General features: G+C 38.8%; 3 protein-coding genes across 5 annotated transcripts; all 3 read right to left on the bottom strand.

The window, feature by feature from the left end:
* Positions 1-3,372: 3,372 nt before the first annotated feature.
* Positions 3,373-4,518, bottom strand: LOC311080477 (interleukin-8-like). The gene is made up of 4 exons (XM_084110465.1): positions 4,372-4,518; positions 4,159-4,285; positions 3,724-3,792; positions 3,373-3,570 (listed from the first exon to the last, which is right to left on the bottom strand). Exons 1-4 carry the CDS (start codon positions 4,439-4,441, stop codon positions 3,543-3,545), a joined length of 294 nt encoding a protein of 97 aa, XP_083966591.1. The 5' UTR covers positions 4,442-4,518; the 3' UTR covers positions 3,373-3,542.
* Positions 4,519-12,273: 7,755 nt separating this feature from the next.
* On the bottom strand, positions 12,274-37,194 carry LOC311078678 (protein mono-ADP-ribosyltransferase PARP14-like). Of its 3 annotated transcripts, none has more exons than XM_084107644.1 (15): positions 36,952-37,194; positions 36,658-36,785; positions 32,551-34,053; positions 31,978-32,211; positions 31,340-31,561; positions 31,191-31,248; positions 30,874-31,020; positions 30,715-30,774; positions 19,238-19,414; positions 18,958-19,140; positions 16,131-16,546; positions 15,653-15,890; positions 15,380-15,516; positions 14,831-15,011; positions 12,274-13,472 (listed from the first exon to the last, which is right to left on the bottom strand). In XM_084107644.1, exons 1-15 carry the CDS (start codon positions 37,118-37,120, stop codon positions 13,192-13,194), a joined length of 4,134 nt encoding a protein of 1,377 aa, XP_083963770.1. In that variant the 5' UTR covers positions 37,121-37,194; the 3' UTR covers positions 12,274-13,191. The 3 variants fall into 3 exon arrangements, with proteins under 3 accessions (XP_083963770.1, XP_083963771.1, XP_083963772.1); XM_084107645.1 differs by lacking the exon at positions 12,274-13,472 and adding an exon at positions 13,607-13,890; XM_084107646.1 differs by lacking the exon at positions 12,274-13,472 and adding an exon at positions 14,373-14,516.
* Positions 37,195-37,991: 797 nt separating this feature from the next.
* LOC311078516 (Fc receptor-like protein 4) lies at positions 37,992-59,355 on the bottom strand. The gene is made up of 9 exons (XM_084107348.1): positions 59,326-59,355; positions 44,873-44,908; positions 43,079-43,363; positions 40,774-41,025; positions 40,397-40,669; positions 39,442-39,699; positions 39,067-39,339; positions 38,495-38,611; positions 37,992-38,373 (listed from the first exon to the last, which is right to left on the bottom strand). The coding sequence occupies exons 1-9, from the start codon at positions 59,351-59,353 to the stop codon at positions 38,330-38,332; spliced, it is 1,566 nt and encodes a 521-aa protein (XP_083963474.1). The 5' UTR covers positions 59,354-59,355; the 3' UTR covers positions 37,992-38,329.
* Positions 59,356-72,089: the final 12,734 nt, after the last annotated feature.

Consider the following 72,089-nt stretch of genomic DNA (forward strand, 5'->3'; position numbering starts at 1 on the left):
CACAGCGTGACAATACGGTTCCATTAAGAACATCTATGGAACCTTTCCATTCCACAAAAGGTACTTTATAGTTGAAAAAGGCACTCTGGAGAGAATACCTCAAAGAAAGAGCACAGTACACACTAAAAAAAAAAAAAAGAAAAAAAAGGTTTTGTGGCACTGTTCTTTTTACCCAAATATGTTTTGTAAGTAACACACATATATTTATTTTACCACCAAAACACTATTGTGTTGCGTTTAATTAACTTAACCTGAATAATTTTCCAATACATGAATATCAGTCACGTGACCTCTTACATCATCCACTCTTTTTCCAGTTGACTGCCGCCATCTTGAGTACGGAGTACTGTCTATGGTACTGACAAGCATTAGCTAGCTTGCTACGATTTACAGCTTCGTATGGATACAGTAAATGGCTACGAAAGACAACATTTTGCACCTCGACTGCCATGAAAAGAAACGCTACTTTCAAAAAATATCATTGTTAGGGTGTGATCCCTATACGCGATACCTGATGCGTATACTTCCAGCCTCTGTCCGCTGCTACCGAACTATATATATATATATTAGTCGTTTAATGAGGCCTATTATATGTTGATCCGACTATTTTAAGTGTGTATTTAAATGGTCCAGGGACAGAACTTGCGTGTCAGAGGTTCTGGGTTCTAATCCTCACTCATATAGTTTTTTTTTTTTTTTTTCTCATCAAAACTGATTATGTTTATCAGTTCTACCAGAAAGACTCGGGAGATAAATTGATATAACAAGCGTAAATTTATTAACAGCCCAGCAAGCATAAATTTATAAAGTTCTTTGGCGTAGGCCCCGTCCTTAGCGCGCAATGCGAGAGTAGCGAAAGCTGCATATCCTGCCTGAAGACAAAGGCAGGGGCGCAGCCGACCCCCTGGAGGTAAAGGAAGGGACCATCCTGGTGGTGGTGGGGAGGATGAAGGTAATTGGCAGCGTCAGCATCTGCGAACTCAGACACATGTAAGTACCAATCTTTTATACTGCGAGTGTTGACATATGATTCGTTAGAAGTGAGGTAATACATGACGCGCTGATTGAGTCTTCCTGGCAGAACTTACGCTAAAGCTTTCATTGGTTGTATATCAGGCAGGGACACGTTTGTGTGCATTTTGTTTGGTAATTTCACCGGAACGAATAGAGAGTCTCTCCACAACGGATTGAAGCGCGGGTCCGAGTGAAGACAACGAGTATTTTGATCACTTGATTTCAAAGACAACACATTTCAGCGCTAGATCGCCTCTTATTTAACAAACGAACGAAATGAATGCTCTGCTGCTAGTTAACTGGAGATGTTTTGTTTATTTGTATTGGTACATTTGTGCCGCGAGATGTTTCAAAAGTGGTGGGGACAATATCGACCTTAGCAGTGGGGGACATGTCCCACCCGCAAATTACGCCTATGGATGTGATGATTAAACGATAAACTGACCTTTAACGATAAACTCATGCTGCTAGACAGTATATGAACCAATTCACACTGATTACTTAATAAATTCGTAGGCTATGTTATTATCTTTAGGTTGGCCTGTAAAAGGCTTTAGGTTTTTTTTCGTCCTGAGGTAGCCTGTAAAAGGATATTTTGGGGTCTCCTTTTTGTTGTTGCACCCCACCGCACAACATATTGAAGGTATAGCTAGCTAGTTCCTTTGCGACTGACGTGAATCAGGTACTCAAGATGGCGGCAGGCAAGTTTAAGAAGTGAGTGACGTCAGTGAGGAGATGTTAGTGACATCATCTGATATTCATCTATATACTTAATTATCAATTTTTAAACTAATGTAAAGGGTTTAATTTCGCGATTCAAATAAAAAACGGATGTGACGATTTCCAACGTAGGCTATTGGATGAAGACGGCGTGCGAAGAAGGTGGCAAGGTGCATGTCAAAGCTAGAAGTACCAGCGAGGTAAGAAAATATAAAGTTAATCTAAAGGCCAAGTCTTTCATTTCTGTTAGTATTTCGGAAAGTCTGTTCTGGGATGCTTTTAATATCACCATGTCCAAACTTTTCTCCTTCCTTATCTGTGCATCCCTCTCTCCTTCCTCCTTTCCTTTCCCCTGATTCAAGTCACTTAAAGTTCACTGAGAATGTCTATATATCACATATTATGCATCTCGTGAACCTATTGTTTTTTTCCTTTTTATGTTTGGTATAATTTTAAATGTCTCAGTGCAATTGGTAAAATGGTCTTAATTTCATTGCAGTCATTGGTATTATGAGAAAGATTGAAAACTTAGGAGAATTCTGTTCTCATTTTTGGGGTGTGTCTCTTAAAGATATCTGATAATTCTCTCCTGGGGTATACATGAATAGACCCAAAACTACTCTAAAAAATATTTGTACAAGCCTTTTGTTCTGGTCTGCATACATAAGGGTAAATGGCAGAGCAGTCTTTGGGAACCTGTAACCAGAAAACCCCCATGCAGAGCTGTGTCAGTGTCTTCTTAAGTCTTACACTTTGAACACACTCACACACACACCACTGTGTCTCTGTCAGGTGCATTTCGTACTCTTAGAGTCATCTTTGAGCAATTGATGTCATGTATTTATTATTTCTGAATTGGATTTTAATTGTTTACTTGTGTAATTGGCATGATACACTTTTACCTGACAAATACAATTTTATTTGATTTATTTAGCATTATTCTGAAATTGTTATTTCTAGTATAGATCAATGTGGAGTCTGGTGTTACCTCAAATTGAAGGCACTAATGAATGGAGCATGGAGCACATCATTAAGGAGAACTTTTAAGGAGATTTCTGTCTATCATTGACTTACTGTAGCACGTTGCAGCTCGCGACTATTAAAAATTACACTTTGTTATGAGTAAACGGAGAGCGACCACTTAAAGGTAAAATAGTTCACACTGCATCCTCTGACTATTTCAGAACTTGCTATTTTATGTCCGTGAGCTTGTGATATTCGGCCGACCTACAGTCTCAAAGCGATACTGGGTCCCTTAATGAACGAATAATTGAAAGTATGAGATACCCAGAATAATCAAAGATCTAAATTAAATCACAATCAATATTTTCTAATAAGAAACACAATCTAAATTTGATAATCATTTGAAATTGGAGTCAGATTAAGTAAGATTCAAAAACTAAATTCTACAAATTGAGTGAACTTCACAGAAAACTGAAAAGACATACGCATTATACCTTCGCCCACAACATTGGATTCCGTCATTGGGCCAATGGATGGCCTTTACAAGACTTCTCATTTTGTGTTCTGTAGAAGAACATCATACGGGTTTGGAATGACATGATGGTGAATAGCTCAGGGAATAATACTGAATTAATCTACAGTAACCTGGTAATGTTTTGCAAAATGACAAAATAGCACAATTAAACCATCTTTTATTGCTAGTATAAGTGTCAAAAAACAATGCAAAACTATATCAACATATAAAACTATAATTCAGTGAGACAATAAATATAATAAAAATAAATACATTTACAGTTTATTAAACAAAAGCATGTTTTCACATTCGACACTTCACTTATCACTTATCAAGAGATGACGTTCCTCTTGTTAATCCTGCAGACATGAAGAGACATACAGTACATTACAATCTGAAGGATGAAAAGTGCTGCAATGTCCAAGTTTAAAAGTATGAATTAAAATTATTAATTTGATTTCACTTATAAAAAGCAGATAATAAAAGCAAAACATCATCATAGACAAACTTACTCTTTCTTGAGAGAAATCACCCAGTCTTCACTAGGATTGAGACACAACTGTACTTTCTTCAATGTAGCACTGTAAGAAACAAATGTATGATTATTAAAAATCTATTATTATTTTGAAAGACCACTGCAAGGAAAAATACGTGACATTCTGGTAAATCATGATTTTATCGTTAAATTATGTTCACCCCCCCAAAAATAGACATTCTCTCATTATTTTCTCGCCCTAATGCTTTTCTAAATTTGTATGACTTTTTTTTTCTTATTTTATAGCAGAATATCCAAGCTGCTCTTTTCTATATAAAGCAAGACCTTTTATTTTATTTTATAGAAGAACAGCTCAGGCATTCTGCTAAACATCTGGAACCTTGACAGATGGAAGCAAGAAGCAATAATGTGTCTGTATTTGAAGTGTTGTTTTAGTAAGTTTCACACTCACATGATCTCCTCATTTTTGCAGTGTGGTCCAGCAGGATTCACCTTCAACGAGAGTATTCTTTCAGTAGGAATTGGTGGGTTTGAATGTGTTTGAATGCACTGGCAGCGCCTGTTCATGCGAGGCATTCCTGCAGTGACAGAGAGAGAGAGTTGGTGTAAATATCTGCAAATGAATTGATTTAAAACACTGTTATGAATGTTATATTCTGCTTACCTTCTGTTGTGGACAGCAGTGCAGCGGTGCAGATCAGAAACACGAAGGCTGTTACGGTGAACTTCATCATTCTGAATCAGTGTTGTGCAGAGAAATGCCAGTAAACGTGTGAAGTGAGCGTCTGCTGTAGTCTAACACAGGCCTGCACTCTCCCTTTTATAGAGAGAGACTCACACGCGTGTGTGTTGCGCAATCACGATTCCCGACTAATCTTTTCTTCCAAGGAACTCTATCTTTCTCTCTCTCTCTCTCTCTCTCTCTCTCTCTCTCTCTCTCTCTCTCTCTCTCTCTCTCTCTCTCAGTTATTGTTATATATCACTCTCTGGCTATTATTCTATTGTAATTTCCGATCAAGCCATCATCATGGTCAAAACTTTGCTGAAACTTGCAGTTGCACACAATCTACTACAGTCCTTCTGTCGTCTGATTGATAGTTCATACTATTTTTGGCAAGTTAAAGGCCTTTTAGTTTAATTGTAAAAATGTCCAGCTTCAGCTTGTGGTTCTTTTTTTGCTGTGAAATCTTTACTGATTTATATAAAGTAAGATAAATAAATAAGATTAACTTTAGTGATATTTCAAGATGAACATTTACAAGACTGATGCAACTAAGGTTTACTTGAATATACATACATTTTGTTAAAATCTGAGTATCAAAAATGATCCATCAGGCTTTTGAGGAATGTTTATTCTCAATCATTATTGTGTTGATACAAACTACATAGCTTTGATCATAAAACTAAGCATTTGCATATCTAATTATAAGACATATTGGGAGATATCAAGTGAAAACTGATATTTATATGCATTTTATGGAAGCAGTCTGCTATACTGTTATAAAGATCTCATTCATTTACATTACAAGCTTTCAGAATTTCAAAAAAAAAAAAAAAAAAAAAAAACCTCAGTTTGGGCCTCTGAATAACATTTTGATGCCATAAACTAGAAAATAGATTTATTTATTTTTTTAATCCATAATTTTTAGTATGAAGATGAAATCTTTACACTCTTTTTTCAACTATTAGTTTGATATTCTGTAAAATACATCAAGCATCTTTCCTACGCTCATACACATGTTTGTTCCTTTCCTCTGGGGCTGCGTTTTGTTTAGAAACATATTTGTGAATACACACAATCATTTTCACGAATACACACAATTATTCTGAAATTAAAATAAAATAACTAAAACAAAGTAATGTCTTAATGTGTTTGTAGAGCAAACATACATAGGCCAACATTTAAGAGTAATATTGATGTTTTTTAGAAAAAGAATGTGTACTGTAGGTTTCATAAATTTAAACATTGACTTCCATAGTATGAAAAAAGAAAAACACTATGGAAGTCGATGGGGTCCATCATCTGTTTGGTTACCAACATTCATCAAAATATCTTCTTTTGTGTTCAGGAGAAGAAAGAAATTCATGCAGGTTTAGTCAGAACAACTTCAGGGTGAGTAAATGATGACAGAATTTTTGACAGTTATTTTTGGGTGAAGTTATTATGAATGTTTTATAAGCTTATACATTCCACCGGGTCCAAACATGCATAAAAACATATACATGTAAATAATTCTGAATGATTTGCTTTTTATTCTACTCTAACATAAATATTGGTAGTCCAAACAGACATGCTTGGAAAAACCTTTTAAAATGATATTTTCAGGCGATTGGTTTGTTGCATCTGCCAAACTTCAGTTAAGCAGAAGTTTTGTTGCTTGTGTCAGTTTGCTCTTTCATCAGTCCCTTTTATGAAAAACATTGCAACAATGCAAAAGTAGTGAAACTGCTGATGACTAAATGAAATAGTCCAAGCAGTTCAAAAAAGAGAGAAAATGTCAGAGGTGAATGTGTCCTTAAAGGGAACAGATGACATTTTCAGATGTGAATTTTGGCACTGCACAGCTGTACAATCAGGAATTGGATGGGAATTTGATTTGTTGGTGAATTCAACAAAGTGTTTGTGCTGACAAGATCAGTTTACACAGACAGTGCCATTTTCTGTTACACAGTTTATGAGTAAGTGGCGAAAACAGTGTAAACAGAAGTTTCATCATCTTTCCACTGAATAACTTCTCTATGGCCTATACAGATAAAAGTGAACTTTCTCAACTCCAGTTTGTTTATTGCGCTCTCTGTTGGGAGAACTCCAGACTTCCAGAGTGGGACGAGTCTGATGACGAACGTATTAGAAATCTAGGCATGTGAGAACAGATATCAGATATAAGAAAATCATGTTCAAGACGACTAGATGCGTCACTAAATCACACGCTGCCTACACCACTAACTGCAACACAACGGAAACATTATCTTATCCACATCAATTATTAGTTCACCCACAAATTAAAGTTTAGTCATGTTACCCACATCCAAACCTAGATGTTGCTCTCCCATGGAAAATAAAAGCAGATGTATTGTCTTGGCACAGCTTTAATCCTGCTCATCATTAGTCAAGCAAGTATATTGCTCATGCCTAAGTTTTGTTTAAGTTCAGAGACGTGCTCCAGAAAAAATGTTCACGGAGGCGGAGAGGCAGAAAGCATACCCTTTTTATTTTCTTTATTTTACAAAAGCACGTTTTGTTTCGATTGTAAGTGGACACATAAAAAAAATAGACATTTAACAGTTTATTTGTTATAAACGAATATGGTAAAAAAAAATAAAAAATTGAAAAGCAAACTAAATCCTAATGTAACTGCGGGAACTTGACCGTTGCGTTTAAATGACGGGACAGAGCTCCCGCAACCCGGTGAACCACTATGCTGACAGACGATTTATGCACGTGGAAAACATCTCCCACTACCGTCTGAAAACTCAGTTGCAAAAAAACGCAGTGCTATAAGCAGTTGTAACACCGCAGATAAAGAGTGGTTGCGATGTGTGACATGGTCAAGGTCGCCGTCTAGTTTGTTAGCGATGTCAAATATTGCGCGTCGATCAAATCGGTATTCTTGCAACAATTTTTCATCGCTAAGCTGGTCCAAAGGGTTCTCCCTATCCCTAAAAATTCTTCTTGGCACATAATGATCTTCAGCTGGTTCCATAAATTCAGCCATGTCGTCTTATTTTTGTCCGCGTTACTCTTAAGGTTACGATTTCCAAACCTTAAGTTATACTTAGGTAAATGACCGTTAAGGGGTTTTATGCAACACTTAACGCTTTTTAAGGGATTACTTAAGTGAAAAAAAGAGCATTTAAGGGAAATTCTAAGTGTTTATGACGTTTCACTTAAAGAAACCCTTAAGTAACACTTAAGGGTTTTTTTCTGCAACACCCTTAGGTTTAAGGGAAACATAAGGGCGAACTTAAGGGAAAATTACACTTAAGGTGCTTTATGCAACCGGGCACTGGCCATACAGCCTGGCTATCTGAAATCACCTAGCTCGACGTGATCGAGTTAGCTGATGATGTAAAGCCAATTAAAAGTTCCTGTTTTTGCCCTTCGAAATATTATAATAGTTAAAATACATGGCTACAAGTGAGACTGTGTATTACTTCGAGAGTGTTTGTGTGTGACAGTGATTTATGTGCATACATGTCAGTCACTCTTTCATGGTCCGTCAGCGCGGCATCGCTCAAGTTCGTAGAGAGCTTATTCAGTCCATTTTAAATTCTGATTTCGGCCGCCTCTCAAATGGGTTAAACCGTTAAACCATAGATATATTGCCTTTGAAGTGCAAGTAACGTTAAATGCGCTAGAAAATCCGCGCTCATTCATGGATGTGCATTTATTGCATGAACGGAGAAAGCGCCGACGCCTGCATGATTTCATCTGACGGTACATAAGCATATAATCCATCTGTTCCGTGAGAGCAGAACGAACGAGCCTTTATTGACGTTTTAAATTTGAAAACCCCAAAAAGCAACGAAATTGTCAGACATCCATTAGTGCCTGTTCACAGAGGAAAACAACTGAAATACAGCGCTGGTTGTTCTCTCAAACGATACTCGACGACAACGACTGAATCCAAAGACATGGGCTTTGTACCCAAGTATTAAATTGTATGAAATAATCCCGAAAAAAAGCACAAACACTGCAGAGAAGGCAAGTTCAGCAGCTAACATTTGCTGAGGTGAAGTGACGGCTAGTAACAGCAGACAAACGGCTAGCATTGACATCAGCGGGAATCCACCTGTCACTCAAGTGGCCACACCCTTAAATTTAAATATTAATCAACTAAACGGATGAGTTATAAAAAAATTCACCCCCCTCACAGTTGTTATGAAGGGCAAAATTAGCTGTATAGACCAAAGCCACAGAGAGAACCAGGCTGTAAACATGTTTTTTTCTGCTGTAAAGTTGGTAATTTTAACATGAGGGAGATACAGATTTGATTCACTTCTGCAGCCAGGCCAAGCGCCCAGTTAATGAATTGCAGTTTAACTCACTTCCGTGTTGGTTTCAAGAGAGAGACGGGGAGGTTGCCGCTTGGTAACAGCAGACAAACGGCTAGCATTGACATCAGCGACAACCCACCTGTCACTCAAGTGGCCACACCCTTAAATGCAGAAATGTAAATATTAATCAACTAAACGGATGAGTTATAAAAAAATGCACCCCCCTCACAGTTGTTATGAAGGGCAAAATTAGCTGTATAGACCAAAGCCACATAGAGATCCAGGCTGTAAACATGTTTTTTTCTGCTGTAAAGTTGGTAATTTTAACATGGGGGAGATACAGATTTGACTCACTTCTGCAGCCAGCCCAAGCGGCCAGTTAATGAACTGCAGTTTAACTCACTTCCGTGCTGGTTTCAAGAGAGAGAAGGGGAGGTTGCCGCTTGGTTACAACCAGCCGCAGCTGATGTCAAACACACCTAATGTCACGCAGTACCACAACAACATCCAGGGATGGGCAGTATTTCAGATACATGTATTTAAAATACGTATTTGAAATGCAAAATACTATTTTGTATTTTGTATTTTAAAGCCTTTGGAAAAAATCAAATGTAATTTGTATTTAAATACATTTAAGTTGAGTATTTTTGTATTTTCAAAATACATAAAATACTTTTTGCCAGTCAACCTCTTTATTGGGGTATTATGAAATAGTTCAGACATTCACTAGCTCAACATTGGGTCAGTGATTTTCTTTGGAATAAGAGAATGTCATGATCAATCATTCTTGTTGATTAAAGTTAAAATAGTGCGTTATTCACAGTTAACATGAAAGAATAAAAGAGCACAGACAAGTGGGAAAATAGCGTTTGCCAATCATTCTTGACCGGTTGTTATGGAAGCTTGTTTCCGCCACAAAATAAAACATTTTAAAAGATAATTTTGACTTTATTTCTCAGAATTGCGAGATATAAAGTCAGAATTGCGTGAAATAAAATCCTTTATTGCATTTTATAAAGTCAGAATTGCGAGATATAAAGTCAGAATTGCGTGAAATAAAGTCGCAATTGCGTGTTATAAAGTCAGAATTGCGAGATATAAAGTCAGAATTGCATGTTATAAAGTCAGAATTGCATGTTACAAAGTCAGAATTGCCTTTTTTTCTCGCAATTGCGACTTTATATCATGCAATTCTAACATCTTTTCTCAGAATTGTGAGATATAAACTCCTAATTGTGAGATTTAAAGTCCAATTCTAAGAAAAAAAAAGTCGGATTTTTTTTTTTTTTTAGCCTACCTCAGAATAGTTTATACCTCACAATTCTGACTTTATAACACACATTTGCGACTTTATATCATGCAATTCTAACTTTATTTCTCACAATTCTGACTTCATATCTTGCAATTCCGAGAAAAAAGTCACAATTCTGACTTGATATATCGCAATTGTGAGAAAAAAAAGTCAGAATTGTGAGATAAATGTCGCAATTATTATTATTTATTTATTATTCAGTGGCGGAAACAAGCTAGCCTGACTACGTCAGACTTCATACTTCTGCTCTATTTAATTTCGCTTCTGTACTCAGTCTGAGACCGCGTCATAGCTTTCCGTTTTCCTCCGGCCTGAAAACAGCCGGCCAATTAACGAACAGAGGGCGGGCTGAGAGCCGTGACGTAGATGCTTTTTATACCAGTGATTGTACCGTGGATGCGTAGATTTACTTCACATAATCTGCAAAAGTCATTCACAGCCATGTTCACTCCGGTATTTCGCTCGATGGTTTCGTTTTCGCATCATACATGTGTTTACAGTGGAAGTTAGATGCGGCTGAGCATGCGCATAACACACGCCATAACCAAACGTTATGTGATTGGCTTACGGGTAACCAATGATTTTAAGCTTCAGACAAGCGCCCCCAGGCGGTAAAGAAAACGCTTTTCTATTACAGAACTCCAGACTCTCTCTACGAAGCAAAGCGAAGTAGCAGATTCTGGTATTACCAGGCTAGAAACAAGCTTCCATAGGTTGTTGATTTTTATCAACTAGCTTGTCAAATGTGTTTAAAGCATTACTGCATGTTATGGCTGGGTGATATAACACTACATATCATAGTGATATAAAGTGTGAATTGATGGAACTTCTTCTAAATCGTTTACATAGATAGGCTTATTTGTGGGGTAAGCAAATTTATCCGTGCAGCTTTTAGTGGGCAGTAATTATTGGAACGTTGGAGTTGGAAAAAGAAGCACTGATGAATGATACTCCACAAAAATCTTCAGCTTTTAATTTTTATTGTACATAAAAAATAATAATAAAAAAGAGGTAAATAGTGTCAAATGAATTAAATTTTAGATACACTTTCTAATTTTAATAAACTTATAGAAACAAATAAACTTTACATAAAATAAACAAAATTACTTAAAAAGCATTGGACTACCTGCAAAAAAAAAAAAAAAAAAAAAAAAAATCCAAAGAGTTTGAAATTCAGTTTATTCTGTGGAATCAAAATTGATATTGAGAAACCATGATAAATTGATATTGTGAAACCATGATATTGTTACTATGAAGTAAAATTGAGATTTTGGTCATATCGCCCATCCATATTATTTGCTAGATAGCAGAAAATGTTCCCACAGTTTTACATTTTTTTATAGTGTTCACGACAAGTAATAGACTACATTGTAGCCAGAAATAAGTAGCCATATAAATGTTTATTTGTAATTGCAAGAAAGAAAGAAAGAAAGAAAGAAAGAAAGAAAGAAAGAAAGAAAGAAAGAAAGAAAGAAAGAAAGAGAGGGCAGGGATGAGGTTAGGAATGAAAAGTCAGTAGGCCTATGTAGTTTCTTCATTCACTGTGACCTATACCTGCACTGGATGGCCAATTTCACATGTATTTTGTGTATTTTCAAAATACAAAATACTGTATTTGTATTTAAATACATTTTTTCCACACAGTATTTTGTATTTGTATTTAAATACATTTTTCCACACAGTATTTTGTATTTGTATTTTAAATACATTTCCATGTATTTATGCCCATCTCTGACAACATCCAATAGGAAAATTCAACTGCAGTAGCCACCGTTCAACCTGAAGAGGGCAGCACTCGTTTTTACGCCATATATTGTAGAATTAAAACACCCAAATGTCAAAAAAATGACTCGAATCAATGAGCAGCACCAATAAAGCCCCAGTCTTACAAATCATTAACTAAAAAAAGTTGTTTTAGGGTTTAGTTACCCTTTAAATAACAAACTAAGATCAAATTTATATATATATATATATATATATATATATATAAAAAAAAGAACACTTAAACTTACATCAACATGATAAAAACTACCTAAAAATGACAGAAAACATCTAAGAAAAAAATGTATTTCAAGGGTGATAATTTGATTGTTTAGTTTGCCTCACATCCCATTAGACTTTATGGAGAGGGCAGGTTTTATGACCTATACTGGGACAAACCAACTGGGGGCGATCGAGATGCTTTGGCATCTCTTTGCAGACTTTATTGTGCGGCACGTTTGTAGTAATGAGAAAAATGTCATTTTGACATGAACATTTTATCATTCTCGATAAAGATCATTATTTTATTGTTCTCGTGCATGTAAGAATAATAAGCGACTCAACTTAAACCAAAGTGCTGTAAGGACAGGAAAGCAAAAACTAATCACAATTCAGTATGCAAATATCACAACGACATCATCGCCATTGGATGGATTTAGAATTGTAGACATTTTGAAAGTTTCTAAGTCAATAGATTAGGCTTCCTCTATAAAATAGAGGCTGATCAGTCTGTTCTGCAGTTTAAGCTAAATTAATGGCAGAAAATGAAATAAAAATAGAAACTGAGTTACATAAAACAAGAAAACAACTTCTGTTACAATATAGACTGTTTTTTCTTGGGTTCATCCATGTTGCCCTTAAGTATTGCACTGCTGTGACAGCAACTTAATATTGTGCAAACACTTACATTTCATTCGAAACAACGTCAATTGGTTTCATCATGATAATGTGCGCCTGAAGGGACATGGGAACTGAGAAAGAATAGTTGTAATTTCACCACATTTGTCAAAACCTTTTTTTTCCCAGGAGTGATTAATAGATTGCCCTGAAGTTAAATATCTCTTGAGTGGTTTGCACAAGTCAGAAAATACCTGTGCGATTCTCTGAAGTATTTCAATGTAAATGTTCCATAATCTATAAACAGCTTTGTCAATTAATATTGCACTTTTTCTGCTCTCATATCATTAAATTGTGTAATTTGAATTATATTGGTCACTAAAACGCTCATATACAATGAGCATGACATAAAGCTTAAAGAGGTATCTATCTGCTATGTGATAACTAAATCTAACCTTTGAATAAAAGTGATTATATTCAAATGTAAAAGCAACTAAGTAAAAAGCAATGGTTTATAGATCATCCAGAGCTCATCCGGTTGACTTTACAGGGAACAAACCAAGTTTTGGTTGAAGTTTATTTAAATGTGATGAGGTAGTCTGGATAAGCCTGGCAGTCGTGGAAAACCACAAACATGGTAGGATTTTGGATGTTATCCACCACGCTGTCATAATTGTGGTCAGGTGCGAGGCGAACAGGGGGCGTCTTCATGCCCGCCTGACCCTTAGCATAATGACCCGTAAGCACACGAGCCACAAACATGAGCTGAGTCCCGTCTGCTGCAGGAACCGCGTAGATAGGATTGGCAGAATAGCTGGCGTCCACAGCAAAGTATGTCCCATGACCATAGAAGGTGGCTGAGAACAAATAAAAAGTCAGTTAAAAATCAGTTGACCAATTAGTCTTCAAATTGAACAACCAAAGAGATCCTCAGATGATTAGTTGGCTAGATTATTCAACTATAAAGAGGAAGTTCTTCAAATGAAATAAATATAATGTTCACTCAAAAATAACAATTCTGTCATGACTTCAGTTAATAAAATCCTAAATTTGGGTTTGTTCCTCCCACAGTTATTGCATGACTTCAGAAGAATATAAGTGAGTCATATATGGATTATGGTGCTTTTTGTCATTTTTTGACCTTGACAGTCTTAACTTTTTTGGAAAAGAGCTGCAATTCTTTAAAAGCAAAAACAGTTGGTGCTGATAGGTAGGTAGGATTGGCAGAATAGCTGGCGTTCAAAGCAAAGTACGTCCCATGACCGTAGAAGGTGGCTGAGAACAAATAAAAAGTCACCAGTGTGAGTCCAATGAGATCATCAGTGACTGATCAGTTGGATAGTTCATCAGTCCATCAGCATAATAATGGTAACATTCACCCAAAAATTACAATTCTGCCATGATTTGCTGTTCAATGAACAACTTCCTAAATTTGGGTTTGTTCCACCCACAGTTATTGCATGACTATAAGTGAATTATATGGACCATGGTACGTTTTTTAATAATTTTTGGACCCTGACAGCCTTTTCACTATTTTCGAAAAGAGCTGCAATTCTTAAAAAGCAAAAACAGTTGGCGCCGATAGCCTCGTGGGCAAGTGTGCCGACATGTAGCGCCGTTGCGCTTCAGGAGACCCGAGTTCGAGTCTCGGCTTGTGGACCTTTCCCTCCCCTTCCCCTTTCCCATTTGTGAGTGTACACAAATAAAAATAGACCCTTTCGAATGATGTGCCATAAATGACAGAGTATTATAAGTTGTTCTGGCTTTTATAATGAGACAAGTCATTTGGCATTGTGCCGATTTGTGTCATTGAAGTCCTGGAAATACGTGTCCTGGAAATGGGAAGCCTCAGGTGCCGCTTCACTCGCTGTCTCCCAATGACTTCTGTGTACGTTACACCCCTAAAATATTCAAAAGTGAATATTTATGTATAGGTGATATATAATTGGCCATATATATAATTACCATTTTTGGATGTTTATGTACAGGATGAAGTGAATATGATGTAAATAATACAGAGTGCCCTGTGCGTCAATGCCGTCAAAATCAAAGTCCCACTAATGAGATTAATTGGCCAAACAGAACAACCTACCTAATTGAAAAATGGCAAATATCAGCCTTTTCGACATCGGTCACAAGGAAATAGTAACAGAATTCCCAGTTTTGGGTGAACTATTTATTTAAATTAATTAACCTTTAAGAACAAAAAAATTACCATTTTGCCCAGCAAAACTGCGATTAAAGTTTGTCTTCATGATGGATGAGCAGGACGCCTCTGATGTGCCGTGATAAAGGATCTTCTCTCCTGCTCCCACAGGGAGACCGTTCCTGTTCTCCAGCTCTTTTTTACGTCCCTCATATAACCGCCGAAGATCCATGTTCTGGATGCGCTCGATCTATTGGAACACATTTGCACACAAACAACCATGAACAAATATATTTGATGGACATTACATTCACATCTCTTGTTCTTCATAGAAGCAAACTGTAAGGACTATACTGCCATACAAAATCAAAACATGGTGCATTATAGACAAACACTTTCAAAAGGTTTTGAATAAAACAAAATGTATATATACAGTAGACGATGATGATGTTTAGTTCAGTAATCTAGCCTTGCTGTAGACACTCTAACCCAGAAATACAAGTTTTGGCATGTTAAGATATGATTTTGTTTAGACATAATGTGGTTCTTTAAAAGGTTTTTATGTCGTTCAGGATGGTTTTTGTCATGTAAAGCACACTTTGGTGTTGAGTGTCAAACCTTGAGCACTGTTTTTGGAACGGTCTTCTTGAAGTCTGCCTTCACGGTCTGGTACTCCGTAGTTTGCTGATCTAAAGGAATCACCTTTAACAGGTCACTGTGACTCATGTTGTTCCAGTTAATGGGCAAAGAGAAATCTGAAATGCAAAATATTGAGGGTTTTGATTCAGTTTGATTATTTTCATTTCAAGGATGTTTATTTTCATACTATAGATGTCGTTCAGTGGTTTTAATCCGAGTTCATATTTTCATATTTCATGAAAGCGTCTTCACCTGCAAGGTTCTCCAGTCGTTTGAGAGACGTCACCTGTCCTGAATCACATGCTGTGGCCTCCATCTTACTCAAATCCACAGTCCATTTCACACCCTGTGCATCCATAATTCCATCTTTTACATCTCCTCTCTCAAGCTTATAATTCACCTCTACAGGCACCTTCTGCCAAACGCCCCGTGGTCCCAGAATGCACCATGTGACTTGAGTGAAGATGGATGCCTGGTCCTTCTCTCTTACCTTAGAGTTTGAGAGAAAAAATTGCACATTCATTTTGTAAATTTGTAAAGCCATGGTTTTAAGTTAGTAAGTTTATTACTATGTGACTTTTACATGCATATCATGCTCAGATGATTTGCTCAAACTTACATTTAAATTATATATGCACTATATTTAATTATATTGTATGCAAATTATATGCATTATATGCTTAGGTGATTGTCTATAGTGCTAATTTAATTTTAATGTTGTCTTTCTCACCTGTCTACGAAGTGCATCTTGTGTCAGTCTAACCACCTCATTCACACCATCCTTCAGCCCTTTCACTTCCCATCCTCCAGAGCTGCTCTGTTCCAGCTGCAGGTGAAGTGAATTGACTTTAGAGAGCAGCTGGTTCATCTCATCCCGAGTGAGACGTTCAATCTCCTCTGGGTGGAAAGGATGTGTGGAGCACTGGCTCTCATACGCCCGCTGAAGTTCTCTGCAGGCATCAGACACTTCATTATCTGTGTGACCGACCAGTAGAAATGATGCTGTGTTCTTTGTGACTGGCAAAGCTCTGACTAGAGAACTCAAGTCAAGAGAGTGTTGTAAAGAAAATGATTGTGATCTGCGTGACATAGTTGATCCACTGCGCCTTCTGGAGGTTACATTTGTTGGTACAAGTGGTGCAGGAGCTGAAAAAGTTGAAAGTGCAATATTGTCAATATAGTGATGAAGGAATGACGTATTTTTGTAGGCCAAAACTAGGAAACGAGTTAGCATTTTAGCACTTTCCATCGTCCAGATGTCAATGTTGTTTTTAATGGGTTTGTGGAGAAATGCCTGAAATAATGTCAAGCTCAAGATATTTTCACTCTTTATTCTATGACATAAAATACATCAGTAATACTCCCTTGTGATTTTTATAAAAGCTTTTACCTTAAAGGGATAGTTCGCCCAAAAATGAAAATTCTGTCATCATTTACTCACCCTCAAGTTGTTTCAAACCTGTATGAATTTCTTTTTTTCTGCTGAACACAAAAGAAGATATTTTGAAAAATGTCGGTAACCAAACAGTTGATGGTCCCCATTGAGTATTTTTTTTTTCCTACTATGGAAGTCAATGGGGACCATCAACTGTTTGGTTACCGACATTTTTCAAAATATCTTCTTTTGTGTTCAGCAGAAAAAAGAAATTCAGGGTTGAAACAACTTGAGGGTGAGTAAATGATGACAGAATTTTCATTTTTGGGCGAACTATCCCTTTAAAGTCATCTGCTGACTATTTCACTTTTGTAACCTCATTGTGTTTATAATTGTGAATGAATGAATGAATGAATAAATGGAGGCATTTATATAGCGCTTTCATATGTACTACTGTACACCCAAAGCGCTTTACAATCATATCAGGGGATCTCTCCTCAACCACCACCAGTGTGCAGCATCCACAGTACAACGGCGCCAGTGCGCTCACCACACACCAGCTATAGGTGGAGAGAGGAGAGAGAGTGATAGAGCCAATTCAGTGTAAGGGGATTATTAGGAGGCCATGATTGGTAAGGGCCAATGGGTGAAATGCCAGGACACCGGGGTTACACCCCTACTCTTTACGAGAAATGCCATGGGATTTTTAAATGACCACAGAGAGTCAGGACCTCGGTTTTACGTCTCATCCGAAGGACGGTGCTCTTTGACAGTATAGTGTCCCCGTCACTACACTGGGGCGTTAGGGCCCACACAGACCACAGGGTGAGCACCCCCTGCTGGCCTCACTAACACCTCTTCCAGCAGCAACCTGTTTTTTTTCTCAGGAGGTCTCCCATCCAGGTACTGACCAGGCTCAGCCCTGCTTAGCTTCAGTGGGCAACCAATCTTGGGCTACAGGGTGATATGGCTGCTGGCGAATTGTGCTCTTGCAAACTATTCTAATTCAAACTTTCAGGGAATGTTTCTAAATAAAGACTGAAGAGTTGTCAAAAGCTTAGTGATGGTGATGTTGAGGTCGTGTGATGGTGGTGTGGTGCGTTTATAGTCTAGCAATTGTATTTAGGCCTCAAAATCAATTAAAAATAGTGTTCATTTGTGAAGGTTATCATGCTGAATGAAACGTTTCATAAACGTTTGTTGATCACAGAGCTTATTTTCTGAAATAATCCAAAAACCAATAGAAAAATCCTATTTGCTTTTTGACGAGGAAACCAGGGTGATGCTAATGTCTATGTTGACTTACAAAAATATGAGGTCTAAATGTAAAAGCATTAAAGGAGAACTCCGGTCAATTTTAACATTGAGCTAATTTTTTTGTACATTTGGAGTGCTGTCAATACAGAGAACGACGACAAAAATCGGTGTTGCCTACACCATGTTATCCTATTTTTAAAATTTGCACCCTGTTGACTTCAATAGGGCAAGTTTTAAACCTGCTTTTAGCCTCTTAACATCCTTGATGTGTCATTACAAGTGCACAGCCAATGTGAGTGATTCCTTCAGCGTGAACACGGGTCAATCTGACTGCAGTAGATGTGAAAGATATGGATAAAAATGATAATAATTCAGCCAGCGCTCATACCTGTACTTACATCCTGTTTTCAGTCGAAGTCCATAGTAATCGATTGTCGAGTTCACGCACATAGGTTTAGTACCTATGATCACGTGCGTGAACTCGACAATTGATTACTATGGACTTCGACCGAAAACAGGATGTAAATACAGGTATGAGCGCTGGCTGAATAAACATAATTTTTATTCATATCTTTCACATTTACTGCAGTCAGAGTCACACGCGTTCACTCTGAAGGAATCACTCACATGGCTGTGCACTTGTAATGACACATCAAGGATGTTAAGAGGCTAAAAGCAGGTTTAAAACTTGCCCTATTGAAGTCAACAGGGTGCAAATTTTAAAAAGAGGATAACACGGTGTAGGCAACACCGATTTTTGTCGTTGTTCTCTGTATTGACAGCACTCCAAATTTACAAAAAAATGAGCTCAATGTTAAAATTGACTGGAGTTCTCCTTTAACAAAAACTAAAATATATTTATTTAAATGCATAACATGGACATATAAACTGTTATTGCCTCTGCATGGCACAGATTTATCCTCACCTGTCAACTGTGTATTACTACCAAAGATTTGCTGTGCCATCGCTTTAAACTCCAGGAAAACATTAATCTTCAGCAGAATGATCCGAATAGTTTGGAGATATTGAAGATTAGCTCCTTGAACACTGTCCTTTACTCCCTCTAGAATAGACTTGGCCACCACTTTTGGATCCAAACCTCCTTGTCCTGCAAGTATTTTTTTTCCAGCAAATCATACACCAAACTGACTTAAAAGACAAGTGGTTTATTATTTTGTATTATAAGTCAAAATGAAGCTACTGACCAGCACAGATAGCAGGAATGGCCACAGACTGGTAGCGGCCGTTTTCACATTGAACCACTATTTCTTTAGCCAAGGTCTTGATAACACTGGCATCCCTCTCTCCACAAACATGCATGATTGTCTTACATGGGAATCCTCCTGGCGGTGTCGTAAAGATCTGTCCACTCGTTACCTGAGCTGGAGAACATATATAAGGGGTAGGGTTAGATGACATGTTGCATAATATCATTGCTGCATTTTACATCTAAAGATACATCTATCTTTTATCCAAAGATAAATCACATTTTGCACACCACACACAAACACATGGGTAAACACACACTGATTAGTCAAAACAAGACAATTCACGGGTAGAGCGATTGTTTGATCATCTCCTAACAAGGCCACATGTTAAGGTCTGAGTAGATTAGATGGTTAGCAAACAGTTCTCGTAATCAGTGTGTTGAATGCAGGAGAAATAGGCAGGAATAAAGATCTGAGTAACTTTGACATGGGCCAAATTGTTATGGAAAGGCATATACCGTAAATCCTCTAATATAGGCCCGGGCCTTTATTTTACTCAAGCGCATCACGGCCCAGGCCTTTATTGGAAGGAGGCCAGAATTAGAGACAGGCCTTTATTTCTATTTGAGCAAAACGGACTACCAGTAGAATGAATAAAAACAAGATTTTGTGTCTATTTTAACCTATAAAATACTAGGTTAATTTATTGAAAACGTACAGTTAGTTACCATATAACATTATGGTATGCATACAGAACATTAACAACAAATAAATATAATATAAATTATATTTTTTGTGAAAAGCAATGATTCATTTTGAAACAGTATTTTCATTCATTCATTCATTCATTCACACACTAGAAAAGCGTGTCTTTTGCGTGTTTTACAGACACTATTGCGATTAGAACAAAGCAAATAGAACTGACCTATTTCTCAGCTGGATCCGTTGCTCCTCGAAATAATACTTCCAAGCACTTCTGAGGTAAATTTTCCAGGATTATTATTACTTAGATAGATGTGTGTTATCCAGCTGATTGTGGGCGTTTGCGTGGATCGCCTCAGATTATTTGCATTTGAATAGCGCGCGCTCTCCGTAATTAAGATCAAAGTCAACAGAGTATTTTGAAACTCTTTTGCACTTAAGAAAAAAAGCGAGCCTATCGCGCCAGCGTGATTGTCGATCCCAGGGGGTTAAAAAATAGATTTTCGCCAAATATCCTCTTTGGCTCCGCAGCTGCTAAAGTCTCACGTGCGAGTCAAGAGCGAAGTGATTGACATGACCAGGCTACCGTAGCTATGGCGTGGATTCATTACCAAACATTGCCCCCCTGTGGTATTTGCATGTTACGATCACAAGCATAATGTTGTGGCCTGCCCAGAAAAACGTTGGTTCTAATAATAGCCCCGGCCACTATTAGAGACCGGCCTTTATTTACCTCCGCCGACAGCGAGACCGGACAATGTTAGAGACCCGGCCGCTAATGGAATACAGGCCAATATTAGAGGATTTACGGTATATATTGCATATTTAGGGACCCAGCACCTATTGCAATCGTTTGTGTTCTTCTTGTTCTTGTTCTTCTTCTTCTTTTTCTTCTTCCGCTCTTGAGTCTATGGCAGCCCACAGAACTGTTTGTGGGAAAGTTGTGAAATTTGGCACACAGATAGAGAACAGTCTGATCTGTCCTCATAGCCAGTTTGAAGTCTAACTCGAAACCTCCAGCGCCACGGACTGTCCAAAGATGCTCTCATGTTCATGCTAATAACTTTTGAACCCTAAGGGCTACAAACAAAATGTGTTCCTCTTGTTCAGGGCTACTTACCGTTCAGGAGATATGACAAATGTTGATTTTTCCTTTTAACACCTGAAGAGTTTGCCCAAAAAACTTTAAACTGGTCTCTTTTGGGTTAGGGTTAGGGTTAGTGCAGAATACTGAGTCCAATGCTTTCCGATTTCCCCATTTGAATTTGGTCATAAATAGCTGCATTTTATGAATGCATTAGCATATCATTTTAAACTCGTATGTGTCATTGGGACCATGCAGTGAACGTATTAAAAAAGTTTTTGAACAGCGCCACCTTATGGTCAAAATGTATAATGAAATAAAAAAAAATGTTAAGAGCTTTTGATTAATCTAACCTATTCTAATTAAATTGGTCTTGATAGATAACTTGAGTAATACCAAGGACTATAATATTAATCAGTTGTGCCATATTTGGTCAAACTTGTTGTCTGACAATTGGAATTTCTTTGAAAACCTACTTTTTCAAACTTTTATTACTTTTTTTAGCCAGGTTTGACTGTGTAGATACCTCAAATAACAATGCAGACACAGCAGGGAGCCCCATCAAGTGTGTTGATGCTGAACCCCCATGAGGATAGACAGGATCTGGACCACATCAACCCGAGCAAGGCTACTGCTAATTAATAGCATCCGCACATTTGTGTTCGCTGATCTATGTTCTGCCTTCAACACCATCCCTCTTTATAACCTGGTCAACAAACTGAACCATCTTGGTCTCAACACACATCTGTGCATCTGGTGCACGACTTCCTCACCAGTAGACCACAGACTGTGTGCATGGGAAAGGATGTCTCCTCTTCCATCATACTGAACACGGGAGCACATGACAGACTGTGTGGTGAGCCCCCTTCTCTTTTCCGAACGACTGCAAACCCTCTTACAAGACGAACACCATCATCAAGTTTGTGGACAAAACCATCGTTGTAGGCAGAATAACCAAAAACAAAGACTCAGCCTACAGAGCAGAGGTCAAGAACTTGGAGAGCTGGAGCCAAAACAACTGATCCTCAACGCAACAAAGACGAAGGAGATGATCCTGGATCTCAGAAGGCTGAAGCCCTCTACCCATCGCCCCATATACATCAACGGCGAGAGAGTGGAGGTTGTGCAGAGCTTCAAAATTCAGTGTTTCTTATATTCACTTGTTTTTCAAACTGTTAATCTCATTTAATCATGTGTTTCTGTGAGGATTTCTAGCAGATGAAGGGGGACAGGAAAGAACAGACGTAATAAAGTAAAGTCCCATGCCCTCTCCTGAGGGAAGCAGGAGGTAATTTAGGTCATAAATGAAGGCCTTTTGGCTTCTCAAGGACAAAGAACAGTTTGACCTGCCCAGGGGGGTAGAAACCAGTCCAAACCAGTTAAAGATATGGGATATCTTTAAGGAAAACTACAGAAACTGGGAAGGAGGGGTTAGGATGTCAGAGAATTGTATAAAAATGTCTATGTTTGTTGAGTCTGGCAGGAGTTCTGTTTCCAAGCTGGGTAGCATGCGGCTTGTGTGAAAAGAGTCCTCAAAGAATAAACCTTTTCTCTTTATTACAATTTTGCCTCTTGAAAGTTTCTTAAACCTTTTGATGCTGTTTTTATTAACCTCTGAAAATTGCCTTTACAAAGTCCATATCAGGCAGGATGCGATGTGGACCCTCAATACCTCGGTGATGGTTAAAAAATGACTCCAAAGGATTCATTTCCTAAAGTTATAGAAGAAAGCATGGGTCACCACAACTGCTGCTGGTTAACTTCTACAGATCGATCATTGTATCTGTCTTCGCCCACTGCAGCGCAGTCTGGTACTCTTGCCTGTACTTTAGAAAACAAGAAGTCTCTCCAGCGCAATATAAAAACAGTAGAGAGGATCACCGGCTCCCGACTCCCCAGTTTGGAGGACATTTATAGGGCACGTTGCACCCGGAAGACACAATAGTAGAGAACCTTCACACCCAGCCAGGTCATAACATATTCACCCTCCTGCCGTCTGGTAAACGATACAGGACACTTTATGCCCACATAACTCACATATTGCCTCTTAGTGCAATCTTTTACTGTGCAGTATTTTATTTTATTGTGTAATGTCCTATTAGCACTTGTCACTTTCTGTTTTATTGCACATATTTTAATGTTTACATTTATGAACATTTGTTGTTGGGGGGGGTCCAAGATGGCTGCCTAATCAGACGTGTTTGTACGAGCTCCTGCACCATATGTGCTTAGATAGTGCAAAAAGGAACTTTAATTAATTGTATACTGCCTGTATGCGATTTTGTTGCTTCTTTGATTTGAAGATTACCTTTATATAGTGTCACCATGGGGCCTAAACGTGGTCATTTGAGCAACTCTTCGACTGATGCTAAGGAGGCTAGCGTTAATGCTAATGCATGCTCACCAGCCAGTAGCGGCCATGATTACGCTGTTTCTTGTGCAAGCGAGGAAAATGTGTTCTGTTTAGTTGAAGAGGAGTTCCCTGCATTGCCTATCACACCGAGTAAATCACCGGTCATAAAGAAGAGAGCAAGTGACGACACTCGAGCTGATATCTTGTCGCAGCTATTAGGCATAACAAAGCTGATCAACAGTCGCTCAGACGGAATTGAAAGAAAGATCTTGGACATGTCAGCTGAATTAAAGGCCGTTGTTGAGAAGGTTACTACTCGAGCGGCGAATGGATGGTGTTGAACGACCTGTGGCTCAGTTGCAGCGGAGGATGGATGATATGGATACATATTTGAGAAGACGTAATATGAGGATATCCAGAATTCCTGAATCTGAGCGCGAAGATATTAAGCTTGAGGTTGTCAAAATCTGCCTAAATGTTCTTCCTAGTGCAAAGGACAAACTCTCAGATGTTATTGACGTGGTCCATCGTCTCGGGAAGATGCAACAAGGTGGCGCGGATCGTCCCAGGGTGACCATTATGCAGTTCTCCGTTCGCTCTTACAGAGACGCTATCTGGAAGGCCGCGAAGAATTCTTCCTTTCTGAAAGAGAACGGTTTGCGCTTTATGGAGGATTTTTCAGCCGGAGATCGTGAAAGGAGAAGGAAGCTGTGGCCGGTGGTCCAAAAAGCACGTGCGGAGGGGAAGACGGCATACTTTGTTGGTGGCAGAGCTTTCATTCAAGGGCAGGGTGAAATCATCCTGTCTACTTAAAGTGCTTTCATCTTAATAACAGGCGTCGCCTGTTTTGACTTTGACTGATCTGTCAGGTGCACTTTGTAGACGTTGTTACGGGTTTGTTTTATACATTTAAGAATCTGCCAATATTTTTTCATTACAGTGTTCTTTTTGTAATTTTTGATATTTAACATGGTGCTGCTTTTTTCAGCATTTTTGATTTTGTGACCTACTTTCAAAGATCTAAGTCCATAGAGCATTCTTAAAGCGGGTTAATTGTTCCAGTTTTTTGTGAATTCAAATGTCTTTTTCTGTTGTGTCTTTAAACGCCAGGGGTTTAAGAGATGTTGTTAAACGCAAGGCCTTATTTTTATTTTCTAGACAGTTTGGTTCTGATTTTTTTTTTTTTTTCAAGAGTCTCATTCTAATGATAAAGATGTTAATTTTTGGAAGTCGCAGTGGGGTAATATGGTTTTCTCATGGTTCAGAGCACTCTGCAGGCATTTCCTGTTTAAAAAATAATTTTGCAGGTGATGTGTTGCATACATACTGTGATGAGTATGGGCACTTTATTTTGTTACTTCTAAAATGTTATAATGTAAATCTTATTGTTGTTAATTATTATGGGTATAACTCTAGATCTGAGAATGATCAGCTATTATTTGTTTTGGAAGATAAGCTTACTTATTGGCAGCAGAGGTGGACAAAGTACACAACTTCCTTACTTGAGTGAAAGTACAGATACTACTGGTCAAATATTACTCCGTTACAAGTAAAAGTTGTAAAGACCGATTCTTACTTAAGTAAAAGTACAGAAGTACTCGTTTTTAAAAGTACTTAAGTATCAAAAGTAAAAAGTAAATGTCAATGCATTGTTTTATTATTGTTGCATTGTTGAATACTTGCAGTACCTTATGCCTCTCAATCTATGCCTGCCTACCCTCATATCAATATCACATTTATTTCTAGAACACAGTTCCAGTAGTGGGATTGAATACGAGATTGAATAAGTGCTCTCAATAATGTCTACAATGGTTTCGGACACCCAAATGGCTGTTCCCTCAAATAGTGCCCTTGGCTTAGTTTTTTGGCTTTGACGTCAACCCGACTTTCATTTCCAACCAAAATCCAACGTCTGTCCGACATCGGGTTCTGACGTAAATCTAACGTCGGGTTTTGACGTCAACCCGACTTTCATTTCCAAACCAAAATCATCCCCTGACTGACGTTACTACTTTTTACTCAAGGACCTTGACAGAAATGTAGTGGAGTAAAAAGTATGATATTTGTCTTTCAAATGTAGTGAAGTTAAAGTAAAAAGTTTCCAGAAAAGAATCCTCAAATAAAGTACAGATACTCAAAAAGTGTACTTACAGTACTCAAGTAAATGTACTTTGTTACTGTCCACCTCTGATTTGCAGTCAAAATTTCCAAATGCTTATTTAGTGATTGGTGGTGATTTTAACACTGTCCTAAATGAATCTCTTGATAGGTGGTCACCTGGTCGCCAATCAAACTCAAACACAGCTTTGAAAGCTTTTATGCATAGATTAGAGCTTGTAGATATCTGGAGGGTTAAAAATACATATGACAGAGAATACACGTGGAGCAATAAAAAAATCATCTAGACTTTCACGAATTGATTTTTGGTTAGTCTCTAGAAATTTGGATAAAGATCATATTTATGTTGATATTTCTACAACGCCATTAACAGATCATAAGGCTGTCTCTATTAAATTTATGTTTTCTCCTGAAGCTAGATTTATCAAGGGCTCTTCTTATTGGAAAATGAATAGTTCGTTACTTAATCATAATGAGGTTAAAGGCACAATATGTATTTTTTTTGCTTTAAAAATATAAAAAAATCACTATATCTATGTTATATATTTTTTAAAGTTGTGTATTTACATTATCCCGACAGTTCCAATTAACTTCTAAATCCAGAGAAATTAATATTTTAATTCGAAGACACGGACCGTGTCTTTATTTCCGTTATGTCGCAGTCAATGGCGTCATATCCGCGTTGTCCCTGGTTTCCGCTCGTGCTGCCATGGTAACCAGAGCTATGAACCAGAGCCCTCTGATAGTAACCAAGACGACAGACGTGGACCACTGTTCGCAATGTCTATTTGCACGCTGTTGTTGTTTCGTTCAAACATTATGGACCATGGCAAGCAGACTTTGGATAAAAAAGGAGAACTAAAACGAGAATCAATATCAGCGCGGTGTTTTCGAGATGCCGAGAGCTCCCATAGACAGTATATAAACGAGAGCTCCACGTCCGAGACTTCGACTGCTCCTACATGTACTTTATTAAACAGGTGAGCACATTTACATAAAACTAATCAATGTTATATAGTTCAACAATGATAAAATGTCAGAATATGATCTGTATGTTATTCTAATGTTGATCTAGCTTAACGTTACTGCTAACGTTAGTCTCATACAGACAAACTAACACATAAGTTACATTTCAACATATTCAAATGCAGTTTAGTGTGCTAGTGTAATGTTAGACCAAGTGAAACAGCGCTGCGTTACCTCACAAGTTTAATTTGTCTAATAAACTGACCTGTGAGTAGTAATTCTGCGTGTAGTTCGGTAGAATGAAATGTCCATATTCCTTTTATATCCGCAGGACTCGCGTCGCGTGTGGAGCTGATAGCTGTCTCTTAGCAATCCCGAACTGCTTCATATCACAGTCATGATAAAAGCATCGATGTATTCAGTCATCCATAAACATTATTAGATCGGTCGGCTTGACGTTGACGACAAGATCCATAATTCTTAGCAAATGTTGCGTCATCAAACTACGCCTTTGTTATTGTAAATAGGTTAGCGACCCCTAGTGGAGAAAAAATCCCATACTGTACGTTTAAGTCAGAGCTGGGAAGACTTATTGGCTTTTATTGGAGCAAAGCTAAACGAGAAAATTATTTTGGTTTAAACTGGGAATTGTTAAAATATGAAATTGGGAAATACCTCAGAAAGTTTAGTGGTAATTTGGCTAAATTAAAACGTCTCGAAGAAGTTAACATTGTTAGTGAAATCTCTTCTATTACCAAGATCTTGCCTGAAAATTTGTCCGATAGTCAAAGAACTCATTTAGTTGATTTACAAATTAAGTTGGATGATTTGTATAAATTAAGAGCAGAAGGTGCTTTTATTAGATCAAGGCAAAGGTGGCTTGAGCACGGAGAACAAATGTCTTCCTATTTTTTTAAGCTTGAGAAAAATAGGGCTAAACACAATTCTATTTGTCAATTAAATATTGGAGGGGTTGTCTCAGAAAATCTTAAAGAAATTTCCCAATTTTGCTACAAGTTTTACTCTAATTTGTATAAATCTAAATTTAATCTAGCCGATTTGGACACTTTCAGTAAACATCTTGGTAATGTTAAGACTATTAGTCATGATGATCAAATTTTATGCGATTCGCCAATTTCTATCGATGAAGTTAAGGATTCAATTTCACAGTTAAAAATTAACAAGTCGCCTGGTAGTAATGGGATAACGGCTGAATTTTATAAGTTATATTCTGAGCTGTTATCTCCATTCCTTCTGCAAGTGTATATAGAGTTTAAATTGCTCTGAGCTTTCTGTTAGTATGAAGCAAGGTGTCATTTGTTTAATACCTAAACCTAAAAAGGATATTCTTCTCTTAGACAATTGGAGACCTGTTAGCCTTCTTAATAATGATTATAAATTGTTTGCTCTTATTTTCTCTAATCGTTTTAAATTGGTTTTGAACTCCATTATTGATGAAAATCAGTCAGGTTTTATGAAAAATCGTCATATCTTTAATAATATCAGACTTGTTTTTGATCTTATTGATTACTCTGAACTTATTGAGGACGATAGTTTAATTCTGTTTTTGGATTTCTTCAAAGCTTTTGACACGATTGAGCATCCTTTCATTTTTTTCTTTTTTTTTTGAGCGTTTTGGTTTCGGGCCTTTTTTGGTAATGCGATGAAAACGTTGTATGCTGGGGGAAATAGCTCAGTGAAATTAGGACACGGCACTACACAGAGATTTTTTTTAGAGAGAGGTGTTCGGCAAGGCTGTCCAGCATCCGTATATCTCTTTCTTATTGTAGCTCAAGTCTTCTGTCATTTTATTAAGGAAAGTAAGCTTGAAGGAATTCATATAGCTGGTAGAAATATTTTAATTAGTCAATTAGCAGACGATACAGCCCTGTTTTTAAAAAATCCGACCCAGGTTCATCAGGCAATTAAAATTATTCAGTTGTTTTCTAATGCTTCAGGTTTGTACCTTAATATTAAAAAATGTGAAATTTTAGATTAAAAAAATTCCTCCCTTTTATCTTTGGATGGTATTCCTGTTAACAAAGATGTTAATTACTTAGGTGTTGTCATTTCGAAAAATGAACAAGATAGAGTTTCCCTGAATTTTAACCCTGTCCTTGAAAAGATTAAAAGAAAATTTAATCTTTGGTTATTAAGGGACTTGTCCCTTAGAGGTAGAGTTCTTCTGTCAAAAGCAGAAGGAATTTCTAGACTGACCTATATTGCTTCAACTATACATTTAGACAATAATTCTCTTAATACTATTGATCGGACTTTATTTAATTTTTATGGAAGAATCGTGTGCACTATATTCGTAAATCTGTTATCGTGAATTCTCTTAAAAACGCTGGACTTGACTTTTTGGATTTTTCTACTTTAAAATAACACTCAAAATTAACTGGTTAAAATTTTGTCTGAATAAACCTTCTTTGTGGAATTTTATTCCTAATTTTATTTTTGACCAACTCGGGGGTCTTTCTTTTCTACTAATGTGTGATTATAAGATTGAGAAATTGCCGGTAAAACTATCTGCCTTTCATGCTAAGCCTTGTTGGCTTGGAAATTGATCTACAAGCACAATTTTTCTCCGCAGCGTTATTTTATTTGGAACAATCGTTGTATTCTGAATTTTCCTGTGACTCCCAAGGAATTCTCTCTTGTTTTCTCTGCGATTAACTCTGGTATTACTTCCTTATTTAGAGATGTGGTATTGGTTGACGTGCCCATAGTCAATCTAACTGATACAATGTGTGGTAAAATTTGTTTTTCACAGAATAAAAATAACAAATCTATTCGCGATCTGTTTTTAAAGGAGGTTACCAAGCCTTGCTCTATTGCTTATTGGGCTAAATTTGTTAGAAACTCTAAGTGGGAAAGTGTTTGGTTATTGCCTCATAAGTTTTTTGTTACAAGGTAAAAGAAATTTCTTTCAAAATTATTCATAAATTCTATCCTGTTCAACATTTTCTTAGTAAATTTAAGAAGGATATTGATGGTTTCTGTTCTTTTTGCTCTTTGCAATTGGAAACTCTATCTCACGTCTTTTGGCACTGTAGTTTTGTTAAAAAGCTGTGGTATGACGTCTCTGTGTTTATCACAGAAAAGGTGCTCTCTAATTTTATTTTGCTTTTTGAAAATGTAGTTTTTGGATATTTTACTCAGGATAATGTGAATAACGAAGCCTTTGTTATTAATCTGTTTATTCTCTTAGTTAAGTTTCACATCCATAAGTGTACATTTTCTAACAGAAACCCCTGTTTTACAGTGTTTTTTAAAGAATTGGAAAATTACTTTTGTACTATTTAAAGTAGCACTAATAGAAAGGCTATTAAAACTGTCCGTTTATGTTCTGTCTTCAAAATATTTGAGTAATGTAAAGGTCTTGCCTTTTTTTTTTTTTTTTCTGGCTTTATATTGTCTGCTCTATTGTTCTGTATATGTTGTTTAAGGCATAATAATAATAATAAAAAAAAGAAAAGAGATCGCTGTAACATGCAGATACAGATGATTTGAAGACAATAAACATGATTGCAATGAAAAAAAACAAAAAAACAACAACATCAGTTTGGTAGCAGTACCACCTATTGGTCAAAAGTGATAAGCAATTATCATATTACATGTGATTGTATTTGTGATTTTGACAAAAATAATCTAAAAATGTTTTATTTGTAATTATATTTTTTAAAATTTTTATTTTAGAGAATACATTTCATTTATAATCTAGGCTAGGGTTCTTTAATGTATTTACATTTTATTTAGATATATATAACTTGGCCATATTTTTTACACATTTGGTTGTCACAATTATGACTGTACATCAAATCATCTAAATTGGCCAATTTATTCTTTAAATATGTCAGCTGAGCTTTTTAAAAAATCTGAAGGTCTAAAATGTCACCATTTCTTCACTTCTTTACTTCTAATTGTTTTTGCAAACAGGTTTGGTGAAGAGTATGTAGTTTCTCCTGCTTTACTAGAATCACACCGTCTCCAATGAAGGCATGAACTTCTGTTTTATGTGGGTTAGAAGATTTTTTATTTTATTAAATTCTTTGCGAGAAATTGGCTTCCACAGTAAACTAATGTGGATAGATCAATCTACTGATACTATAAAACTCTTTGATAAAAAAAAAAATACTTCCGATATTTACACACAAAGGCTTTTTAAACTGCATTCAAACATACAGTATTTGAAAACTCTTAATAAAATAATAAATCAAAAGCTTAAAAGACTGTGGTTTATTTTCTTACCTCCTGTCAGCTGACCCTGGACATGAGGTCCTGCTTTGGTGAGGATGTCTTTACACACTCCTGTGACAGATTAGGTCAAAAGTAAACACTCTCTTATGGTTGAAATAGTTTAATTTGATATCAAGAATCCTTTGGTTATTTAGAAATCTGAATGAATACCACTTGTCTGGAAGTCCTTAAAGTCAGTGGTGTTCACGATGGCATCAGTAGTCTCATTGGTGATGTCACCAAACACAAGATGGAGTTCAATCCTATCTACTGGCATGATGATCTCATCAAGGTCAGAGGTCAGTGAATGAAACAGAGCTGTGGTGACAGTGAAAGACATGCAGATGAAGAAACCATTTAGACTTTTTGCAGATTTATTGAGTGAACTTATTTTTTTGCTCTTTTCTAATAAATTATTGTTGATAGTTGGGAGCGGGTCAAAATAGCATGGATCAAAGAATGCAATACATAATTCTTAGATCTCTTGCCTTGTCCTGTGTTGTCCACCATTTTTGCACTCAGATCCGCACAGACTGTCTGGAACATCTGCAAAATATTTTCCAAAATGGGGTTAGGAATAAACATTGCTCCAATAAACTTAATTGCATAGAAGGCTTATAATATGTAGATTGCTTACTTCCTCAGAATGAGCGTAATTAGGCATTATGGCAATACAAATGGTCTGCAGGCAACCAGTGGATCGAGATAAAAATTCACAGATTTCATGAGTAAGAATATTAACGGCATCTTTGACTGGTATCGACAGCACTATACCAGGTCCTATTATTGGCAGTGCAACTGAACCCCAAGAATTCTGCTCACATAGTGCAAAAACTCGGCCAAGTCCACAGCGAAGTGCCTGTAACAGAATATATAATATTGATGGCAAAACTATTAAATCTTTTCTGTAAATCTCATCCATTCAATCATCCGTTCAATCAAAACACATTTTAACCCTTTTTAAATGTCTTACCCCATACACAAAAGAAATATATTTGAAATATATTGGACATTGGAATTTTGACATCATCTATTTTTGTTATATTTCAGAATATATTTCAATGTATTTTTTTCTGTATGGGTCCCCAAAAGTGTCAAAATATATGTGGCATATATTCCAAATACATTGATATATTCTGAAATATAACAAAAATATATGACGTTAAGTGTGAAATATATTTATTGGGTCAATTTCAAATATTTGCATATATTCCAAAATATATTCTGAAAATATATTTCAAATATATTTCTTTTGTGTATGGGACTGCCTCTTACTTTTTCGCTGTTGTGGTTTTTTCCTTTGGGCACACATTCTATGAAGAAAACCTTTGAGCATCCCAACGCTGGTGTCGCATCCACCTCCAACACGTCTCCAGGCGTAAGTGTGCGCTTTCCCTTGGCATTGTTGAAGTTAGTCTGAAGCTGCTGTCCTGCTTTTTTCAACAAGGATGATCCAATCAAGGTTGAGGTCATGTTTGTTTTTATCATTGGAGCAACAAACACATCGGCCTGTATTAATGACACAAATTATCAAAAATAGTAGTGCTGTTGAGAGGTATAACAAATAAATACTGATCTATTTTACTTGTTAAAGAGATACTTCACGAAAAAACGAAAAATTCATTCACTCACTCTCATGCCATCCCATATAAGAGTATAAGAGTTTCTTTAGATGAGCACAAATTCATATTTTTAGAAAATTATCGATCTGTTAATTATCTAAACCCGCCAAGCGCCAAACACGGCATTGAAAACCGGCATTGGTGAGTACAGCAAGTCATTACATTTGTGATGGCATGAGGGTGAGGAGATGATGGAAGAATTTAAAAAAAATTGGGTTAGCCTTACCTGTTGTTGCTCAAGACTACCAACCACAACTTTAATGTTTATCTCATTGTCATCATCCAGAGAGTATTGGGCAGATGCAGCAGCTGGCAAGCTCAGAAAAGGCATACTGTTCATGTATATGGGCACGTTACCCCTTTTAGGCCCATCATCGATGGGTAGTATGCAAACCATACATGAATTTTTCACTAATTTCAAAGTCTCTGTACCATCACTTTGAAAGAATTTTTGAACTCCAGGTCCTTTCACCTCAAATCGTTTAGTGACAAGACTCGGAAGAAACGACTCAAGGCTGTCCTTCAAACTCTCAACTTCGCAACGAGGTCCTGTGAGGTGGACGCATGGGGAAGGCAACCTCGTTGACTTTATTTCCACACTGCTCTTCTTTACACCGGCCATCGACAAGATCTCAGGGAAGTGGTCTGCCATTTCTGGCTTGGGAAGAGGCAGGGAGTCATGATGTTTCTGATGGTTTCTTTTGTATTCTAGCACAATGTCCTTCAGCCTACTAACTTCAGTAGTGTAGCCCACCAGTTGCACTTTGGGGTCAAAACTTGATTCATCCAGGTATTTAAGCTCCACTTTAACACTGTCACGATTGGCCTGCTTGACAGCTTCACTCAAATCCTCCTTCAGCGTATTAAACGCAGATAATTTCTGAGTGTTTTCCAGGCGCACAGTCTCCAAACACAGGTCTCTCTGCATGGCAGCAGCCGCCTCATGTAGTGCTCCGTCGGACAAACTCAACAAAAGGAGATCTGAACCTAAGGTCTCGAGCATAACTGGGCTGCGGAGGCTCTTCTGAAATCGGTTTTGAAAGTGCTGTATACCACCACTTGATTCCAAGAAGGTCACAAGAGGACGATGTGATGGGATCCTCTTCTCTTTGATTTCTTTTGCTAAGTTTAAAAGCTCCTCTTTGCCTGCATGGACCTCTTTTTCAGGACCCTTCAAAAGGAGAATGCCCGTTTTTTCCTGAGCGATCTGAAGTGCAGGCAAAATAGACTTTATGTACGACTCAAACTGCTCTTTGATGAGGGTGAATCGCTTCTCAGACACATTACACTCTTCTTGAATCTGCTGTTGATCATGCATGCCACTTACAAATTTTAAAATCTTCTCTACTTGTTTTCGCTCTCCAACCACGACGGCTAAACACGTCTCTTCTTCACAATAGATTTGTAAGTCTTCACCAGAGAGGTAAAGGTGTTGTTCCAGAATTTCAGATTTTTCCCTATCAACCTCAAAGTAGATATTATAACGTGACTTTAAAGTCTCGAACACTTGGTCGACCCCAAATTCCCATTTCTTCAGGGACATGTCTTCAGCTGCTGGATCCTTCCTCACCACCACCTCTTCAGAGTCAATGTGTATCTCAAAGGTGCTGTAGAGCGCAGACAGAAGTTTCTTCAAGTCTAAATTCGGCTTTTTACATTCGCTGAGGTAGCGTAATAGATAAAAGTCCAGTTTAAAAACCTTCTCCATACTTTTATCACTTGCACATTTCTAAAAAAAAAAAAAAGAAAGAAAAGAACAAATGATAAAGACATGCATTCATTAATTGTACAAAATGCTTCATAATGAAGATTCAAAGCACGCGAGTGATGGGAAGTGATACTTCCCATTAGTGATGGGCAGTAAGATTCATTTCCGCAAACTGGTTCTTGTGGGCAGTTTTAATGAAGTGGTTAAAAAAACGGTTTGTGTACACAATCACGCAATGACATCATGTACACCCAATGAGATGAAACACTTATGTTTAAAGCATATAAAGTGAATAAACTAGTCTTAATCAACTCACCTTTTTACATATACTACGAGAAACCATACATTTTTTTTATTTTGTCCCCCTCAATTAAGTCAACTGCTTGGTTCACTTAGTTCGTAACAGTAGATCATTGGTTCTCCACAGACATGTGCGAGTCCAAACTGTTTCCTCAGTTCAGTACTGATGACTTGACAACTGTCGTAACCATTAACTTTTGACTAAGTGTATGACTCGAGAACTACTGCCATCAGATCAGTTTTATAATTCCAATATACTTTATTTGTTATACTTTTTGCTTTTTCAGTTTTCAGCATGTTGGAGATGTCTGTTCTGTTCTCAGTTGGACTGTTGAACTAACTGGAGTGCTGAAATGGCATCATGGGATTATATAATCCTCTATAATGGCTCATTTCAAGTCAAAGTGACTGTCAGGCACGTCCGGAACAGTGAACCAGTTCAAAAGACTGATTTGTTCATGAATTGGACATCACCATTAACAATAAGGATATAGGGGCCAAGCACCGAAGCTGCGTAGACACCTGTTGTATCTGTTGGCATTATTATTATTCTTAGATATACTCCGTTATTGAGTCTAAGGCAGCCCATCGAACCGCTTGCGGAAAAGTTATGAAATTTGGCACACAGATAGAGGACAGTCTGAACTGTCACCATAGCAAATTTGGAAACTCTAACTCAATCCCTCTAGTGCCACCAACTGTCCAAATTTGCACGTTTATGCTAATAACTTTTTAACTGTAAGGGCTACAAACAAAGTTATTTTAATCCTCTGATTCCCCTTTTTCCGCCATTTTGCGAAACCCCTACTTTTTAAAATTCCTTTTAGGCCGTTGTTCCGATTTTCACGAAAATTGAACCAGGTCCTCTTCAGACCATGCTGACAGAAAGTTATGGAATTCAAGTCGATTCGTCAAACCGTTCTCGAATAATGCGCAAATGAATTCGACGAAGAGCATGCCAAAATGAAAGTGAGGCAATATCTCGACAATGCTTTAGCGTATTCTGACCAAACTTGGTGTGTGTTATGACAAACATGATCTGAGGCTACTTGAACAGTTTTGGCGCAGTGCCACCTTGTTGTCAGGAGACAATGAAAATGGCCGTTTTCACTAATTCACAAAACTGGCCTCTCTAGAGTCTCTTCAGCATGCCGAGTCATATGACACCCCATTGGCCATTTCGAATTTTGTAAAAAAAAATGCTACATTTTATGAACGCATTGGCGTATCATTACGAAACTCAGTATGTCTTCCTCACTATGCCCTGAAGGTACTCAAAAAGTTTTCTTGGCAGCGCCACCTTGTGGTCAAAAGTTATAATGAAATTTCCAAAAATGCTAATCATTTTTAATTATATTAGCCCATTGTAATGAAACTGTTTTTTATAGATTCATTGGGTCATGCCGAGAATTTCCTGTCCACCATTTTTAATTTTCTTTAAAAATCTACTTTTTTTAAACTCCTCGTCCGATTTTCACCAAAATCGTAATGTATCATCTCCAGGCCATTCCAACAAAAAGTTATTGATGTTGGGTCGATAGACGAAACCGTTTTTGTATACCGCATCAACAATTTTGATGGCATGATGCCAAAAAGACGTATCTGTAAGACGTGGCTGTATCTCTGCAATGCTTTGGAATATTGACACCAAACTTTGATTGCACTAGTGATTTTTTCAGCCATTTTGCCTAAAATTATCTCAATATGTCCTTAATTGCTCATTGTTGTAGTTGGTCTGATGCTCCCAGGCTCCAGACATGTTGGCATGACTTATCGTGTTCTTTGTGCTTGGCCCCAATAATTGCTGCTTGCAGCTATATTTCTAATTAAATGTATTGTATGATTTTGACATATAATATTATGCATACATGTAATAAGGTATAAGATAAAATACCATATAAATGTTAAAATAAATTTAAAGAGGCAACTATGGGCCTTTAATTTGACATTTTTATGAACTAGTGACAGCACAGAATATGAAGAATATGAAAATCTTCAGGAGATAGCGGTCCACGACAGGCCTAAACCAGCCAAGGTACCAGCACAAAAACACACTCAGTCAAAACTTATTGTTTTGACAAAATAACAGAAAATATAAAGATGTCATTTTTTGTCAATATTACACACTACTAGTCCCAGGCCAACCTTATTGTCAAGCTTAGCAGGTGATTTCCTTGAACTACTCAATGTATTTATAATAACTACGCAGAGGGTTGGTGTCTCTGGGCAAACAGGTTTGACTACATTGTATCAGCAGAAAACAATGTAGAGCGGGCATATAAATCTAAGCTAAATATCTGTTTGTTTTATGACTGTGCCACTTACCTGATTAGCAGATGCTTTAGGCTGTTTGCTGCTTTCAGCAACATTGTCACAGCGTAATGAAACACGGAGCTCTTCTCGTCCAGGAATATTGATGACATGATCCTTTCGGCCTAGCACTCTTTCCTGGGCTTTGAATACAAATGTATGTTGATGAATATAAAGAACTAAGGAACAGTCATAATTATAAATTAAATATTATTATTACAGTTGTTTTGACAAAGTTGAGTGATATAAAAGTACAGCACTGATTGTAACAAGGTGCAAAAAAACCTGTAATAATAAAAACATGCTTACCTTCTTTGTTCATAAAACTTATCTTGTAGGTGTTGTCACCAACTTTGCTGATCTCACACTGTTCTCCTCCTGATCTTCTCCTGATGCTAAAATATTTGTGTATTTGTTTAACTTCCACATCAGAGAGATTATTTGCCTCAAAAAACACAGCGTGCTGGTAGTTCTCCATCTTTAATCTGTTGTTGTGTTTGGCTTTGACATGAATATAGGTGCTCTGACATACTTTCACTTTTGCTTGCTGCGGCTCATTTTACAGACTGTGGTTTCCCTTGCCACTCCTCCAGCTTCCTCTAGATCAGTGATCTCAAACTCAAGTCCTGGAGGGCCACAGCTCTGCACAGTTTTTCCAACCTTAATCAAACACACCTGATCCAGCTAATCAAGTCTTCAGGATTAATAGAAATTTCCTTGCAGGTGTGAGTTGGAGCTGGTTGGAGCTAAACTGTGCAGAGCTGTGGCCCTCCAGGAATTGAGTTTGAGATCACTGCTCTAGATGTTGGTATGTGGCACAAAAACATATATCTCTACCATGACCATTATTTACATTTTGTTTTTTCATTTTTTTTCTTAATAATCCAATTACTGTAAATATGTTTATTAAAAAAATGGTGTTACTTGCGTTACATATAGGATTTTAGTTACCCACAACAGACTGGGCCACCTGACCAATCAGAGCAGAGTACAGACTGGGCCATCTGACCAATCAGAGCTGAGTAGACCAATCACAACAGACTGGGCCAGCTAGCCAATCAGAGTAGAGTAGCTCACGAAAAGGAGGGATTTAGAGAGACTGATTCATCCATTGAGTCTTTGAGAATCACTGAAAAATGTGGTGATGTGCAATGTATATTATGAGAAAATGATTTTTTTTTTTACCTTTGACCTGATGCATGTAAGCCTGTTGTATGAGACTTCAAAACAAAATTAGGAAACTTTAAAATAGCTTAATAGGGTCTTTAACCTAATTTTGTGTCACTTCACCGAACACCGACGTGATGATTTTTAAAAATATATATATTTGGGAAAGATGAGATGTTGAAGATGTTTGCTTCTTTATTAAGCAGAGCAGATATTCAAGACATAGTAAAACAAATAAAGACTTAATGTGAAATTAAAATGATATCTTCATATTAATTACAAAATAATTTTGGCAAACAATGAGGATAAACATTTGAATATTTACTTCAACATTCAGAACATTGAAAAAAAGAAGAAACAATATGATAGAGATACAATGATACAACAAAGCTGCAGTAGCTCAGGCAGAGTTATTTGATTTTTTTTTTTTTTGTCAAATTCAGACACATTATGAATATAAGTGAACAATGTTTAAAAAGAGAAACACAGAATGGGATTCATTCATCAGAACAGCCGACTTTCACTCCTCTGTTACAGCATATTGATTGATCTCATCAGACTGAGCTGTAAAACACAGAATATTGAAAAATTTACATTCTAATTATTCATAACGATAATTGATCTGGTTAAATGAATCTGTGGGAGAACAGATCAGAGAGAGAGAGAGAGAGAAAGAGAATCTCACCATGAGCTCTGTAGCATTTGACTCCTATAATGATGGTCACGAGCAGATATGTAGAAGCTGCCAGAAGAAAACTGAGCAGTTTGAGAACTGAGAGAACTGGCAATGGAGCTCCTGAACCTGAAAAATTAAACAACCAAATCATTTCATCATCATCAAAACTTGTTAGATTTTCTTAAATAAGGTACCCTCTAGCGCCACCAGATTTTACTTTTTATTTTAGATTTTACTTACAGATTTTACCTTTTGGTTGAAAAATATTATTGTGTCATGTAGGTCTCAGTGAAGCCATTGATTTGAATCTTTGCTCACTGACTACTATTTTGGAGTTTGACAAATATTATCCAGCTTTTAAACCAACATTTATTTACAGTCATCAATCATGTCTCTGTCACTGTTCATCATTCATATTTTATACTTAAAAGCATCATACAATTATTCTTTAATGCACATATTTCAAAGAGTTTTAATAGCATTTGTTTTGTTGACGTATTAAAGAGATACACTGATCTCAGTGGTCATTTTTCCATGGATGTAAAAGCAGATTGATGTGAAGGAGAGATTCTCACACTCACCTGAAAGCGTCAGTGTAACTTCATCACTGGTGTGTGTGTATCGTGATCCTCGCGTCTCTCTTCCACTACAGCTGTACTGACCTGTGTGAGATTCACTAACTGAACTGATGCTGTATTCCTGTGATTGACTGACATGAATCTCTGAATCATCTTTATTCCAGCTGTAGGTCCAGCTAGTGACGTCTGACTCCTGTATGACACATGTGAGATTGACCGTCTCTCCTCTGAACACTCGTCCATCAGGCTGAACACGCAATACAGCTCTGGGTCTCTCTGTGAGACATTAACTGTGTTTAACTGACAGAACATGATACTGTTGATGGATGACATTAATCTGAATAATATTTTTACTATTAAATCAGATTGCCACATTACCTCTGACTGTAAGCGTGAATCTATGACCTTGTGTTGTGGAGTTGTTTTCTCTCACTACACCACACCAGTACTCTCCTCCATCAGAGACTCTCACATCTCTCAGTGTTTCTGTTTCATCACCAGATCTTATTCTCTTGAAGTCTTTGTACCAGGTAATACTCCGTCCAGTTGAGCGTCTCTCGTCACAGATCAGAGTAACTGTGTCTCCAGTGAACACTGAACTCTGGGGCTTCACAGTTACTCTGAGTTTCTCTGTAACTATTTCATGATGATCTTGAGTTAATATACAGCATTCAGTCATCATCTATCACTGCTTATGTTTTCTTTCATTTATATTAGTTATATTTAATATACTTTTTAAATACTTTTTCTGTTCTTGTGAGTAATGAACTTATATGCTGTTTTACGTTCATCAAACACAAGAGGTTAATTTAAACTTTAAACTCTCAGATTGAAAGTACATGAAGACAAATCCAGTGCTTCAAAGAATCAAATGATCCCTTTTTAATAAATTGATCTTAGAACTATAATTAAAAAAATACTTTTGTAATACCATTTTTACAAAAAACTAAAACATTTCATGTTTGTCAGGCTCACTACAGCCTTTGGTCTCTCTATAACATCACATAAACAGATGTAGTTTAAACATGAAGCAGCGTCTGTGACATAAACAACAGAATCTCACTGTAAGTGAAGCCATTGATTTGAATTTCTGCTCACTGACTGTTATTTTGGAGTTTGACAAATTTTATCCAACATATTTTATACTTAAAAGCATCATACAATTCTTCTTCAATTCACATATTATGGCACATGCTCCATTCATTTTGGTCTTTATAAGTGTTTTAAAAGCACTTTGTTTTGTTGAAGTATTAAAGAGATACACTGATCTCAGTGGTCATTTTTCCATGGATGTAAAAGCAGATTGATGTGAAGGAGAGATTCTCACACTCACCTGAAAGCGTCAGTGTAACTTCATCACTGGTGTGTGTGTATCGTGATCCTCGCGTCTCTCTTCCACTACAGCTGTACTGACCTGTGTGAGATTCACTAACTGAACTGATTCTGTATTCCTGTGATTGACTGACATGAATCTCTGAATCATCTTTATTCCAGCTGTAGGTCCAGCTAGTGACGTCTGACTCCTGTATGACACATGTGAGATTGACCGTCTCTCCTCTGAACACTCGTCCATCAGGCTGAACGCGCAATACAGCTCTGGGTCTCTCTGTGAGACATTAACTGTGTTTAATTTAACTGACAGAACATGATAATGTTGATGGATGACAATTTTAATAATATTACTCTTATTAAATCAGATTGCCACATTACCTCTGACTGTTAGCGTGACTCTTTGACCTTGTGTTGTGGAGTTGTTTTCTCTCAGTACACCACAACTGTACTCTCCTCCATCAGAGACTATCACATCTCTCAGTGTTTCTGTTTCATAACCAGATTTTATTCTCTTGAAGTCTTTGTACCAGGTAATACTCCGTCCAGTTGAGCGTCTCTCGTCACATCTCAGAGTAACTGTGTCTCCAGTGAACACTGAACTCTGGGGCTTCACAGTTACTCTGGGTTTGTCTGTAAGTATTTCATGATGATCTTGAGTAATATACAGCCTTCAGTCATCATCTATCACTGCTTATGTTTTCTATCATTTATATTAATTATATTTAATATACTTTAATACTTTTCTCTGTTATTGTGAGTAATGTAATTATATGCTGTTTTACGTTCATCAAACACAAGAGGTTAAACTTTAAACTCTCAGAATGAAAGTACATGAAGACAAATCCAGTGCTTAAAATAATCAAATGATCCCTTTGTAATAAATTGATCTTAAAAGTATAAAAATTAAAAAACCTTCTGTAATACAATTTTTACAAAAAAAAAAAAAAAAAAAAAAACCCACATTAATCAGCATGCACCTTTTTTATAGTTCAAATGTCTTTGATAGTTTTGTGCTATTATTGTTGATGTATGATAATTAATGGACAGATTGCATTATGCATACATTTGCTTCTATTAAAAAGGTAACATTTATGTTACAGTTAACAAATAAATGCATATATTTGTGTTAAGGTGTAATACAAATAATCTTTAAAAAATGAACATCTGTGATATCCAGGGTACAAATCATATCTTTTAACATACAGATACAGTATATTGATAAGATGTTCATGATGATTATTAGCGCAGGCAGAAGGCTTGATCAGATGTTTAATTTAACAATTTGTAGGGAATGGAAAATAAATTGATGACGCATTGTTATTGAAAATGGCTTGGATTCATCTGATCTGAGTCAAACCTAAACTTTAACTATCATTTGGATAATACAGTTTTTTTCAATTGCTTACACACTAAAATTAAAACTTTCCCACAATTAGCAAAACCTTACACTCACGGAGCAAAACACCGGCCTAGATTTGCATGATTGTAAGCACATGGTCAGCTTCACACTTTTTGCAAAACATTACACACAGTGATTTGCAAAACACTAAACACACTTGTATACATTTGACACAGAAATTTATCATGATGTAATTTCCTTGCAATTTCAAAGCAAAGGCTTTCAAATGAACACACTCATGAACCAATTGGTTAAGCACAGTCACCAGGAGTGCACACACACTGGTGCTTAATTGTAGACACACCAATCAGGTTTACGCACTATAAAAAGGCAACAGGTAAGTTCACCTGTCTTCAACAAAAATGGACGGTGTCAGAGGAAGAGGGAGAGTGCGGATGAGAGGGGGAATCCGGAGAGAACAAGGTGGAGGAAGAGGAAAAGGAAGAGGATGAGGGAGCTAGAGGAAGAGGGAGAGGGAGAGGAAGAGGGAGACAACCAAATCCGTGTAACGAAATTCGTTTTCGTTTTTGGAAACAATTGTGGACCATGTAATAAACCACGGACTAATACTGAGGGAGGTGAATTCGTCACTCCAAAAGATTCTTCCCACGTTGCCTTACAAATGAAAATATAGCCTGTGATGTTGACAAGGCCCTGTGGCCAGATCCAGCTAGGCGGAGAGATGTTTAGGTTTTTAAAAAAAAAAAATGTTTTTGGTACTGAACTGGATTTGTATTTTTATGTAACAGTATTACTGTAAGCTTACAGTACAATGGTACATTTGGTAATACTGTATGAAAACTGGAAAAAAAATTGTTATGAATGTTTTGTTGAAATGTTCAGTATTGGCTGACTTGAGTACATGAAAATAAATAAATATTTTCATTAGTCTGCACAATTGGTGTCATGTGGTGTTGGTGAATATATTTTTACATTCTCTCTGTGTAAATGCTAAAAGTGTTTTAGGTTGAGCACAGGAGTGTTTAACTGATTCAAACAGAATTAGACCATATGATGGTTGTGTTTATGTTATGACAACAAAATAAGGTTTTATAAGACATTGTATAGTTTTGATGAAAGTGTTCCATTTTGCAAATGATCTGAGGTGTTGTGCTACTTTGGTGTAGTGTTGTGCTAATTGTGTGAAGGGGTTTGAAAAACCGAGCCCTGTTTTCAAAATTGTGCTTAAGCAATTGAAAAAAACTGTAATACTCCAACACAAAGCAAACATTATAATATATAATCTGAGCATTATCCTGATGTCAGTCAGGGATGATCACTCACCCGACACAGTCAGAGTCACTGCATCACTGCAGTAAGAGCAGTCTGATCCTCTGCAGCCGCAACAAATGCATATCTGTGTGAACTCTGCAGTGATCTTGAACTCTTTCTCTTTAAAATCGTCCTGTGTATAATCTTCATCTTTCTCTTTAGATTTGTAATCTCTATCTCCACACTCCCATCTGTATGTCCATCCTTCCCCCTGTAAGTCACATGTGAGAGTGACAGTCTCTCCTCTGAATATCTGTGATGGTTCAGGCTGAACAGTCAGAACAGCTTTAGGTGTCTCTGAAAGAAATGAATAAACAGAAGTTATGGTTAAACATCTAACAAAGTCATATTACAGTTTTTTTCAGTTGCTAACAAGTGTTTGTCCAACCAGTTGTCACATTTTCAAAACTCTAAACACAACTAGCACAGCATCGGTCTTTTGTGGCCATACCATTCACACATTTCTTGTCGTTTTCACACAATATGCAGTCAGTGAACACATTTCCATAATGCTTACATTTTCTTAACAGACAAGCTATACCTCCCAACAAAATTATGGATTGTTTTTGTAGTATTTACAAATGTTAACACACAACATCCCACAATAGCAAAAACAATATTCCAAATCTTAGATACAGTATAAAAACCTCTGCTTCTGCAATGATATCAGTTCAAAAACAATATATCAGTGAGAGAGTCAAGGAGCTACAACGACAATATGTCCAGGTATAGTGTACTGTATATTCAATTCAATGTCCGGTTCTATAAGCTTTGCACTTTGCAAGTAGGTAACCTACACAGTAATATGTTACAGTACAGTATAGTATACAGTAATGACATGATTACATAAGTTATGGAATTGGAGGCCAACCAGGCCCCTCATGAATTCATATACATAGATGAGGCAGGATTCAATCTGGCCAAAAGGCGTCGACCTGGACGAAATGTAATGTGGAGGTGGAAGGTTTATGACCATCAGCCACATGACCAGATGTCCCTCCTTGAAGCCATGGATGCTGGCACCAAGGGTGGATCCGACATACCAAGCGGTTTTATCCCAGGTGCATCGCCTTGGATGATATCAGATGTGATCTTGATGAAAACATGTGGCCTAACCCTGAAGATCGCAGAGATTAGATACAGTAACAGATACAGATCCCCCCCCCCCCCCCCCCCTGTTTCTACTGTACCTCCTGTAGTAAACAGTAAAGGAATAAAAACTGATTTGCTTTTTACTGGAATGTTTTTGAATGTGAACAGTACTGTACATGTGGACATACAGTTCCCGACCAAGAAATTTAGTGTAAAAACGGTGGATTGCATGTTTTGCATGCAAATACCTGTAAAACTGAAACATAAAAGTCTATGCAGTTTTTGTAATGTCAACACTAGCCAGTATTTTGAAACCTGGTGTACTGTGATTGACTGCATGTACCTTGAGAAGTGAAAACAAGTGTTATTCTTTGACAGAATAATTTCACTTTGAGTCAGATTTCCAGTGTTTTGGTAAAGTTAGTGTGTGCAGATAAACATGTGTTCTATTTTGAAATGAAGAGTTAGTATATATTTAACAAAATGTGTTTTTGAGAAGAAAATGATCCATTTGGCCAATTGTGTTTTGTAGGTTTGAGTCTGTGTTAAGAGTTTAGAAAAAGTATCTGAAGTATGGGTAAGCACTTGTTAGCGATTGAAAAAAACTGTAAGTGAATTGACAGAATCTCACTGTACTCAACACAATGCTAAACACTTTCTGTTTCTGTTCCACTGTGTAATGTGTGTGAAGACTTGAGGAAATATATAAATCACCTTGAGTTTGTCCAGGCTGGATGTTTGAAATCAGCACTACAAATCAAAAGAGACAAAACACATTGATTTATTTGTTGTTGCTTCATTCATTTTCATACATAAATGCATTTAAAGGCACAATATGTAACTTTTTTTGCTTTAAAAATAGCAAAAATCACTATATCTGTGTTATATTTTTGTTGTTGTTGTTTACTTACATTATCCCGACTGTTTCCAACAACTTTCAAACCAGGAGAAATTTTAATTTAATTCGAAGACACGGCACGTTTCTTTATTTCCGTTTTGTCGCCGTCAATGGCGTCCGCGTTGTCCCTGGTTTACGCTTGTACTGCCATGGTAACCAGTTATGAACTAGAGCCCTCTGATAGTAACCAAGACGACAGACGTGGACCACTGTAGTTCGCAATGTCTATCTGCACGCTGTTGTTGTTTCGTTCAAACATTATGGACCATGGCAAGCAGACTTTGGATAAAAAAGGAGAACTAAAACAAGAATCAATATCAGCGCGGTGTTTTCGAGATGCCGAGAGCTCCCATATATAAACGAGAGCTCCACGTCCGAGACTTCGACCGCTCCTAAATGTACTTTATTAAACAGGTGAGCACATTTACATAAAACTAATCAATGTTTTATAGTTCAACAATGATAAAATGTTAGAATATGATCTGTATGTTATTCTCATGTTGATTTAGCTTACTGCTAGTCTCATACAGACAAACTAACACATACATTTCAACACATTCAAATGCAGTTTAGTGTGATAGTGTAATGTTAGACCAAGTGAAACAGCGCTGCGTTACCTCACAAGTTTAATTTGTCTAATAAACTGACCTGTGAGTAGTAATTCTGCACTCGCGTGTAGTTCGGTAGAATGAAATGTCCATATTCCTTTTATATCCGCGGGACTCACGTCGCGTGTGGAGCTGATAGCTGTCTCTTAGCAATCCCGAACTGCTTCATATCACAGTCATGATAAAAACATCGATGTATTCAGTCATCCATAAACATTATTAGATCGGTCGGCTTGACGTTGACGACAAGATCCATAATTCTTAGCAAATGTTGCGTCATCAAACTACGCCTTTGTTATTGTAAATAGGTTAGCGACCCCTAGTGGAGAAAAAATTCCATACTGTACGTTTAAATCAGCATTTGAATAATTTATGATGGTTATAAGGTGGAAGAGAAATGATAAAACAGGCTCATTAATAGAACACTTGTGTGCTTATATTTGTAAAATATGTAAAAATAAACAATTCTGATAAAAACACTGATCATGTGTTTATGCTGAGATCTCTGCTGTGGCGTTGAGCAGAAGTGGAGAATCAACACACACACCAGCTTCATCCTCACAACTTCATTCTGGAGAAAATACAATATTGATTTACAATATCAGTCTCTCCAAAAAAGGCTTAATTTGTCTGCTGATTATATGCAATTATTTTTTTAATTTTTTTTTTTACACCAATTCACAAGGTCCTTTCAGACAAACACAGACTGTGTTGTTGGGTTAGTATGGTGTTCTTACAGCAGTAAATGCTTTAGAAAAACTACATTAGGGTGAATGACATGACGCACACAATTTTGTGTTCAAGTGCATTATTCCCTTTTAACTTGATAAATTCATGACATTTGACTTTATTCCATAAAAACTATTCAGTTTGTATTAATTTTTAGTATATTCAAATAATAAATATTACTTTATGGTTTGGTATCTTAAACCCCCAAAATGTCAATGTTGTGCAACCGTCTGTAAAAATGAACAGACTAAGAAAACTATTTAAAATGTTGTTTTAATAAGAGGAAATTCACACGAAAATACTATGGTAAAATTGAAACCTTTCATATAAAAAAATTGTATAAATATCAGAAGTTTAAAGCTGTTAAAATAATTGAAAAACCTTTGTCCAGGATTTGTATATTCTCAGATATCAGGGTGACAACATGGGTCTTTTATTATGAAGAGAAATAAGACTAAACATGATAATGAAACATCCAAATGACCCCAATTTATCCTTGAGGCAGAGAGAAAAGGTTTGTAAATCTCTCTTTGATAAAAAATAGCTACTTTCAAGTATGGGTAAGTTGGTACACTTTCCATTTTAGAGGGTACAACCAATGTAAAACGATACTTGGTTACTCACGTAACCTCGGTTCTCTCTAGAGAGGGAACGAGTATTGCGTAAGCTGTGCTTACGCAGCGGGAAAAGCCTTCTTTTCTCGAGATACTGAAACCAAAAATTATCCTTAATTTCATATATTGTCAACGCAGTGCAGCTGCAGGCAGCTGAGCTAGAGCGGCATACTGCGCGCTCATTGGCTGCCGCGCGGCAACTGCTTAAGCCTACCAGTGAGCCTGGCGTGACGTCACGCCCAATGAGGGCGCGCGCGACCTCGCGCGTCACAGCCCGCCAGAATGGGCGGCGTCAGAGCGTATATAAGGAAGGCTCGTAGGCTATATTCTCTGTTTTCTGTCGACTGAAGCGACACGAGCGATAGGCTCAGCACGGTCAGGGAACGCAATACTCGTTCCCTCTCTAGAGAGAACCGAGGTTACGTGAGTAACCAAGTATCGTTCTCTTACGAGAGGTTCTCTCGTATTGCGTAAGCTGTGCTTACGCAGCGGGAACCCTTTGTCCACGCCGTGCGAGCCTAACAATCACATATGACTCATAGAAAAACATAGAGGTGATAAAACAGGTGGCCAGCGGTGCGGGCCAACACATGTTCATAAGCACACATAGGGAACACACCAGAACGGCACTGCCGGTCCATGTACACTGATACCCTGAGCGTGCAGCTCAGCAGACGAGCTAATCGGGAATACAGCCTGCGCATATGAGCAGGACATGAATCACGACTAGACTGTCAGAAGTTTAGCCTGCATGGCGGGAACTTCCAGGTTATAAAACCTAACAAATGTGGAGGGGGACGCCCAGCCCGCCGCCATACAAATGTCATGAATGGAAATCCCGCTGGACCATGCCCACGATGAGGCCATGCCTCTGGTGGAATGAGCCCGTATGCCCAACGGACATTGCAGGTCTTTAGACGCATAGGCTGCTGCGATAGCGTCCACTATCCATCTGGATAGCGACTGTTTCGAGGCGGCGCAACCCTTGGTGCGCCCACCGAACGAAACGAAAAGCTGCTCTGAGAGCCTGAACGCTGCAGAGCGCGTGACATAACACCTTAACGCCCTGACCGGGCAAAGGCGGTTAACCCCTTCCTCACTGCCGGAAGACGGCAGGGCCGATAGGGTAATGACCTGAGTCCTGAAGGGAGTGCCTAACACTTTGGGGACATAGCCGTGCTTCGGTTTGAGAATGGCTAACGAGTCGTTAGGTCCAAACTCGAGGCACGACGCGCTGATGGACAGCGCATGTAAATCACCCACACGTTTGACTGAAGCCAGAGCTAGCAGAAAAACGGTCTAAGCGTCAAGTATTTCAACTCCACAGAGTCCAAAGGCTCGAAGGGATGCACTTTTAGGGACTCTAGGACCAGAGACAGGTCCCAATAGGGACCGACGGTGGCCGAGGAGGGTTCATCCTTCTGGCTCCGCGCAGAAAGCGCGTAATGAGTTCATTTCTGCCCAGTGAGCGGCCGCGCGCCGAGTCGGCGAACGCTGCTATGGCCGCGACATAAACCTTGAGTGTGGAGGGGGACCTGCCCGCGTCCAACATCTCTTGGAGAAAGTTTAATACCTGTGGGACTCCACAGGACTGAGCATTAGAACCCATTTTTACGCACCATTTGTTAAACACCGACCATTTAGACGCATAGAGCCGCCTCGTCGAGGGGGCTCTGGACTGCGTGATCGTGTTAATTACCCCTTCTGGCAGATCAACGAATATCCGTTGATTCTCCACGCATGCAGAGACCAGAGCTCTGGATGGGGATGCAGAATGGATCCTCGGGCCTGAGAGAGAAGGTCTCTCCTCACCGGAATCGGCCATGGGGCTGAGTCCACCAGACTCATTAGCTCGGGGAACCACGGCTGGTTTTCCCAGCGCGGGGCTATGAGGAGCACTGCGCAGTTCGCTTCCCTGATCCTCGCTAGCACTTGAGGCAGCATCGAGGTCGGTGGGAACGCATACAGCGGGGCGCTGGGCCAGGTCTGGGCCAGCGCGTCCTCCTGTTTCGAGAAAAACCTCTGGCACTGAGCGTTCTCGCTCATGGCGAAAAGGTCGATCTCCGCTTCGCCAAAACGACGCCAAAGCGTTTGTACCGTCTGGCGGTGTAGAGACCATTCCCCTGGGGGAACGTTGTCCCTGGACAGTCTGTCCGGGCCATCGTTCAGACGACCGGGTACATGAACAGCCCTTAGGGAGCGCAGCGGCCCCTGAGCCCAGGCTAGGAGGCGCTCTGCGAGAGCCCGCAGGGATCTGGATCTGATTCCGCCCTGGCGGTTCACGTAGGACACCACTGACATGTTGTCTGAGCAAACTAGCACATGGTGTCCCCGTAGAAGCGGTAGAAAGTGCTTCAGCGCTTTCTCGACCGCCAGCATCTCTAGACAGTTTATGTGAAGGCGTTTCTCCGTATTTGACCATGGGCCACAAATCGGACTGCCCTCGTGAGTCGCTCCCCAACCCATGCTGGACGCGTCTGTCGAGACCACTTTGCGGTGTGCGATGGCTCCCATCGTCACTCCCCGCTGATACCATTCGGCCGCCAACCAGGGCTGCAGGGCTGAGACACAGCGCTGAGTCACTCTGATTGGAATACGGCCCGAAATCCATGCTTTGCAGGGCACTTCCGACTTTAGCCAGCATTGAAGCGGGCGCATTCGAAGTAAACCCAGCTGCTGGACCGCTGCGGCTGACGCCATGTGGCCCAACAGCCTCTGAAAGGTTTTTAGGGGAAAAACTTTCCCACCTGAATGGATGCGGCGAGGTGTCGAACACAGCGCGCGCGCTGTGCCGACAGTCTGGCCGTCATTGCCGCCGAGTCCAGATCTATGCCCAGAAAGGTGATAGACTGGCTGGGGGTTAGAGAGCTCTTGTCCCAGTTCACAGAAAGACCCAGGCTTTCCAGATGACCGAGAAGCGCTTCTCTGTGGGAAACTAGTTCCTCTACTGAGTGCGCTATAATGAGCCAATCGTCCAGATAGTTCAGGATTCGCATTCCCCTTGACCTCAGGGGTGCGAGAGCCGCATCCATACACTTCGTAAATGTACGGGGTGCCAGGGACAGGCCGAACGGCAGGACGGTATACTGATATACCTGACCGTCGAAGGCGAATCTCAAGAATGGCCTGTGACGGGGTACAATCTGGATCTGAAAGTATGCGTCTTTCAGATCGAGAGAGACGAACCAGTCCCCCGGGCGAATCTGCGCGAGGATTTGACTGGTCGTGAGCATTTTGAACGGTCGTTTCACGAGCGCTTCGTTCAAATATCTCAGATCTAATATAGGTCTGAGTGCTCCGCCCTTCTTGGGTACGAGGAAATAGCGGCTGTATAAGCCCGCCTCGGTAACCGGGGGGAGGACTCGTTCTATCGCCCCTTTGCACAGCAAATTCGCTATCTCTGTGTGAAGCAGATGGGCTGCATCCGCTTCCACTAGAGTCTCGACCCGAGCGCGAAGCGCGGAGGGCGGCGAGCGAATTGGAGCGAATAGCCCTTTATCACTGTGTTTAGTACCCACTTCGACACTCCCTGAATAGCTTTCCATGCATTCGCACTCATAGCTAGGGGTCGAATCGCCTCCGGGTCCCGCCCGCCGCACAGCGCGGGACGGGGAGCCTGTGGCGGTGTGTGCGCGAGTCGCGCAGTGGCAGTGAGAGGGGACGGGGGCTCGCCGATGGCGGCAGCCGGCTGAGTGACGCTGCAAGAGAGCGTTGTGTGTGACGGCTCGCGGCGCGGAAGCGGGGCGGGCTCGTGCGTGTTCACATGAGAGTGTGCGCGCTGTGTAGCGGGCACAGGGCTCTTTATAGTCCATGGGCCAGACCAGATATTGGTACCATCTGGGTGGGCAAAACCTTACCTGTACTAAATTGTTTATGGGGTTAATATAAGTTCATTTTAATATGATAACCTTTCCACAGTCCCAGCTTTTTATACTTTTTTTTAGAATTGGTAATTTTCCTACTTTTATGTATTAGAATTATTTTTGAAAAATACACAAATGTCCAATACCATAATAACAGTGATCTAATATTAATACCAAGCAAACTAAAATATTTGTAAATATTAACAGGCATAATAAAGTCAATATCTTTGAATTCACACTGATATTTTGTTGTTTTGAGTTGTAAAAAATATAAAAGAAAAGAAAAATAACACATGTATTGTTGACTCTACTGTCTACCATTGGAAAGTCATAAAATGTACATACGATTTGTATAATATATTTCAATACGTTTTGTTTTCAGGTTCATGTGGAATGTATTAGGTAACAGCTTTGTAACACAAGAAAATAAGAAACGTTGAATTTCAGGTAGATATTAACACATATGCCCAGAAACCCCATTTTATTCCAAAATCTGTGTTTATCTTGGTCACAACCTTCATTGCTATTATATTATGCCGTTTTCTAACCACAAAATAAACAGCTCTGATGTCAATCTAAAAGATTAACTACCGGACAGCTCGCGGTCATTCGGCAAACAGTCGCGGACATTGGATCCATTGTGATATTTTAGCTTTGTGCACAAACTTGCACACCGACAGGCCTTCACCTACACTTGCATATTTTGTAATGCTACGTTAAGTTGTTTCTTCCAGTGGATGCAGTCAACCAGACCATTGAGGAGACCATCAACAAGGACACACAGACAGCAGGAGGAACAAAGGGCTTCCCGAAGTACTACCTGACAGCAGAGTACCGCAGCGCATACCTAAGAAAGCTAAGAGAGATGGTCGGTTGGGGTGATTCTCAGCTGAATCATCCAGAACTACAGCCGCCAAAATTTCAAGACAGAATATCTGGAAACGAGAGATACTTTTCTACGACACGATGACCAAGAAAAAACTTTAAAAAAATTCTCAGAGATCAAGAAGAAGCAACATAGTCAGGAGCAAGCCAAGCAGGTAGTATTGTAGGCCGAAAGAAACCTCTTTGGTCACATGATCTTGGTGGCACAGAGCCGACAACTACACATGAGTGACATCTTGGCTCATCCTCTGGGACCTCTGCCTTGGGCCCTAGCTAACAAGGATGGGTCTCTACGCAAGACCAACAAGGCAGCTTTGGTCAGAGAGTTGGAGAAGAGAGTGTCCCCAGCTGAGGAAATCCCAGAGCCATCAACAACCGCCATTGATGGAATGAGCCTGTTACAGAAACTGAAGGGCCAAGACAATTCCTTTGCGCAGTTGGCTGTCTCAGCTCTGGACAAGGAGCTGCACGAAGGGGGAAAGAGCCAGCGTATAGATGTTGTCTTTGATGTGTACAAGGACATCTATTACACGGAACGTGAAAATAGAGACACCAGCCACCATAGTCACGTTTGCCTGGAGCCAGAGCGCCTGACATCAAAGCAAATTTAAAAGTGCTGCCTAATGCTAATCGTAAATTATCTAAGATTATTATTCACATCAGCACTAATGATGTTCGACTCCGCCAGTCGGAGATCACCAAAATTAACGTTAAAGAGGTGTGTGAACTCGCAAGTATGATGTCAGGTACTGTAATATGCTCTGGCCCCCTTCCTGTTCGCAGGAGTGATGAGATAGTTAGCAGATTGTCATCACTCAATGGCTGGCTGTCTAAATGGTGTCCGCAAAATAATATAGAGTTCATAGACAATTGGAAAAGTTTTTGGGGCAAGCCTGACCTGTTGAAAAGAGATGGTATTCATCCCTCCTGGGATGGTGCTGCTCTTCTCTCTAGTTATATGGCACATAGTCTTAGACCTCAAACATGACTTGGGACTTGGAACGTCACCAAGGTCAGATAAATCCCATCACATAGAGGCTCTTTCACCTAGAAATCATCATATAGAGACTGTGTCTGTTCCCCGAATTAGGGAATATAAAAACTCCCAAACCCATCTAAGGGTAAAAATTTAATTGATGTTCAACAAATAAAAAACAGATATAATACAATTGAGCAAATGATAATGCTCGGTTTGCTGAATATTCGATCCCTTACTTCAAAAGCACTTATTGTTAATGATATGATTACAGACTATAATCTAGATGTGCTGTGTTTGACAGAAACCTGGCTAAAACCAAACAATTACATTACTTTAAATGAGTCCACCCCCCAAGATTACTGTTATAAACATGAGCCTCATCTGAAACGCAAAAGGAGGGTGGTGTTGCTGTAATTTACAGTAATACTTTCAAAATTACTAAGAAGTCTAGTTTCAGATACAATTCTTTTGAAGTGTTGGTGCTTAATGTAACAACATTAAGTGTAAATGATAAATCACGTTTGAATTTGTGCTGGCTAATGTATACAGGCCACCAGGGCACCATACAGACTTTATCAAAGAATTTGCTGACTTTCTATCAGAGTTAGTACTGGCTGCAGATAAAATCCTAATTGTTGGTGATCCTAAATATACATGTAGATAACGAAAAAGATGCATTGGGATTGGCATTTAAAGATATTCTTAACTCTATTGGGAGTTAGACAACACGTGTCAGGACCTACTCATTGTCGTAATCATACTCTAGATCTAATACTTTCACATGGAATCAATGTTGATGCCGTTGAAATTCTGCAGCAGAGCGATGACATCTCAGATGATTATCTAGTCTTGTGTAAACTTCATTTAGCCAAGGCTGCAAAGCCGACTCCTTGTTACAAATATGTTAGACCTATCACTTCTGCCACTAAAGATTGCTTTATTAATAATCTTCCTGATCAGTTCCATAATTTCAGCATCCCAGATATTCCTTAGAATAACTTGATATTGCGACAGAAACTTTTAACTCTCTCTTTTCCAGTACTTTAGACACAGTTGCTCCGTTGCGCTTAAAGAAGATTAAAGAAAATAGTCCATCTGGGTGACCGATGTGGTTCCATTCTGGCCATTCATGCTCTTTCGGGATGTGATACCACCTCAAATCCTGTCGGGAAGGGGAAGGTGTCTGCACTCAAGGCCATGAGAGTCGTACCTGATAAGCTTCTCCACTGTATTAGAGAGGCAGAAGCCACAGATTTACAGATCACAAAAGCAACAAGGGCTTTCTTTCTGGCTCTGTACAATCAGAGGAACTCTGTAACCTTCGATGCAACCCGGTATGAAATTTCCCGGAAGTGCAACAGTCCCCCAGCAATGAAGACACTACCTGCTACAGAGCGCAATATGCGCTTTCATGGAAGACGTGCCAGCCAACAGGTGCTGCTATGGAAAGCTGCAGACAAGCCTGATCCACCGGCTGTGGATATCACCTTGTTTGGATGGAACAAGAAGATGGGCCTAAAAGAAGGAGAGGAACTGATTATGCCCACCCAGGATTCAAGTCAAGTTCCTCCTCCTGCTTTTTTAGCTGCTGTCAGCTTAGGTTGCAAAGCCGGGTTGAAACCTTGCACATCAGCAAAGTGAAGCTGTGCAGCTGCAGGTCTGGCCTGTACCAGTTATTGTTCCTGTAAAGGCAATGATGGTATATGCTGCAACATACTTACACAACACCAAGAACACAAAGAGAGGGATTAAGGGTCTGGAGAAAATGATGACAGAACAGACAAACAGTGAATATGATGAGGCTGCCTTTTGTTCATTAATTGTGAGGCATAGCAGTTTGCCTGAAGGTGGTAGCCAGTGTGTGCTTTGTGTGGTGTGGAGGTGAGGCCCTCTTGGTTAGCCTTGCGTCTGGCGGGCTGACCCGGGTTGCCCAGACTCAGTTTTAACTCTTGCGTCCTACAGAGTTTTAACTGGGTCCTCGTTGGATCTTGCGACTTGCGGACCAACCTGGGCAGCCCTTCTGCCATTCGGGCGTTGCCCTAGCGACTTGCGGGGCCTGTCTTGTATGGCATGTATATAGTGTATATTTGTACATAGTTCGTTGATCACACATGGTGATGGGTTTAGGTGATGTCATCTCAATGGGTGTCTTAAAGACCTACCCCATTAATATGTATCATACAGTGGCAGGATCCAAGTTATGTTAAATACCTGTATTAATTTTTCCTCCAGAAATGCATAACATTCAGCCTAACAAAGATTCATCGTTTATCCAAAAAGCAATTTTGAATTTTTAAAAGTGTCAGGATGGGATTCAGCCTCACTACACCCTAAAAACAATGCATCAACATTCACAAGAGCACTCATGATTGTGAAATGTAAAATTATTTTGTTTACCATAAAAATAACCTAAAATTATGCCTGAAAGTAATCATAATTTGCCTAAATAAATCAAAATATGTCATAAAATTAGCTCTTTGAAATCTGAAAATGCCAGAAATGAAATCAGCATCCTCTAAAACCACTCACATATTGTAGAAATTGACCATACAGTGCAAAATATCTGGTGAAAATGGACGATTAAGCTAATAATGCTAATTATGCTAATCATGCAAATTGCTCAACATATGCAAATTAGCATCCGGCAGTTTCTGTATGCTGAGGACCCATACTTCACATTTCTGCAATAAAACTTTGGTGTACTCAACATTTCCGGGTTCACCTAGTTGGCTACTAGACTATTTCATGATATTGGGGTATTACGGTTTGACATGCTAAAACTCCCAAATTTAGCAATTTTTAGCAATTTATTTTGGAATTATTGCCTTTATCTCATTATTTCACTAATTTTGAACCTACTTTATTTGTGATGAATGAACCACTTGATGAATTATCAACTGGATGAACCAGATTATTTCCATGGAAGGTACTTTTGCCATTTTTTTCCGCTTACAGGGGTCAGTCACTTCAAGCGGTCATAACCACTACTAAGCTGCCAGTTGGCAAGGGTTATCATGTCAAAACATTATCTAGGGATGCATATGATGTAAAAAATCGCAACTAGAATTTGCCCACCCAGATGGTACCAATACGTGAAATTTTGGGTCTTGGCCCAAGGACTATTATTAACACACAGCCGGCGGCGGGCTCGTGTGTGTTTATATGAGAGTGTGCGTGTAGCGGGCACAGGGTTCTTTATTAACACACGGCCGGTGGCAGAATGCTCTGTTCCCCAAGTGTGTGAGACAGAGCGAGCACTGTGTAGGTGTGAGCACTGAGGCGTGGGCACGTGACCTACAGTTATCACTCGAGCGGCCGTAGCGCGCTTCATGCGAGTGCACTCTGTGGGGTACACAGGGGAAATTGTGCTTGTGTGTAGCGATGAACACTGGGACGTGGGCATGTTTACTACACTCATAACACTGACGGCTTGAGCCGCACCGTCGGCGTGAGCCGAATAACCAGAATTAACACTCTTTTCCAGATTTTCTGGGCCGCTGTATGAACAGCGTTTGTGTGCAGGCGAGCGAGTTGTGTAACTGACTCATTGGCTGCAATACACATCTGCGGTCATCTTCTTAAGTGACTGACAGCGCGAAACGCTTGAAGGCTCAAATGTTTAAACTCTCATAATTCCTCGCGCACCATCAGAGGGAGGATGCGAGGGGCGGGTTCACTTTCTGCGTGTGAGAAGCTGGCCGCGAGCTCGGATCAGCGAACAGCATAAAAAATGTTTGCTGCCAGAGCCGGGATCGAACACGGGTCTCTGGTGTGAAAGCCTGTTTTTCTGCCACTGAGCCACAGGGGAAGAGTGCATAGGCAATCGGTTCGCTCGAGCATAAGAGAGTGTGGGTCATGCTTTTCGTCGGCGATAGCGTGCAGACGTGCGTATTATAACAGGCTCGTTGCTGCAACATTAACATTTTCAGCCGCCTAAACTCAGAGGGGGCTGAGAAACGTACGGGAATTGGAGAATGGCCCGGCCTCAGCGGGGCTACAAACATCTCCCTCCTCCTTCCGCCGGTGAGTGAGGCACGCGGGGTGCTGAGCATTACTCGTGACCGTCCGCTCTGACATCCCTGAGAACGGCGCAGTTTGCGCGGGAAGCGGGGCGAGTAGCCAGAGCGTCATCATGTTTTGCAGGCGAGCGTGTAAGGTAACAGGCTCGTTTACTGCAATATTAATATTTCCAGCCGCCTGAACTTAGAGGGGACTGAGAAATATGTGAGAAGGCGGTAGCCAAGCCTCGGTGGGATTCGAACACTCTCTTTCCTCCTATCACCGGCGAGTGACGGACGCGGGGACAGTAGCTTTCTTGTAACGTAAAGAAAACTAACCCCGCGACTGTCAGCTTCTGCAATCCCTTGTGAGCGGTGCAGTGTGCGCGGCTCGAACAGAGGGAGAGAGTGCGGGGAGAGCGAGTAGCCAGAGAGCGTTATCATGTTTGCAGGCGTGCGTGTACTGTAACAGGCTCGTTTACTGCAGTATAGATATTCCCAGTAGCCTGAACTAGGAGGGGACTGAGAAATATGTTAGAGATGGAGGTTAAACCGGCCTTGGCGGGTCTAGAACACTCTTTTCTCCTTTCGCCGGGAGACGGCGGGTGGGGGGGCGGGGGGCGGGGGGCGGGGGGGGGGGGGGGTAGCTTTCTTGTAACGTAAAGAAAGCTAGCCCCGTGACCGTACGCGTCTGCGATCCGGCACGAGCGGCTTGTGAGCGGCACGTTTTGCGCGGCTCGAACAGAGGGAGAGAGCGAGCCCCGTAATCATCCGCATCTCTAACACACCTTGTGAGCGGCGCAGTGTGCGCGGCTCGAACAGAGGGAGAGAGTGCGGGGAGAGCGAGTAGCCAGAGAGCGTTATCATGTTTGCAGGCGTGCGTGTACTGTAACAGGCTCGTTTACTGCAGTATAGATATTCCCAGTAGCCTGAACTAGGAGGGGACTGAGAAATATGTTAGAGATGGAGGTTAAACCGGCCTTGGCGGGTCTAGAACACTCTTTTCTCCTTTCGCCGGGAGACGGCGGGCGGGGGGGGGGGGGGTAGCTTTCTTGTAACGTAAAGAAAGCTAGCCCCGTGACCGTACGCGTCTGCGATCCCTTGTGAGCGGCACGTTTTGCGCGGCTCGAACAGAGGGAGAGAGCGAGCCCCGTAATCATCCGCATCTCTAACACACCTTGTGAGAGGCGCAGTTGCGCGGCTCGACAGAGGGAGAGAGAGAGCGGGGAGTGCGAGGCATTTGAACAACGCCTCGTGTAAAATACATCAGTAAAACACATAATGTAAATAGACATAGTGAGAAAGGATATGTATCGCCGGATAGCTGAGCTGGCACGGCAGGCTGAAGGCGGCGAAGAGATCGTCCGGCTTCCTCAGGCTGTCCTAAGCTGGCTCGTTAGCTTGATCCAAGAAGGCCACGGCGACGGTTTCCTCTCAGAGATCAGCGATGCGAGTGCTTCGCTGAAAAGACAGAAATCAGAGAATATAGCCTACGAGCCTTCCTTATATACGCTCTGACGCCACCCATTCTGGCGGGCTGTGACGCGCGAGGTCGCGCGCGCCCTCATTGGGCGTGACGTCACGCCAGGCTCACTGGTAGGCTTAAGCAGTTGCCGCGCGGCAGCCAATGAGCGCACAGTATGCCGCTCTAGCTCAGCTGCCTGCAGCTGCACTGCGTTGACAATATATGAAATTAAGGATAATTTTTGGTTTCAGTATCTCGAGAAAAGAAGGCTTTTCCCGCTGCGTAAGCACAGCTTACGCAATACGAGAGAACCTCTCGTAAGAGAACTAGGAAAATGCTATTTTAATCTTAAATTCTTTATCGTTTTCAAAATTCTATGTATGAACTTGCTTCATTTTTTATTCCATCAGCTGAACATTGCCCATTTCTATTATATCAAATCAACTCTATATATTCTTCCAGATCTATAAGTCAATAAGTGGAGAGATTGAGGGGGAAAGAGGAAGAGTGAAGAAAACATCTATGTTCAATATAGTTAGCTGATGCTGTCATGACAGAACTGAAACCGCAGTCTGAAGATCTTATTTTCCATGTAATCATTGCTTCATATGGGAAGTGGCTTCATCGTGGTCATTAACGTCACTGGTCAGAGTTTGAGACTGAAGAAACACAAGCCGTCTCACAACATCTACACATCTACTACTAAACTCTTCAACAACTCCAGAAGTTTCCAGAACAACAAAACCTGACATCAAATCAACATCTGAGTTTATGAGATCCACATCACAATTAAAGAATAAATGTAGATAGTGAAGATCTATTGAAGAAAACAGACAACTTTACAGAACATGACAGCATATGTTTGATTCACACATGAACCATAACAAACTAAACTGAACGACAATCACAGTAATGATCAATACACTGATCTCATTCAGCACATCAGGTGTTTTTCACTTTCACACACAGATTTCATGAACTACTGATGGATTTGATACTCAAAAGTATTAGCGGCATGAATAAAAAACAGGCCGAATACTTCAAAAGATGAAATACAGATGAACACTGATTCACTACAACATTATACAAAATTCACAACTGATGCATAAATGAGAAAATAATACTCACAGATCATTAGAAGTGAACTGAGCTCCATCCTGATCTATTAATGACACGCTGTCAAACACACAGTCTGTCTTATAGACTCAACACTTCCTGAACTTAAAGAAGAGACTCAGAGCAACAGAGAGGAATTAAATAGACACAAAATATCTAATTCGATTTAGTATTGAGTCTAACAGCATCTGACAGCTTCTTTAGCTCAAACGTGTTTTTTTTATAGGTGCAAGTTACAGGTAATGCATGTGTGCATCCTGAGGTTAAAGCTAAACAGATAAAAATGCCTCAATAAGCATCAAAATTCAAATGTTATGAAATAAAAGTCAACAAAAATATTTATACTTAAGTAGAAATACCAATAAAACTGCACTGGATATAATACTTTGTAATACATCTCTGGTTTCACTCTTTAGAAGAAACATTATAAGGGTTCTGCCAGACACTTAATAAATATAACTTTTTAGGGGTTCCCATCATGTGATCATTATATGGATTTAGTTCATTAATTCTGTAAATCAATTAATTGTTTTATTTTAATTAAATTTTATGAATTAAACAGTTTGTAAATTTCTTATTTCTTAGAGCAACTAAACCTACTTCACAGTCATGTGCACACGATGGCCATTTTATACCCAAAAGAGCATATATGACGTGTGTCATTAGGGGCAGGACCTATATGAGTTGTATGTATGAGAGAGAGAGAGAGAGAGAGAGAGAGAGAGAGAGATATTGAAAAGTATCCTTTAATTCCTAATTTAACATTCTAAAAACATCAAAATTATTATTACAACAATCTTACACACACTTTGTATTATTAAAAAGATACAACCATCTTTCCATCATCACCAACTTCACAAAGAACATTTGCAACAGACCACTTTTCAACAAAACACTGTAAATTATTTGTCAACTTATAATAAGCATATTCAATTCTAAGGCGAGCTGCTAATATTCCTAAAAACATCCCAACCACTTCTTTTGAACCTTCTTTCTGAATCATGTGTTTCCTGGATATGTAACTTTTTTTGCTTTAAAAATAGCAAAAATCACTATATCTATGTTATATATTTTTTTTAGTTGTTTACTTACATTATCCCGACTGTTTCCAACAACTTTCAAACCAGGAGAAATTTTAATTTAATTCGAAGACACGGCACGTTTCTTTATTTGCGTTTTGTCGCCGTCAATGGCGTCCGCGTTGTCCCTGGTTTACGCTTGTACTGCCATGGTAACCAGAGCTATGAACTAGAGCCCTCTGATAGTAACCAAGACGACAGACGTGGACCACTGTAGTTCGCAATGTCTATCTGCACGCTGTTGTTGTTTCGTTCAAACATTATGGACCATGGCAAGCAGACTTTGGATAAAAAAGGAGAACTAAAACGAGAATCAATATCAGCGCGGTGTTTTCGAGATGCCGAGAGCTCCCATATATAAACGAGAGCTCCACGTCCGAGACTTCGACCGCTCCTATACTTTATTAAACAGGTGAGCACATTTACATAAAACTAATCAATGTTTTATAGTTCAACAATGATAAAATGTTAGAATATGATCTGTATGTTATTCTCATGTTGATTTAGCTTACTGCTAGTCTCATACAGACAGACTAACACATACATTTCAACACATTCAAATGCAGTTTAGTGTGCTAGTGTAATGTTAGACCAAGTGAAACAGCGCTGCGTTACCTCACAAGTTTAATTTGTCTAATAAACTGACCTGTGAGTAGTAATTCTGCACTCGCGTGTAGTTCGGTAGAATGAAATGTCCATATTCCTTTTATATCCGCGGGACTCGCGTCGCGTGTGGAGCTGATAGCTGAACTTGCTTCATTTTTTATTCCATCAGCTGAACATTGCCCATTTCTATTATATCAAATCAACTCTATATATTCTTCCAGATCTATATAAGTCAGTAAGTGGAGAGATTGAGGGTGAAAGAGGAAGATTGAAGAAAACATCTATGTTCAATATAGTTCGCTGATGCTGTCATGACAGAACTGAAACCGCAGTCTGAAGATCTTATTTTCCATGTAATCATTGCTTCACATGGGAAGTGGCTTCATCGTGGTCATTAATGTCACTGGTCAGAGTTTGAGACTGAAGAAACACAAGCCGTCTCACAACATCTACACATCTACTACTAAACTCTTCAACAACTCCAGAAGTTTCCAGAACAACAAAACCTGACATCAAATCAACATCTGAGTTTCTGAGATCCACATCACAATTAAAGAATAAATGTAGATAGTGAAGATCTATTGAAGAAAACAGACAACTTTACAGAACATGACAGCATATGTTTGATTCACACATGAACCATAACAAACTAAACTGAACGACAATCACAGTAATGATCAATACACTGATCTCATTCAGCACATCAGGTGTTTTTCACTTTCACACACAGATTTCATGAACTACTGATGGATTTGATACTCAAAAGTATTAGCGGCATGAATAAAAAACAGGCCGAATACTTCAAAAGATGAAATACAGATGAACACTGATTCACTACAACATTATACAAAATTCACAACTGATGCATAAATGAGAAAATAATACTCACAGATCATTAGAAGTGAACTGAGCTCCATCCTGATCTATTAATGACACGCTGTCAAACACACAGTCTGTCTTATAGACTCAACACTTCCTGAACTTAAAGAAGAGACTCAGAGCAACAGAGAGGAATTAAATAGACACAAAATATCTAATTCGATTTAGTATTGAGTCTAACAGCATCTGACAGCTTCTTTAGCTCAAACGTGTTTTTTTTATAGGTGCAAGTTACAGGTAATGCATGTGTGCATCCTGAGGTTAAAGCTAAACAGATAAAAATGCCTCAATAAGCATCAAAATTCAAATGTTATGAAATAAAAGTCAACAAAAATATTTATACTTAAGTAGAAATACCAATAAAACTGCACTGGATATAATACTTTGTAATACATCTCTGGTTTCACTCTTTAGAAGAAACATTATAAGGGTTCTGCCAGACACTTAATAAATATAACTTTTTAGGGGTTCCCATCATGTGATCATTATATGGATTTAGTTCATTAATTCTGTAAATCAATTAATTGTTTTATTTTAATTAAATTTTATGAATTAAACAGTTTGTAAATTTCTTATTTCTTAGAGCAACTAAACCTACTTCACAGTCATGTGCACACGATGGCCATTTTATACCCAAAAGAGCATATATGACGTGTGTCATTAGGGGCAGGACCTATATGAGTTGTATGTATGAGAGAGAGAGAGAGAGAGAGAGAGAGAGAGAGATATTGAAAAGTATCCTTTAATTCCTAATTTAACATTCTAAAAACATCAAAATTATTATTACAACAATCTTACACACACTTTGTATTATTAAAAAGATACAACCATCTTTCCATCATCACCAACTTCACAAAGAACATTTGCAACAGACCACTTTTCAACAAAACACTGTAAATTATTTGTCAACTTATAATAAGCATATTCAATTCTAAGGCGAGCTGCTAATATTCCTAAAAACATCCCAACCACTTCTTTTGAACCTTCTTTCTGAATCATGTGTTTCCTGGAAAGCCATATGGAAAGTTTAGCCACTCCAAACACACAATTCATCAAAACATGTTTTTGTTTTTTTCTTTACAGAATATTTTGGTCCAAAAATAAACAAAGAAAAAGAAAAACATTCACCCCAAATCAAGCACCACTGTTCTAATAAATGAAACAACTCTCCTAACCTACAACATCCACAAAACAAATGAACCAAAGTTTCATCTTGGGTACAGAATGGACATTCCACCCCTTGACTGGGGTCTAAATGTGCTACATGTTTGTTGGTGGCTATAGCCCCATGTATTATTCTCCATTGGAGATCTCCTGTTCGTTTATCAATTGGTAACTTATACAAAGATCTCCAACAGCCTTTAATGGACTGATCTGGCCCAAAAGAATCAAACCACCTTGATGATTTCATTTCCTTCAAAGATCTCAAATGGATTAGTTTCACACACAGAATATACATTTTTTTCTTATCCAACTCTTCAAATGAACCCAGCTGTACATTTGAAAATGAAAGAAAACTATTCTCTACGCCAAGCCCCTCTTCCACTGTTAGAGAAACATCAAGGTTTGGGAAACCATATTCACACCCATCCACCCACTGACCGAGCGCATCTCTGTCACTGGCAAAAGCTTTCAGTGACTGTGGCAGTGACTCACAAACCTCATCCACCATTTTTTGAATCAATCTCTCAGATCTTATATTGGCCAATTGACCCAGTTCAACTAGGGATGAGTGCATGGCTCTAAAGAGGTGGCCTAGCTTTGTACATCCTGCCTCTCTCAGTGCTGAGCGTAGACTGGCAGACTTTAACGAGTTTACACAAATAAAATCATTATAAAACAGAGGCTCTTCAAATAACCACATTCCAGGCAACGCAGTTGAATCTCTTGAAAACTTCAAAATCTGCCATGCATGTAAAACTGAGTCATAGAAAGATGTTAAATCTCCAAAATCTAGAAAAAGTTGCTTACTGTACCCCAACCTCCCTGCCTTCTGTAGAAGCAACCTTGCAGTTTCATGCCATCTCAACCCATTCCCATATAAAAATCTCTGTGCAGATTTTAATCTAAAGGTCGCAATCCGTGAAGATAAATCAACAAGTCCCTGACCACCCTCACAAAGAGGAAGATAAAGGGCTGCAGCTCTAATCCAATGACAGCCTGACCAAAAAAAAATCTAAAAATTTTCTCTGTAAACTTTGAATCAGTGCTTTTGGTGTATTTAAAACCATAAATTTATGCCAAAGCATAGAAGCAACCAAATTATTCATTACTAGAACACAACCTCTGTATGACAATCTGGGGCAGCAACCATTTCCACTTGGACATTTTTGCACACACCTTATCCATTATTCCCTCCCAGTTCTTTTCTTGATATTGTTGTGTGCCAAGGAAAACACTTTTAATCCATTTTTTCCCCATTTTAAACCTCCAGGTAAACAAGGCAGATTCTCCTCTTCCCACTTTCCCACTTGCAAAGCTTCACTTATCCCAATTAACTTTTGATGAAGAAGCCTTCTCATAACACTTCAAAGCCTTTACAGTTGTACATATATCATCATCATTTTTGATGAATATATGAATGTCATCAGTATATGCTGATACAACTAAAGGGGAGTTAAAATTACAGTTTGGTAACCTAAAACCATTCAAGTTATTCCTAAGAAAGCATAAAAGTGGTTCAATAGCCAGAGAATAAAGTTGTCCTGAAATAGGACAACCTCGCCTTATTCCTCTTTCCACTGGTATTGGTCGACTAAGTCCCCTCCCCACGTTAACCATACATGAAGCTCTGTTATAAAGGAGACTTCTCCAGGCTATAAATCTCTCTCCAAAACCAAAAGCTTTTAAAACAGAAAACAAAAACCTATGATCAATTCTGTCAAATGCTTTCTTTTGATCCAGGGATAAAAGTCCGACATTCTGATCATACACTTTGCACACATCTAATACATCTCTAATTAAAAATAAATTGTCCATTATAGTCAGATCTGGGATACAATAGGTCTGATCCATGTGCACAAGTAAGCCAATATAAGGCTTCAGCCTATTAGACAGAGCTCTGGAAAGCACTTTATATTCAGTACATAAAAGCGCAACAGGTCTCCAGTTCTTAAGATGAGATAAATCTCCTTTTTTAGGAAGTAATGTTAGAACAGCTCTTCTACAGGAGGTTGGAAGTAAGCTTTGTTCAAAAGAGCTCATCAGGACCTCATGAACGTCAGGTCCTATAGAACCCCAGAAATGCTGAAAAAAGTCTATGCTGAGTCCATCTATTCCAGGTGAGCACCCTGAGGTCAGCTGATTAACAGCTATGGTGAGTTCCTCCAAGCTTATTCCTTTATACAGCTCAGTTTGTTCAATTCTTCTAAGCTTAGGCAGACCTTCTAAGAGTTCTTGTACACATTCCTCATCACATTGTTCTTTGCCATACAACTCTGTATAAAAAACCTTGGCACATCTTCTCATTTCACCTCCATCTGTTGTTATATGCCCATCTGGACCTCTCAGACATGTCATGCGCTGATCTTTCACACTACTTTTTTTCCAGGTTAAAGAAAAAAGTACTTGAGGCATCCATTTCTTTTAATTGAATGTATCTTGACCTCACAAGGGCCCCTTTTACTTTTTCTTGCAGCAAGGAACTCAGCTCCACTCTTTTTGTTTTCAATGCGTTGCTACTTTCAGCATCCCCACCATTTAAAAGGTCATTTTCAATCTTTCTTATTGCCTCATCAACCTCCTTTATGGCCTGTTTTAACACAACAGAAGAAAAAGAAGTATATCGTTGACAGAAAATTCTGATTTGGGCCTTTCCAACTTCCCACCACTTATTTAAAGACTCAAAAGATAATTGTTTTTCTTTCCACTTCTGCCATAGAATTTTAAAATTCCCACAGAATGTTTCATCTTGGAGCAATTTATTATTAAAATGCCATTGAGATCTATTAACTTCTTGCTTCAAAAAAATAGTAACAGTAATAAGGTGATGATCAGAAAATCCAACTGGTCTAATTACACTATCAGTTAACTCTTCCATCCATTCTGACCCATGTATATTGCCTTTCATTTGGAAATTTAATTCTCCATGCACCTATTAGATCAAACTGAACCAATAAACTTTTTAAATTCCTACTAGATTGTAAATGTGGCTCCTCACTAAGCCTGTCATTGTTAAAATCAACAGTACAATTCCAATCCCCACCTAGAATAAGATAGTCAAAATCATTTAACTCATGAGCTTTCTTTATATTATTGAAAAAATCTATTCTTTCAGTCCCGATATTAGGGGCATAAATATTAATAAAACAATAGATTGAACCCTCTATGTTAGCTTCAACCATTTGACCTCGACCTTTAACTAAATCACAGGAACTTACTACATTAATTTTTTAATTACTAGAAAATAGTATTGCTACCCCTCCACTCACATTACTCCCATGATTTAGAAAAAATTTGAATCAACTTCATCTTTTATTGTGCTATGGGTTTCTTGTAAAAAGATTACATCTAGTTTGTTAATTTTTTTTACCTCCTAAACCATTTCTCTCTTCTGTCTATCTGTCCGGCCATTCATATTTAACCCTCTGAGGTCTGAGCTGTTTTCTGGGCCCTGGAGGTGTTCTGACATGCTCTGACATTTCTGGTTATTTCTGTTACTTGTGACATTTTCATGGCTAAAGTCTAATTACACTGTATTCAGCACAAACTCTGCTACAATAATATATCAACAGCATGTATGTAAAAGTTTGTAGTTTTGAGATAATGACATTTATGCGTGGTTTGTGAAAATACAAAAAAAAAAATTCTCACTGAAATAAGGCTATGAAACCCATACTGATTATTTCTTCACAAGACTTTTGAAAATTGTATCACATAGCCTAGAATATTTGCTCTAAAACTATGTGAAAATCACCCTGATTGCTCATTCAGATAAGACAATATATTGATTTAAAAATTTTATGACGCGTTTTGTGTGAAAAAGCCTTATGCGAGAGCTCATTAATATGTAAGCTTTTCTCACCTGAGAAAGACAAAGACCCTCCCCTAATGGCCCTATTAGGAGCTATCAGGCCCTGCCATTCTGGGCAACCTTGCACAATACTGTAAATGAGGAGATTTAAAAAAAGAATGGCTTTTAAATTGTTTGGATTAAATTTTTTGTTTGCCTTTTAAATTGTTTGGTCCACTCTTAAACTCCCCATAGAAAAAAGAAAGAGAGGGACAGACAGGGATTAAAAATATACAAAAAGTGCAACATGATCAAGGCTGACATCACTTATTTTTTTACTAAGGCTTTTTTTCCTTTTCTAGTTTTATTAGATTTTAAAAACTTTTTAGGTGCCATGACATGTTTTCTCAACCGATACCACTTCCGTTCATCCAACAAATCAAAACCAAAAATCTTTTGTAACATTACCACAGACCTAATTAATTTCAATCATCAACCTTAACTGACTGTCCAAACGTTTCATCCAGGAAATTATTGATTTCCTCCAAAGAATACAAATCTTTCACTCTATTTGACCCATCAAATCCTTCACCATCTGACTCATCCTGTTCCATCTCTTCAGCATCACTTTCCACCCTGCTTCCAACATTCAATGAAGTAAACACTTCCTTCTCCTTAGATGCAATTAGAGCATTCGGTAACACTTTATATTACGACCCGCAAACAACTGCGTAAGTAAACCGAAATTACGGTGTACGTTTCTGTAATTATAGTGTACCTCCGTGTAGGTATAAGGGAACAATATGTTAAGTTTTGGGTAATAAAGGGGTACAACCAGATATACAAGCAAATTATTTATAATGTAATTATTTTAAAACTAACAGGTACCTATTCTGGTTATATACTCCAGGCAAAAATTGTACGTCTGTTGTATATAAAAGTTTTTATCACATTTCTGGCAAAATATGTTCTTGTGCTTTGTCTCGTAATCGGTCCTCATTTATGTCCAAGAGACTCAATAATAATCTTTTTTCAATAATAATCATTTTAATCCTTTAATTTTTCATATTATAAAAAGGGTTGTGTGCTGCTGCGCATCCATGTGTGATAAGCAAACGCGCATTGTCGTCCCGTATGGTCCCGTATTACTAATGCGCTCATTAAATAACAAAAACAATATTGCGCCATTTACTTTAGACTTTAGAGCAGGTTTTAGTTGGTCAATGGCGTAGTCTATTTTAGTTGCCTCAAAATAGCAACACGCCAACAATGTGCCTGAACACACCTCATTTTCAGACCAGAACGCCCATGGGCACAAATGCTGTTTAAACAACATGGTGCTAAACGTGAAAATGATCATTGCGCCCAACTTCGGAAGAAAATTGAGGACATGAAAAAAGAAAATAAACTGCTACCTATAAAAAATAAGTTAAGGCATTGATTTTTTTAAATTTTTTGTTTGTTTAAACCAATTGTTTGTTTTCTCTGTTCAACTGTTGGCGATTATTGTTATTTATACACTTTGTACAGTGTGATTTCAAGATTTTTTCTGTTCTGTTTACAGTTTGTACAGTGTTGATGTCATTTCAACATTGTGATTGTTTATTGTTAAACTTGTTTTAATAAATGTTTTTGGTTTAATTGTGCTACTGTTCTTTTACAAGTACTAATTTAGAAATTTGTTGATAATGCTAATGGTAAAGCTAGGTTTGTCTGTTTCAGCATACTGGTTTAATGTTGTATTTACCCTGTAACTACACAGAACAAGGGGGTACCAAGTGCCACTTTAATTTACAGCCCGCAGGAGTTACAATTACCCTGTAATTACACAGAACAAGCGGGTAACAAGCGCCACTTTAATTTACAGCCCGCAGGAGTTACACTTACCCTGTAACTACACAATTGAAACGGGTAACAAACACTACTTAATGTAACAATACGAAACAACACTATTTGCACAGTAATTACAGAGAAAGGTACTCTTATTAAGAAAACAAAACAAAAAAAAAGTTTAATTTACAACCCACAGATGTCAAAATTACCCTGTAACTACATTGCACAAGAACATATTTTGCCAGAAATGTGATAAAAACTTTTATATACAACAGACGTACAATTTTTGCCTGGAATATATTAACAGAATAGGTACCTGTTAGTTTTAAAATAATTACATTATAAATAATTTGCTTGTATATCTGCTTGTTACCCCTTTATTACAACGCATTCTCATCCCCAAATCGTCACTTTCAGACATTCTTCAATATCCGACGCACAAAGCACCCTTTAGCGTCCATATGAGACGCTTCGGTTATGGGTAGGTTTAGGCGTCATGTAACTGACGCTTTCGAAAGTTCGTCAATATCCGACGCACAAAGCACCCTTAGGGCCCTATTTTAACGATCTGAAACGCAAGTGTCAAAGCGCAAAGCGCAAGTAACTTTGTGGGCGGGTCTTGGCGCTGTTGCTATTTTCCCAGCGGGATAAATGACTCTTGCGCCAGGCGCAAATCTAAAATGGGTTGGTCTGAAGTAGCCTCATTATTCATAGGTGTGGTTTGGGCGTAACGTGAAATAAACCAATCAGAGCGTCATCTCACATTCCCTTTAAGAGCAGACGCGCTTTGTTCTAAAGCGGATTCCTATTATAACGGCGGATTTGCCAGACGCGCAAAGGAGAGCGTTGCTCTCAAGGAGAGCAACGCTCTCGTCAGGGACGTTGGGGATGGAGAAACCCACCCAAATTAACTTCGGTTAAAAAGGCGTATGATAATTTGGGTAAATGTGTAAGCTAGATGTATGCTTTTATAATAAATTGTCTATCTATCTATCTATCTATCTATCTATCTATCAATAATGTATGATTTGCAAAAATGAAAACTGCTGCTTCTGTGTAGATGAGAGAATCAAATATGCGCGTTGTGCACACGCTACATTGATTATGGCCAAGCATGCGCCCTTAAAATAGCATATGAATAACATGCGCAACGCGCCACTGACTTTAAACTATTTTTTCCTGGTTAGTGGCGCAATTGTTTTCTAAACCTGCAAAATAGCATGAAGGAACGTTTGCGCCGGAACACGCCTCCTTTTTTGCGCTGAACCGCCCAGGGAGCGCAAGTTCATTCCCTAGTTTAGCGACGTGCTTCTGTGGAGGGAAAAGCGCGCTTTGCGCGGGTGCAAAATAGGAACGATACATGCGTCAGTGTACAAAGTCAATTGCGCTGGGTGCAAGATAGGGCCCTTAGCGTCAATATGAGACGCTTCGGTTATGGGTAGGTTTAGGTCTGTGGTAGGGTTATGCGTCGCTAAAGGGTGCTTTGTGCGTCAGATATTGAAGAAATTTTGAAAGCGTCAGTATATGACGACTTGGGATGAGAACGGGCTGTTTATTACCCAAAACTTAACATATTGTTCCCTTATACCTACACGGAGGTACACTATAATTACAGAAACGTACACCGTAATTTCGGTTTACTTACGAAGTTCTTTGCAGGTTGTATATCTGCTTGTTACCCCTTTATTACCCAAAACTTAATTATTGTTCCCTTATACCTACGGAAGTACACTATAATTACAGAAACGTACACCGTAATTTCGGTTTACTTACGAAATTCTTTGCAGGTTGTATATGCTTGTTACCCCTTTATTACCCAAAACTTAACATATTGTTCCCTTATACCTACACGGAAGTACACTATAATTACAGAAACGTACACCGTAATTTCGGTTTACTTACGCAGTTGTTTGCGGGTCGTAATATAAAGTGTTAACGAGCATTCTTTTCAATAGGCACACATTCACCCGTGGCTTCAATTTCACTGATTTGTTTCCCTGTATTTTCTACATCTTTTGAAAGTACCACAGCGCTCTCGACAGAAGTTGATTGCTCTGAGGATCCATCATCTCCCTTACCATCTCGATTTGTCTCAATATTTTCATTAACTACACTATGCATTCGATCTCCCTGAGTAATAGACGTACACATACTACTAGAATTTGAAGCAACTTGCCTATCAATTTCATGCACTTGTTCAATATGATTCTCTGCACGTTCAGCTTGTTCTCTGTGCGGGCACGCAAGACGCTTGTGTCCCACATCGCCACATTCAAAACATTTCATGCTCCCTGAATTGGCATACAGTATAATATCCTCCTCCATGCTTTATCTTAAAGGATACATCCAAGACTGTGTTGGAGAATCTAAGAACATGAACACTTGCCTGTTAAGTGAGATAAACGCGCATCTTTGCACCCAAGCGTTACCGTCTTAAAACCACTTGCAAACTTTCCAAACCTACACAAGCTTGTTCAATCAGCTTATTCGGAATAAAAGGCGGCACACCTGAGACAACTACTCTTGCAGACGGCACTGATAAAGGAGAAACTTGAACAAACAAATCATTGATAAACACCGTTTCAACCCGCCAAAAATTGATTGCGCCCAGTCTCTTTACGTATACAGCTGGATCAAACAGACATAACGTGCAAATAACCATCAGTTTATGTCCGTGGTAATAGCAAAGGTATGTCTGTGTGATACTTTAATGTTTCTTTTAACATAACAACAATTGTGGCCAAATAAGTGTTTGCAGTTTATAGCTGAATCAGGTATGACATTTACATGATTATAAGAATAATAGAAGCTTGTTTTTGCCGATGGAATACATGTTTGTATTTGGAAAACGAACTGTAGACTATAATAACATGACTTACTGCTGAGCTATTTATAAAATAAAGACATGATCTCTTTTGCAATTATCCTTAAGACTCTGCATTATTTTACCTGCTGTGTACCAACCAATCCAGACATTTTTACCAGTTAAAATACCTTTAAACGTCGAAAACAACCCATAAAATGCAGTATTCTACTTACAACAAAATGATTGAAGCCTCTACTTATTGCAATAAATAATGCAATCAATTTTCGGCAGACAATCACTTTTCGACATGACACCTGAACACGCCTCCTCTTTGCGCTGAACCGCCCCGGGGAGCGCAAATGTATTTCCTAGTTTACCAACATGCGTCTGTGGAGGGAAAAGTCCGCTGTGCGCGGGTGCAAAATAGGAATGATACATGCGTCGGTGTACAAAGTCAATTGCGCTGGGTGCAAGATAGTCCATTGTCTTCACAGACCGTCACATGTTCTTGTGTGCAACATATTTACCCCCGGCTGAATCTTACTATTACAATGAAGAAACCTTCTCCATCCTGCAAGAGGAGATCTGCCATATTCAGACAAAAGGAAATGTATTAATGTGT

Source organism: Abramis brama (genome assembly GCF_963993115.1).
Source record: "Abramis brama genome assembly, chromosome: 3".
Classification (NCBI taxonomy): Eukaryota; Metazoa; Chordata; class Actinopteri; order Cypriniformes; family Leuciscidae; genus Abramis; species Abramis brama.

Bases quoted from the DNA above. Each gene is read 5' to 3' on its own strand.
- LOC311080477 (XM_084110465.1), bottom strand. From the start codon at position 4,441: ATGATGAAGTTCACCGTAACAGCCTTCGTGTTTCTGATCTGCACCGCT. The intron at 3,793-4,158 runs GTGAGTGTGAAA...TGTTTCTTACAG, and splicing joins TGCAAAAATGAGGAGATCAT to TGCTACATTGAAGAAAGTAC. The intron at 3,571-3,723 runs GTAAGTTTGTCT...TCATGTCTGCAG, and splicing joins GTGATTTCTCTCAAGAAAGA to GATTAACAAGAGGAACGTCA.
- LOC311078678 (XM_084107644.1), bottom strand. From the start codon at position 37,120: ATGGAGAACTACCAGCACGCTGTGTTTTTTGAGGCAAATAATCTCTCT. The intron at 31,021-31,190 runs GCAAGAGATCTA...CTGTCACCACAG, and splicing joins GGTGGACAACACAGGACAAG to CTCTGTTTCATTCACTGACC. The intron at 16,547-18,957 runs GTGAGGATAAAT...CAACTTTTTCAG, and splicing joins TAGTAATACACAGTTGACAG to CTCCTGCACCACTTGTACCA.
- LOC311078516 (XM_084107348.1), bottom strand. From the start codon at position 59,353: ATGGAGCTCAGTTCACTTCTAATGATCT. The intron at 44,909-59,325 runs GTGAGTATTATT...TTTGATTTGTAG, and splicing joins CAGTTCACTTCTAATGATCT to TGCTGATTTCAAACATCCAG. The intron at 43,364-44,872 runs GTGATTTATATA...CATTTCTTTCAG, and splicing joins CCAGCCTGGACAAACTCAAG to AGACACCTAAAGCTGTTCTG.